Below are 72,089 nucleotides of genomic sequence, written 5' to 3'. Positions count from 1 at the left end.
ATCCACCAAATAAATGCTTCAAAATTCTTGTTGATATCTCTCAAAAATTCTATTGCAGAAAAGAGGTATGGATTATACAAAAGTTATTCATAAAAAAAGAGAAAAAAAAATAGAGTTGAGAAAAACATCTAAGTGTCCGAGATATTTAAAATAATGAGTACTTAGATGCCCGCCTAAAAAAAGAAGAGATGAATAAGATAGCCCCTATTCTATAGCAGATGTTTTTAAGAATAACAAGTATTAAGTTGTCTACAACAGGAGACACAAACCCAAAATAGTTCTCCAATAGAATATCTTTATGAAAGACCCATTTTGGAAGGAGAGTTATAATTCAAATCTAAGTATCATCTTTTCTGAAAACTTATTTACAGAAATAATTTTTTTTTAGGTCTTATTGTTGAAGAAGATAAAAATAGATATTAAACTATTTACATATAGCATTATCTAAATGAGTCTTATAACTTAGCTAACGTGGGAGGTAGTTATCCCATATCTGTAGCCCTACACACGGCTACACGTATATTTGCTCGTAGTGCGCCGCCAGTTTCACGCCGCCCACCACGGCGGTTCCTGAAGGTGCCCATCTGCGGAGCCATGGCCTCATCCGTACGGCGTTGCTCAGGGGTTGTGTCGTCGCCTCCGCGCTTGGGGGCCTGACCCTGGATCCTCGCCTCCTCGGTCGCTGCCGCCAGCCTTGCGCGTGGGCTCGCAGCCCCAGCCGTCTCCGCCATCGATCCGACCAGGGCGCGTCGAGTTTCCGTCCAGAACACCACCGTCGCTCCCCCAAGGTCCCATCTCTGTGATTAGAATATGCATCGACCCAGACTCCACCTGCGATGGAGATCAGAGCGCTGGCACAAGAAGAGGAGGAGATCCACTTCCACATGGAGATAAACAAAACGAGAACACCTGCTACCGCAGCGAGATCCCTTGAACCAGAAGAGGTGATTAATTCATCCCCTTTTATTTTTCGTTTTTATTGGTACTGAAAATTCAGGGAAATATGCACTGTCTCTAGTATATGCTTATGTAATTTCCTCCGCACCATATGTGTAATTGTGATTTTGTAAGATTATTATTAGTGCTTGGCTGCTTCAATATGAATCGATCTGAATAAATAGCCTTTTTCTGTAAGATCTTTCAATGACATGTCTTCAGAAAATAGATCTGCTTAAAGAATATATTAAAATAATCTTGTACTTGATTGCTATTCAAAGCATAGAATGAATCCTTATCATTATAGATCATTTTTGGTTTACAAGTCGTAAGGTAATATTCTGCTAAACCAGTTGATTCTACTGCTCTCGACAGATACATTGTTGGTCTAGTTGGCTGACCCGGCTCGTAGGCAAGTCCACATTTATTTGCCTTAATGCCAGCTTAATTGGTCCAAGCAATATACTTCTGAATATACGCCACGTTTAGTTGGCCGAATTTGGCGGCGCCCAATTCACTGTAGCGTAGTGTATTTGTAATAATTGTCCAACCATTGACTAATTAGGCTCAAAACGTTCGTCTCGTAAAGTAGAATCAAACTGTGCAATTAGTTTTTGATTTCATCTACATTTAGTACTTCATGCATGTACCACAAGTTTGATGTGACGGGGAATCTTCTTTTTGCATAGTGCCAAATTCAGGAGTTTGGGGAACTAAACATGGCCATATACTTGTTTTTACATTGATTTGAAATTTTTATACCGTAGGAATCAGCGATGGCAATCAATATATAGAAGCCTAGTGTAGTAATTACGGGGTATGGCCCTCGGTATCTACAAGACAAGATATAGGCCGCACCATCAGAGGTGGCAGCCCACAAAATCAAGACATGCACGGCGCTGCTCGGCGTGCACCGCAAGCTATTGCATAGTACCAAATATGATACTTTTCTTGTAACCATGTCCCTCCAGACTATATAAGGAGAGGCAGGGGTCCCCTAGTGGGCAGATCTATCTACTACATCTCAATACAATACACTAAAGACACAGGACGTAGGGTATTACGTCGATCAGACAGCTCGAATCTGTCTAAATCGCTGTCTCTGCGCCTTGTGTCACCATCCGGTTTCTGATTACGCGCACCCCACCGACAAATCTACCATCGCGGGATACCCCTCGGTGGACTGCCGAGCATCTTTTGTCGACAGTTGGCGCGCCAGGTAGGGGTGTGCGCTTGATCCATGGCGAGCTAGATAGACCTCAAATCAATAGCGCGATCTCGTCATCAATCTCGTGGAGATCCATGCCGGTCCACGACGACGATTCATCGCTGGCTACATCAGCCCCCGCGACAGTAGATCTGATCTTGGAACCACCTCCGAGGTTGCTTTTACCAACAACTCACCGCCCGCCAAGAGCTCACCGTCAACGCCGACCAGATAACGACATACGTCGCCGACCAGACTTTCTGTGTAAAGCTAAGTCACGTTTTAATATTTTTCTAAATATTCTTCAATCTTCGTTAATCGCCATAATGTTTTTTTGAGCTGTTTTCTCCATGTTTGCTCTCTAAATGATTTTCCGAACCCCCGAATAGTCCTGTTGATGCTTGGACGTCTCCAGAGACGGCCCTGTCTCTGGCTCCTCCCTACACGTGCACGAGCGTCTGTCCTCTGCGTTATGGGTGGTCGGTAGCGGCTCCTTAGCGACGCTTGTTCCTCCTACACGTGCACGGGCTGCGCGCTCCGCGTTATGGTTAACAGGCTAGCTAGGGCTAGAGACTCAGCTACACACTAACTGTTCAGACGGTTTATATTAAATATATCTTCGCTCTAACTGATCGCCAAGCTACATACGCTATTTTTTGTCCGGAGTTCATATATCTTTACATCATGTACTACCCGTTCTACATGTTTGTATTGCAGGATCATAGTCCAAGTGATCGAATCACCTAGTGCTCGGGCTTCCCCACCGATCAACTGGTCAGACCGCTCGGTTCATGAACTCCGTCGCCGACCAGTTGATCGGACTGTTTGCTGGTCGCTTCTACTTAATTCTCACTTCGCCGTCGACCAGTTGACTAGACTGTTCATCGCTCGTGCTTCATCGCCAGCTATGCCAGGGACTCCTCGGCACTCGGTTTCTTCGTGCTCGAGGAGTAAGTGGACACACTTCATCGCACGGACGTTGCCAGCTACATCGGGGACTCCTCAGTGCTCAGACCTCGCCAGCTTCGCTTGGGACTCCTCGATGCTCGAACATCGCCACCTACACCGGGGACTCCTCGGTGCTCGGTCATCGCCAGCGACGCCGGGGACTCCTCGCTCCTCGGTGCTCGGACCTCGCCAGCGACTCCTCGACGCTCGGACATCGCTAGCCTTGTCGGAGACTCCTCGGTGCTCGGACATCACCGTCTATGTCGGGGACTCCTCGGTGCTCGGTCATCGCCAGCGACGCCGGGGACTCCTCGCTCCTCGGTGCTCGGACATCGCCAGCTTCGGCGGAGACTCCTCGGTGCTCGGACATCGCCACCTATGCTGGAGACTCCTCAGTGCTCGGTCTTCGCCAGTGACGCCGGGGACTCCTCGCTCCTCGGTGCTCGGACATCGCCAGCGACGCCGGGGACTCCTCCCTCCTTGGTGCTCGGACATCGCCAGCGACGCTGGGGACTCCTCCCTCCTCGGTGCTCGGTCATCGCCAGTAACGCCGGGGACTCCTCGCTCCTCGGTGCTCGGTCATCGCCAGCGAAGTCGGGAACTCCTCGCCCCTCGATGCTCGATCGTCGTCAGGGACTCCTCGCTCTTCGATGCTCGGTCATCGCCAGCAACGCTGGGGACTCCTCACTCCTCGGTGCTCGATCATCGCCAGCGACGCTGGGGACTCCTCGCTCCTCGGTGCTCAGTCATCGCTAGCGACGTCGGGACTCCTTGCTCCTCAGTGCTCGAACATTGCCAGTGACGTCGGGAACTCCTCGCTCCTCGGTGCTCGGTCGTCGCCAGCGACGCCCGAGACTCCTTGCTCCTCAATGCTCGGTCATCGCCAGCGACGTCGAGACTCCTCGCTCCTCGGTGCTCGGTCATCGCCAGCGACGCTGGGGACTGCTCGCTTTTCGGTGCTCGGACCTCGCCAGCTTCGCTAGGAACTCCTCGGTGCTCGGACATCGCCAGCTACGTCGGGGACTCCTTGGTGCTCGGTCATCGCCAGCGACGTCAGGGATTCCTCGCTCCTCGATGCTCGGTCATCGCCAGCGACGTCGGGAACTCCTCGCTCCTCGGTGCTCGGACATCGCCAGCGACGCCGGGAACTCCTTGCTCATCGGTGCTCAGACAACGCCAGCGACACCGGGGACTCCCTTGCTGGTCGGATCTTGCTACGTCTCATCGGTGTGCTATCAAGTTGCTCCATGCTGTTCGGATCAGGGTGCTGATCTTGGGCAGCTCGTCTGGGGTCTTGATACGCGCATGTCAGACGACGTCGGCAAGCTTTCAGACCTTTTTCCTTTGACCCTGCTACAAGATTCATTCTTTATCTTCCAGCATGCTTGGGGACTAAGTGGGCACACTTCACCTTGTGGTGAATGTGCCTTTTCTCATCTCGTGGCTACGCCCGAGGACTGGCTGCCTGCTCGGCTGATCTTCTACTTTCTGACCCTGGCACCATGCGACTACGTCACCTACTGTCAGGCTCGGGGACTAGCTGTGGGGGTATGGCCCCCGATATCTACAAGACAAGACATGAGCCGCACCATCAGAGGTGGCCCGGCCTACAAGATCAAGGCGTGCACGACGCATCTCGGCGTGCACCGCAAGCTATTGTATAATACCAAATAGGATACTTTTTTTGTAACTCTGTCCCTCCAGACTATATAAGGAGAGGCAGGGGTCCCCTAGTGGACAGATCTATCTACTACATCTCAATACAATACACCAAAGACACAGGACGTAGGGTATTACGTCGATTAGACGGTCCGAACCTGTCTAAATCGCTGTCTCTGCGTCTTGTGTCATCATCCGGTTCCTGATTACGTGCACCCCCATCGACAAATCTACCATCGCGGGATAACCCTCGGTGGACTGCCGACGATATTCTGTCGACAGTAATCCTATGGAATCAATGCCAGCTTATTGAATTTACTTTTCTGAACCTTTGTGTTCTCATGTTTCAGCTTCTGAACCTTTGTGTTCTCATGTTTCAGATTCTAGGCATTAACTTCATCTAATCGAAGGGGATACGTATCATAGAGATATTAGCCTATCTAATGTTGCTTCAACTAGTAATTTTTCTTTTACCATGAAGTAAAGGTTAGTTTACAAAAATTATTGTTGCTTTAGATGATTATTTCCTTAAGTTTGTGCAGTCTTAATTTTACCAATGTGGTCTTCCATCTATTGAAAATTTAAATTAGCTAGTCTCTTTCATTTATCTCAAAACAACTGTGTCCATCAATTGAAAATACCAGAGTTCATGCTTCCTCATCCCTATACTAAAACTTTGAGGTAAAATAAGACAGGTTTGAGTTGTTATTGTGTATTGCCTAGATGTCAAACTTAGATCATCTCAGGCATAGTTCTCATTATTCAGTGCATATCACAATTCAAGATGTTAACTCATGGGTTATAGATGAATGCCGCACATGTATGGTACTAAAGATATGTTTACCTTAGTTTTGGTGACATATGCAGGTGCTTTCTATCGAAGAGCAGTTGTGCTTAGTTTACTAGAAAGAGACTTATTACCTGTAAAGGATATGGGTATAGATATATACAAGGTAACAAGTTGCATTTCTTTAGATCTTGCAATTTGACACAAGTTCATTTAAGTTGACTGGTTATTATTTCACACATGTATAGTGTTAGCATTGAAGTTACTGTTGGCTTCTTGCTGACAAAACGAAGCTGTCGGAGGATAATGTTGCAGATTAGTATTTTATATTAGTTAATAGTAGTACACGGGTGTTCACCGTCAGGATAGCTTATTCTTGCTTTTTTTTGTAAAAGGAATGATCCTTAGGTTAGGCACTGTAAGTTTCATGGTTAGCTGTTTTTTTATATTTTCCAAAGATATATCTTTATGTATCAACAAATTGAATAAATAATAATTGCTTGCTATTGCAAGTTTATTAGTTGTATTTTCTCTACTGTGAAAAATGTCATTGTATATGGTGTCTAGTGGTGGCTGGACAGGCTAGTGTTATAAATAAGTAGCCAATGTGAAAAAAATTATCAATGTAAATGTGCCCAAAAATATTATTCATTACAAAAAATGTGGTCGTTATTACTAAAACATGGTTGTTAGTGCCTCATGATAGATGGTGTAGAAATATTAACGATGAAAAATATGGTCGTTGTTATTAGAAATGTGGTCGTTACATGTTGAGTATCAACGACCACATATCGTTCGGTCGTTGAAAAGTTAACGACCGGAAATATTATGTGGTCGTTAATTGTATTAACGACGTAGCTTTTAACGACCATGGACGACCACATATTTGTGGTCATTAATAACTCTTAACGATCACATTTGGACTCTTAACGACCACATATCCCGTCGTTAATAAGTTTTCAAAAAAAAAGAGATATGTTCTCAAGGAGCAAAGTAGAATTAGGTTAGCGACCATATATATCCGCACACATACATATCTTGATTTGATTGTATGACTCAACTCCCTCTGGATACGTTGTTTGACTTTACAATATATGCATTACAAGTATGTTCTAACTTTCTCCCTACCTATGAATTCCACATAAAGCCTTAGTGGTATGAAGAGAAAAAGGCACAACAAGTTATGCCTTGGTGAGGATACACAAATACCACATATATTGAGAGACTTGAGAGTGTCATACAATGGAATCTCTGAGTTTTATTTTGAAAACTTATAAAAACTCTAGAATAATGGTGGAACGAAGAACTTGAGACATATTGCTTGACTTGATCATTTTGTCTTTCAATTGCTCAAGACCCAAGTGAAGGCTAAGAAGTCCCGAGGTTGAAGGTAATATGAGTAAGTTTGAAAGTCATATCAGTTTATTCTAATCCGGAGGAGAATTCTTAATTGAACGCATGTGTACTTTTGAGCCGTGAAATCATTGTAGCAACTCCTGATCCATTACTGAGTTTGGCTTTGCTCAGGGACTAGCAAATGTTAAGTGTGGGGGAGCTTGTTGACGGTCATTAACATCAATCATAAACCATCAACATAACCTGCATATTTACTTAATTCCATCACCAAACATAGGTCTAGGGGTTTAAACTAATAAATTCAACAAGTTTTGGTGAATCTATCTTTGCAGGAGGATTTATTCAGAAAATCGTCAAGGTGGACCCAAACGTCAGACTTAATCGCGCTTAACCGCGGCGTAAACAACTCCAAAAGGTTTCAAAGGACACTAGAGGACACCACACCGAAGAAGACTGTGAGAGGCTTCCAGGTGGGGCCAGCCTGTAGGCCGGCCAGCCTGTGGGGCCACCTATCAGCCTTCGCCTCGCTACGTCGGTTCTTCACCGCCTTAAAGATTGCATCTACGCCGTTTATTCAAGTCGGTTTGATCCGAGGGTCCAGAATTGACGCTACCCCCTATATATTTAGCCCTATACCCCCCTCCCTAGAGACATCCTAAAACCCTAATTCATCTCTCATTCAGATCAACACACCAGGAGGATTAGGTCTAGAACTCTCCAATGTAGTAGATTAGTAGCTCGGGAGTGAGGGTCGAACTAGGCTCATGCTCAAGTTCCGGATCTAGTCTTGGAGGCTTGACAAAACCTTATATCTTCACTTTTACATTTTGTAAGACTTATTATCAATTTATCATATTCCTATCTACATGGCTATGCTTACTTTAAATATATATCTTGCTTAGTTAAGGTTAACATTACTTGTGTGTGGGTTCATAGAGCGCTTAGCTTGCTAGTTTACCGGTTGGGCTAACTAGCCGAGCCTCGTGTAAGCATGGTGCTTATACGATGCTCTACCTGTGAGTACACCTTGTTCCCTGGTTGTGTGGTAGCAGCGGGAGGTGACAACCCCATCTATCCTTTGTAGTCAATACCAAATTGAGCAGGTTCTTAAATTATAGGACCGTAGTCGCGTCAGTAGAGTTATCCTTTTGTGGTGCTCTACTGTCTAAGCGGCGTCCCAAAGTGCACAAGAGTAGAGTTAGTCTTAGCTATAGTTGAATGTATACATACTTTGACCATGTAATAAGAATGTCACAGGAATCTACCTCACCCGTTGTTCTCCTGAGCTAACTAGTTTGCATTCTCTTAGTGATCTATCCCCTGAGTGTCATTATACATAATTCCTATCATTTCATTTACCCCTACTCTAGCTATGCTGGTATGTTGATTAGTAGATACTCCTTGGTTATTCAATAATCTTTATTCCATTGTTTCCCTATGGCAAAATATAAATAACTATACCTAGAATACTCCCAGTAAAATGCTACAACGGTATTATATGCGCTTGCAGAACCCTTCATATTCTATTTGTGTTAATAAATACCAACAGTTGTTTTTAAAATTATTTATTGTAATCAACAAATATGTATTTTTAATTATTTATGGATAAGTAGGCCATTAATTAATTATCCTCTACCATGGTGTGTTTAATATGCTTCATGTAATTATATTTGATTTATATTTATATATATCTAAAGTATATACAATTATTCTCAAGTATTTATTAATTTGATTCCTTTATATATATCAGAATAAGTAGTCCTTTAATGTATTTTCTTTGGTTGTTGTTGTAAAAGATGGAGTACAAGAACTCTTAGATGTATGGTTCATTAAGGTTCAAGGAAGGTTTTTATGAAGAGGTGGATAAATTTATTAAAGCCGCAGAGAAGCATGCAATGACGTTGACAGAGAATAAGGATATAATTATTTGTCCATGTAAAGATTGCAAGAACCATATGGCATGGATAGATGTGACTATCATCAGATCATATTTGATTATGCGAGGATTTGTTGAGGACTACACAGTGTTGATTCATCATGGTGAAACGATTGTTGTTAATGATGAGGATGAGGAGGAAGATGACACCGAAACCCTAGAATCCCTGTCCCAATATTCAGCAGAGCTTTATGCACAAATGGATCCTGAGTTTGGCAATGAACAAGGTGGTGATGTTGGTGAATGGGATGGTAACGACGAAGGTGATGCCAATAATGATGGTGAAGCAAGTGTCGGGGATGAAGATGATTTTGATCATTTAGAGGAAATGATTCAGGCCATTGGACCAGAGATTTTACTAAAGAGCCCAAAAGGTATAGAAAATTTGGAAAGGATGAAAAAAGCATCGAAGGAGACTGTGTATGGTGTTAAAAAGGGTTGTCCGACACAATGGACATTGCTACGATTTGTGCTTGAGCTACTCATCCTGAAGGCTAAGTACGGCTGGTTAGACTGTAGTTTCAATCATCTATTGCGTCTCCTATCATGGTTGCTGCCATAGCAAAACTTAGTTCCCGCCAACACATACCAAGCGAAGAAGGTTATAAGTCCATTGACAATGGGGGTTAAAAAAAATCCATGCATGCCCCAACCACTGTATCCTTTTTTGTGGCGACACATTCAAGTCACTAGATAAATGCCCCAGGTGTGGGGCCAGTCGGTACAAGAACAACGACCTTTACGACGGGGATAAAGCCTCCATAGGGAACAAGAGGAAGAAGGGTGGGAAAAAGGTGGTACAAGATTCTCAACCCCCATAGGACACTCCATTAGGCAACGATGCAAAGCAGAGAAGAATTCTTACCTTGGTAATGTGGTACCTGCCAGTGGTCGACCGCTTGAAGCATATGTTCCTTAACCCTAAGGAAGCCGCACTCATGACATGGTGGGATGATGAGCGCAAGGTGGTTGATGATGTGATTGCACACCCGGCTGATGGTACTCAGTGGCAACACTTCGATGACAAGCACAACGAATTCAGCGTTGACCCAATGAATGTACGGCTTGGCTTAAGCACTGATGGAATGAATCCCTTCAATGAAAGGACCAACGACCATAGCACATGGCCAGTGATCTTGACCATGTACAACATCCCAATGTGGCTATGTCAGAAGAGAAAGTACCTTCTCCTCACTATTCTCATTTTGAGTCCGAAACAAGCAGACATTGATATAGATGTGTTCCTCAAGCCTTTGATGCAAGAAATGAAGAGGCTATGGAGGCATGGGGAGCCGATGTATGATGCGTTCTGAAAGGAGGACTTCATATGTAGAGCCATGATCTTTGTTACTACTAATGATTACCCCGTGTTGTTTTCTTTGTCTGGACAGATCAAAGGGAAGACAGGATGCTTTGTCTGCTTGGATGGTACTACATGGGTGTACCTGGATGCATGCAAGAAGATAGTTTACTTAAGGTACTGACGCTTCTTAAAGACAAATCACAAATACCGCACCAAGATATACTTTAGATATTATGACAACAAGCCAGAGAATGAACCCCCTCTGGAGAGACGTAAAAATGGGCAACACGTATTCGAAATGGTGAAAAACATACGTGTGTCCTCGAAAAGAAGAATCCAGATGGGATGAAGAAAGATAGAAGCACACTTCCTGTCACCGACGTACCTTTCAAGAAACAGTCGATCTTTTTTCAGTATCTGCCTTATTAGCCGGACTTGGAGGTTCCCCATGCCATAGATGATGTAAACTAGGCCCGATCTTCTGAAAGGTATGATAGCGTCGATTGGTGGAGACTCGACGTTCACAATCTAGGCTTCGAACCAAGATTGATTCGGACCCCCACAACCGTTACACCACTGCTCTGTTGGTTATCAACCACACGAACGCGATTGACCTCGCCGAGAAGGCTTTCCTGCTAGCGAATCGAGAACACAAGCAAGAACAGGATGAACGCAATCTGAAATTGCAAATAAATATGAGGCTTATGATAACGAGAAGGAGTTCAAGTCTTTATTCGAAAGGACTAATCGCCACAGGCGAACAAGATCAAGAACTGGGGCCCTGGTTCACAGCAAGCAGCCTTGGCGACACAGTTGTAGCAAAATGATGTCTGTTTCACGAGGAAATCTAGAACTAAACAAAACACAAACCCTAAGGAGAGCGACGGCTGATATTTATAGAGTCTTGGACGTCACCCCCCTGGACGCGCCCCCTAATGGGCCCAAACACGATACACGGTCCAACAGAGCAAAAGACGGTGTCGCAGCACCCTGACAGATTCTGGATGCTGACTTGTTTTGACGATTCCCATTGATTCCGAAGGGCTTTTGACGTGAGACCAATTGGGTTGGCTTCCTTATCCAATTAGCTTTCCATCCATATGTGGATCATCGAAAATAGACTCCGGATGCGTCCTGGGTGACCAGTTTAAGGCAGACTAGTCCTTGAACCCAAGATGGGCTCGAACTTCAGTTGGACTGGGCTTCCACCATAAAAAAGATGAATTGGACGCCCATGCTGGACCTCCTCCTCCCCTTGGCTTGTATGCGACAAAGTAGTGATGTCCTCATCATCCTCCCTTTCTTGAATTGAAGTCGTCCTGCACTGAAGTAGATCGTCTCCTCCAATGGATGACAACAACGATGGTTCTGAAAGAAGACGTTCATCTTGGCGCCCCATCCTTCGCAAAGTTGGCTGCCATGGTGGCTTCCCTGTTTGAAATTCATCCTCCTTCTCTTACAAAAGGTTAGTACCAACAATAGGCATAGCACGAGGAGTAGGACCAAGTGGACATATAGACGATGTACAAGTTAGAGCATAACATGGTTCATCATGAACAGCAAGAACAGATTTTAGAGCAAATAAAACTTCTTTCATGTTACTTGAAGGTTCATTTAATGGTTTGCTAGAGTCGTTATCAAGGCCTTTCTTTTTCTTTTCAGTAAGTTCCTTTTCATATTGCACAATTTTAGCAGGTGTTAAAGGAAGTAAAGCAATGGTCTTTCTTTTAAACATAAAAGTATATCTATTTTGCCTACCACGATGTACAACATTATTATCATATTGCCAAGAGCAGCCTAACAAAAGTGAACAAGCTTGCATAGGCACGATATCAAAATCAACATAATCATGGTATGGCCCGATAGAAAATTGCACACGAGCAGATTGTGTTACCTTTGCCTTACCACTATTGTTGAACCACTGAACATGGTATGAATGTGGAAGAGCACGTGTAGATAAACCAAGAGTCTTGACAAGCTCAGAACTTACCAAGTTATTGCTGCTCCCTCCATCAATTATAGCACGAACACGGAAATTATTGACAATGAGGAACATTTGAAACAAATTATGGCGTTGTAGCTTGTCTACTGGCTCAACTTGTGTACTCAAAATACGCTGAACAAGGATTGATTTGTAGTGTGCAGTGCATGCCACACTATCAATTACCTCATCAGGATCTTCAGCACTATCCGCAAATTTATCTGCATAAAGATCAGTTGTAAGTGCAAATTCATTCTCTTCATCACTAGCACTAGCATACCCACCATCATCAGTAGCAATATATGCGTGTTTGCTGGGGCATTCTTTAGCAATATGTCCCATGCCCTTGCAGCGGTGGCACACAACTTTAGAAGAGCTGCTAGAGGAAGGTGCAGCAGATCCACTGGAAGAAGCTGTGATAGGAGAACTCTTCTTTACAGGCGCTGGTGGTGTCTGCACATTAGAAAATTTACTCACCTCGGTTGGACGTGAAGGAATGGATGGAGTCACGGATGGAGTTGTGGATCGCCTAGGTTGTCGTCCCTGTACTTCCCTTTCAGCTTTAATAGCATAATGATATAATTGGGAAAATCTAGTCAATTCTTTATAGTCAAGAACATCCTGTATTTCATGACGCAAACCTCCAAAAATTCTAGAACACTTATCCATTTCATCCTCTTGTATGTTACTACGTGCTAGACCAATTAAAAGCTCCTGATAATATTCCTCAACAGTCTTACTACCTTGATTTAAACGTTGTAGTTTTAATCGCAGATCACGCTGATAGTATGGAGGAACAAATCTTGATTTCATTCGTTGTTTAAGTACAGTCCAGGTTTGAGGTATTTAACCATTAGCATTAGCATTAATGCAAATATCATTCCACCAGAAAAGAGCAAAGCTAGTAAACTCACTAGTAGCAAGTCTAACTCTATATTCTTCAGGTACTTGATGGGAGCTAAATTTTTTATCTACAACCATCTCCCAATCTAAATATACTTCAGGATCAGCAGAACCAGAAAAAGGAGTTATCTTAAACTTGGTTTTAGAGAAATGATCATTATTACCTTGGTTGTTACCTCCCATACCGCATCGGTTAAAGTTCAACCGATTACGGTTACGTGCATCCTCAACACGTCGTTGAGCTTCGGCTTCAGCCTCCGCATCACCATCGTCCTCCTCAGAGAGATCATCATCATCATCATCATCTTCAAGACGTGGTTTAGAATGTCGTTGTTCAACATCTTCAATCCTCTTGGCCAAATTGGTGATTTATTGAAGGATCTCATTGAACTTGTCATCAAGAATGGCATGAAGCTCATTCTTAGAAACAGTCATTAAAATTTGTAGGTGCGTCCTCGTTTCCTTGGCCGCTGCCTTCGGCTTTTTCTAACATGGTTAGTAGAAAGAAAAAGACAACACAAATAGTATTATCTCTACCAACTACTTAGGTTATGGATAAGGAAAAATAAGGCACTCAACTCTCAAGCGTCTTACCACGGTCTTACAAGTGTTCTTACCAAAGCAACAGGCGATGCAATCGGTCGGTGACTGTGATACCGTTGTAGCTTGAGTGTAACAGTTGCAAGGCGAACCTGTACTTGGTTAGAAGAAAGTGGAGCTTAGACAGGCATAATATAGTAGCAAGGAAAAATAATATTCGCAACTGAATAGCAAAGCTGAATAAGTATCCCAAGTACTTGTCTTAGTTGCTGGCCTACTCACGTTCCAAGTACCAGATATATCAAGTGATGTGAACAGCAAGAATATGATTAGGAACAAGGTAGAATCAGCACACACAAACACAGCTCAAATGGCGCTCTCTATGTGCCCCTCTAGATATTGTTCCACTTTTGCCTCTCTCTCTTTTCTCTATTTTTTGGCTGTCGTTGTTTTTTTGAGAAATTTTGACTTTTTCTTTTTATTTTTTTGATATTTTTTCTTCACTTAGGAGCACAAAAGAAGTAACCACAGAAAATATGAGCTTAAACAAGTGAAAGACGTGGCCTGTGGAATTTCCAGAAGACGTGCTCGAAATCGAAAAAAACCTTGTGACCATGAAAAGAGGATCTTGTGACCACTTTTTGACCAAAATAAAAATCTCCGACCCCGACATAGCGGGGATGGATGGATCCAAAAAATTTTCTAATCAATTTTGATATATGGAACGTCGAAATCCGAGTTCGTATGCGAAAACTAGACCAATTTTATGAACGCACTCTGAATTAGAGGATAAAACGGGAACAATACGCGTAAAATTGGTCACGGCAGTAAGGATTTGATGGAAACAGTAAAGACAAGTGTAACAAATAAGATGGCGTGGACTAGGGTTTGATGAATACAAAGGAATCACAGCAAGACTTAAAGGTGTTCACGGATTATGATGAAAAACAAAGAGAAAAATACAAATTGGACTAAAAACGATCTAAAACCTGCAACCAGAACTTGACCTAGGGCACAAACTCAACAACGTGAAACAGAGACGAAATTACATGACACAATGAGGCTATAGGACAGGAAATACGTTCACGATCTAGGCTTCAAACCAAGATTGATTTGGACCCCCGCAACCGTTACACCACTACTCCGTTGGTTATCAACCACGCGAACGCAATTGACCTCGCCGAGAAGGCTTTTCTGCAAACGAATCGAGAACACAAGCAAGAACGGGATGAATGCAATCTGAAATTGCAAATAAATATGAGGCTTATGATAACGAGAAGGAGTTTAAGTCTTTATTCGAAAGGACTAATCACCACAGGCGAACAAGATCAAGAACTGGGGCCCTGGTTCATAGCAAGCAGCCTTGGCGGCACAGTTGTAGCAAAACGATGTCTGTTTCACGAGGAAATCAAGAACTAAACAAAACTCAAACCCTAAGGAGAGCGACGGCTGGTATTTATAGAGTCTTGGACGTCACCCCCCTGGACGCGTTCCCTAATGGGCCCAAACACGATACACGGTCCAACGCACCCAAAGACGGTGTCGCAGCACCCTGATAGATTCTGAACACTGACTTGTTTCAACGATTCCCGTTGATTCCAAAAGGCTTTTGACGTGAGACCAATTGGGTTGGCTTCCTTATCCAATTATCTTTCCATCCATATGTGGATCATCGAAAACGGAGTCTAGATGTGTCCTGGGTGACCAGTTTAAGGCAGACTGGTCCTAGAACCCGAGATGGGCTCGAACTTCAGTTGGACTGGGCTTCCACCATGAAAAAGATGAATTGGATGCCTATGCTGGACCTCCTCCTCTCCTTGGCTTGTATGCGACGAAGTAGTGATGTCCTCATCAATTGATGCTATGCACGTGCAGAAGAATGTCTTTGAGAGTCTCATTGCTACCTTGACAGACACAGGCAAGACAAAGGATGGTCTAAAATCATGGAAAGACATGGCGTAGCTAAATGTGAAGGCAAAGCTTCACCCAGTACCTAAGGGTAATGGAAAATACACTCTGTCCGCGGCTAGCTTCAACCTGATCCCAGAAGAGAGGAGGGCGATATGCAATTTCCTCAGGGGGGTCAAAGTTCCGACTGGATTTTCATCGAACATAAAGAGGATTGTGTCGATGAAGGACCTATCAATAAAAAACTTAAGGGTTCACGATTGTCATGTGATGTTGATAGTGTTCCTACCCATTGCAATCAGGGCTATAAAGCCAGAGTTCTTGAAAATGGCCATCACCCACATGTGCTACTTCTTTACGAAGATCTCACAGAAGAAGATTGGCAAGAAAGAGCTGAGTGACCTACATGATTTCATAGTGGAGACCCAAAACCAACTAGAGATGTGTTTACCTCCCTCTTTTTTTATATAATGCCACATCTCATGATTCATCAGATAGAGGCCCTGGGCCCTTGCTCTATGTTTGGGAAGCAGCAGCTGCTTTTTTTAACCACATTTTCCTCTCCTCTATGTCTAGGAAGGAACATTTGTTTTTTTGGCCAGCTCTCCTCTCCTCTCCTCTCTCTTTTGCCAATGATGAAATTATCCAACTCTAGAAATTATCTGAAATACGAGCTGATGATCATGAACTTGTGAGGAACTTGGCATCATTACCAGCCACCCCTACTGTCTTTTTCTATATGCTCACTGTTTTTATATATGCTCACTGTGTTTATGATGCCTTTATGCTCTAAGTTCTTGATCAAATGATGATTGAAATGTTTCTAAGGCCTCTACCTCTACTACTACTATTACTACTCGTTTTGTTAGTTAGTTTGAACCTGATTGATGGCTATTTTCTTCACTTCCACTAGGAAATGGGCCCTTGCTATGTTGTTTTCAACGAGAAGAAACCTAGGATTTACATGTCTTGGCATGAGTGTAGTGAACAAGTGCTTGGGTTCAAAACTGCTATACACAAGAAGTACAACAACTATGACTATGCACTTAGAGATTTCAATGCCTATGTTGGAGCAGCAACTCCCTCGCCAAAATTGGTCCCTGCTGATTGTGGTGAAAGCATCCCCTCAGGGTGGTAAGACTGGTTCTTGGAAGAATGTGGTGATTATCAGTTTGTTGGTTATGGTGTTTGGACTTTGGATGAGGCTTTTTATGAGCTGCCAATGTAACTGCAATACTTAGGCCTGTAATGACACAATTAGATGGTCGATGTAGTTGGATAACACAATTGTATGATGATTTAATTATAGTGTCTGAGGCCTATTAGTTTGGATAACACTAATTGTATGTTGACAGCTATATTTTCGTTGTAATGCAACTCCATCTATTAATACTACTACTGCTGCTGTCCTACTATTAATACTACTGTTGTTGTCCTACTACTACTACTCTCCATTAGCAGGCAGTTGCTGCTTTGTAGACCCTCCTCTTCTAGTCCTACTACTTCTACTCTCCTGTCCTCTGCTCCTACTTCTCCTACTCCTCTCCTCTCATATCCTTCTCTACTACAACTATTTTCCTTGACATAAATTTAGGAGAAGAGATGGCCGAACTCTCTTCGCCGGATCTGCCTAATAATTATGCATTTGATCTGGGCTTCCAACGAACATTGGGGATGGCACAACAACCATATCCAAGCATAGTAGTAACATGTTTTAAAGACACCTCTATAGATATTTTGTTCTGATATATATAATTCTTAAATATAGACAATTCATTCTATACCATGGTTCAGAGAGACACTCTCAAATTTCGGGATTGATTACATCAATGTTGGTATATTCCCTATAGATGTTGGACTCAAGCAATGTCGAATTGGGTTTTCTATTCTTGCTAGGGCGAGTAACCAACAAGGTCTGATTTTATACATCGATAGGACGGGCAGCGGTCAACCTCACACATTAGTGCCCAAAAATATATTGTGCAAGAATGTTTAAGTGCGCTTTAAAATATTGGGTACAATATTCATACATACTCCTCGATGAGGATTGGAGCTTTGAATGTGGGCCTCCACCACGATATTAGGCACTATTGTGCACAGCTTGCTGAGAACAACATAAATGATGTTGTCAGTCTCATAACTTATATCCAGATTAATTGTTATGTCTATATATATGCATGGTTCTAATAACTACATTTTCCCCAACACTTGCAGATTCAGGAGAATTACGTAACATACGTAAGTTGTAGCTTCGAAGCAATTATAAATCAGGCCATGTATCAATTGGGTCGTTATAAATGGGAATATGGTGGCCCTATTCTCACTTCAGAGGGAATCTAGGAAAAAATTCTTGTGACTAGGAGGGAAGATTCTCGACCAATGCTGATCGTCATCAGTAGACATTGTGAATGATCTTGTGAAGCAAGGGAGAGTGCACTAGTAAATATATTGCGCTACATCAGTGAGATTTTGGCATATGAAATAAATAATCTGCACTTGTCCGAGTACGTGGTACGACATTGGGAGGTTCTAGAAATTTAAATTACTGTTGGTTATAATAATGAACTGATCTAAATTATTATGATTTGTAATGAATAAATTTAAATTATTATGTGTTTGTAATGAATGGATTTGTAATGAAGTAATCTAAATTATTATGGGTTTATAATGTATATATCTTCTTGTGAATTAGCTTTTGATATAATGTCCCTGTGAATTATATATTATATGTGCATATGTATATATTTCTGGTCATATTTATATTTTCAAATTTCAATTTTTTTTGCTAGAAAAATATACTATAGGGGTGGTTCTAGATTGAACCACCGCTACAAATGATAATTATAGGGGTGGCTAGTGTTACATCCGCTCCTACAAATCATTTTTGTAGAGGCGGCTTGTGTTACTAGCCGCCCCTACAAATACAGTTATAGGGCCGGCTGGTAACACCAGCCGTCTATACAAATCGATTTGTAGGGGCGGCCTGAAAACCGCCCCTACAAACCCTTATAGAGACGGTGTGGTTGGGTCGGCTAACAAGGCCGCATCTACAAACCATCGCCAGCCGCCCCTACAAAGACTTACTGTAGTGGTGTAATTTACTTTTAACTAGAAAAACAATAGGGTTTTAAAAAATCATGGCGTGTTAGTTAAAGAAATTAGTTATAGAAATTGGAGCAATAGATGATGTAGATGTCGTGGGACATGTGATCGGCCTAACTTAATCTCTTCTCATATCTCAAAGTCAGCGGCTCTCGGGGAATGGGATCATTGCCAACAATATTATACAGTAAGTGGAAAAAGAAGGGAGTACGAAAATAATAAATAAACCATATGACCAAATGATCGTAGCTGCCATTAGCATTATAAGTGTGACATGTCTATGTGGTGAGACATGTGATCGTACGGCGTACCAACTTACTTTTTATATCACAAAGTCAGTGGCTCTCTGCGAATGGGATCATTTTTTTTTTAAAAGAAAGGACTATGAGAGTAAACCGTATAGGACCAATTAGCTGAAATTAGTATGATAAGTGTGTTCTTGGAGTAGCGTGCTAAGCTAATTAACTACTCCCCCCGTTTAGTGTCATTTCTTCTTGGTGCACAGACCAAGGAGGTTGTTAGCCTGGAGTTAATCGTTCTCGTTTTCACCTCGGCTTGGTTAACGCCGTGTCGATTCTCTCTCCACCTCCCTCGCTTCTAGTGCTCGTTATACTTGCAGATCCTTTCACAGCCCTTCCTAGATAGACCGGTCTGAACGAAGATTTTATTGAAATTTTATGGGCATTAAATATGTTGATGTGACACCGTATTGATGAAAATAGATAATAAAAGTTTTATAGTAGTAGAGAGACTGGGTCATCATACGTTGAAAACTGGGTCATGAAACCCCGACTGAGACCGGTCTTACATGCCTATTAATGTTGATGACAATGGAGGCATATATGTAGACTCTTAGAGTAACTCCAACAGCTTGGCTAAAATTAGTATCCAAATTCTATTATTTAGCCATTTTATAAAATAAAAAATCCCTCAAAAAAGAAGAGGTCCACAACGACCTTGCTATTTTACAGGGTCAAATAGCGAGTGTCCGTGGTTAGTTATATATGGCCACCGAAAATTAAGTGATAGTTTCCTATTTACAAAGTCAGATGACATATTTGTTGGAGCCTATTTTTTGCTTTACAAATTTTAAAATAGTCTCCACAAAAAGAATAGTCAAGCTGTTCGTTGCTTTACTCTTCTTACGAAACGCAAAGATAGTAATACGACATCCTTTTTAGACTTTTTGCAAAAACCAAATACGACAAGTAAGAAAACACCTTAAATCAGTAAACCATAAATCAGCTAGGTCAGTTGAACGGTGATAAAAACCACCGGGTCATTGAACGGCTCAGCCACGGCGAACACCAGCTCTATGTTGCAGGGAAGGGTAAGCTTGTGGTTGAAAAATAAATATAGAGGGTTTCTATAAATATAAACATAAAATGAAGGGATAAGAACCTCTGATGAATCACTTAAAAAGTTTAGTGACTCAAAAATACAGTTTCAAAGTTTAGGGGGCTAAATGACACCCCATGACTAGTTCAAAGGTCTCTCATGCATACATTTAACTCTTCTTTCTTTATAGGGAAAATCCGGTCCTCGACAAACTTCCCTTGGCGCACAAACACGAATCGGTGTCGCGAGGTCAACACCTTGTCGTCTAGGAGTGTCCTCAATCTATACTCCTTGAATCAACTCTAGCGCTCAAAGATCGAGACTTATGCACACACTAGGTCCTTAAAATCCAAGTCCACACACACAAGGTCCAAATCACGATGGAGAATGGATTGGAGAGAGGAGGAAGGGAAGTCAAGATCCAAAGAACTCTAATGCAAAGTTCCAAGCCAAAGTTCATACTATGTTACTACCTCCGTAGGGCAACTCTAAAAACACCAAAACCAAAGAGCTGGTTAATTACTGCACATTTCTTGGAGACTCCCATCGATTTCGCCTCCAAATTATTGTAGCCCATGCTCTTCGTGCCTGGCCGATGGCCCAGGCATGGCCTGTCAGGCCACTTTTCGTGCGGGCCAGCCCAAAAAGCACAACCTTTTTAGCAAGCCAGGCGGCCTCGAGGCCCGCGTCCATGCCACCAAGCGCCGCGCCGCTGTGTCGCGAAGGAGGAGGGAGGGAGCTCAAGGCCGCCGTGTCACAAAGGAGGAGGGAAGGCGCTCAAGGGTGGATCCGCACTGTCGGGCGGGATCGAATCAAGCCACCGAGGCTATGGGGTCGAGCGGACAAGGCACGGTCGGCGGTAGGGCTGCGGCTGCTGGTGCTAGAGACCGGCCGCCCTCGCGCTTGAAGTCAGCACAATCGGCGGTGGGGCGCTTGAGGCTGGTGCTCGAGGTTGGCACAGTCTGTAGCAGGCCGCGTGGAGTAGCAAGGCAACCGACGACACGTGCGGTGCGGCTACGCAGGGTGGCGAGGTCGAGGAGGAGGTGGTTGCGAGCGGTGGTGGTTGGGGACGCAACCGTGCGAAGGCGAGTTTGCGACTCGACTCACGACCGCGAGAAGCCGAGCGGGAGGAGTGCCGCGTGGTGGAGGGGAAATGCAGTTAGGGTTAGGGGGGAAGTGGTCGTGGTGCTGTGGGCTCTTAGCAGGCGTTGAAGGTCACCGGGTCACCACCAGGCCTACCTATTTACAATAAAATTTGAGAAAGAAGAACGTAGAAACTCAAAGCTTATAAGATTGTATCATCAAGGGATCGATCAGATGTTAATCGATATCACCTTATTTTGATGCAGTGTCGGAATCGGCTATTTTAATAGATGACGTCAGCAGACAACATCAACGGACTACGTATAGATGGCGTCGGGCGGGGGGGGGGGGGAACATCTCAGACTCTACAAAAAGGAAAAGATTAGGGTCTAAGTTATCTTAAGTTAGGATTGTTTTCTTTTACTCCAAGAATTGTAATGAGTCGTATTTGAGTAGGATTCATGTTTAGGTTCTGGGTATAAATATTGGACCCCGGCTATTATAAAAAACAACCAATCAATCAATACCAATTACTTTTTCAGCTTCACGCCAACCCTTAGGAGTAGGAGTACTGTAGATCTCGAAGAATTCTTCAACAAGCAGGGCTGCATCGATCCGGTCGACCTCCAGCTTGTCTATGAGTACCGTTATGGCTTATACTTTTATCTGTGAGGCTACATCGGTCCGGTCGACCTCTTATGAGCTTTAGTATAAGTTAGTTATCAATCTGTATCACTATTTATAAGGCTGCATCAGCTGATTGATCTCTTACGTATCAGAATATAGATCAAAGTTATCAATCTTGTATTGAACAACTTGTTGTTTAATACAATATCACCAGTTACCGAATTGGCTAAGAGTAGTAAGATTTTCTTTGCTGTTTTTAGTTGATTCACCAGTTATCGATCTTGTTATAATTAATGTTCTATTAATCATAACAAATCATCTTATTGAAATAGAGATAGATCGGCATCATATTATCATAATTGGTCGTCTTCTAGTCTGGTCACACTATGAATCTCATAATTGATGGCTTAATTCTGCTAGATCGGCCGTTTTATCTCTATTCCAATCAAGCATAGTATGTATTCAAAGACATATTTTGATCTTGGATAAACTACTAGTTAATGAGATCTAATCTTATGACACTACCATAACTGCATCAATCCAGTTAAACTTCACTGGTAAGACTTTAGATTAGAGATTATCGATCAATGGTTTTGTTCGTGATCAAGATATATACTCCGTTTGTTTACTATGCATGCATCGGCTATATTAGCCGATTCGCCTGTGCTTTCATAGATATGGCACGCTTTCATGAACCTGTTGATATATAGTCGGTTTTATGGATTTTCTGGTTTTAGATTATTGTCATCATCATAGCTACATCGATCCGGTCGAACCTCACTGTTGATGGTAATAAATTAGAACTAGACAGTTCCTAGATATGTTTATATTAAACAGTCGATTGTTTGCGTGGTATATCCCTTTTTACTGAATTCAATGGCTTTGCACCACGTATTGATTAAATCTAATTTAGCCAATGATGTATCTTTGACGCGTACATATTAATAGCTCAAGGGAAAGGATCATTAAAACTGGGTGCACTATACTCATCATTATAAATCAATCATGACCCACGAGCATCACAGTCCTTAACAGTCAATTTCTTCTCGTATCAGCTATTAAGTCGATTTTCCCATTTAGCTGCTCCCGAAGTAGCACACTTGGAACTGTCTGGGCAAAACCTGTATGTTCCACCCTAAATTACTAATAATCTTTCTCTCCTTGTCAATTGCAGGTCAACTTGACTAGCACACCTTTGGGATTCACAGGATCAACTGGTCCTGTGTTGAAGCCAAATAGATCTCCGGATTGTTCTGGCTTGCTGCGTGTCCTCGGCGCGTTCCCATGTTTTCGCATCGACACGTGTTCTGGCACGTCCGGTGGGACCCCATAATCATCATGGCAGCTCACAACAACAGGGACATTCTTATGCTACCTTATGAAGACTTACCTGATGAGGATAAGGATGTCATTACTAAAGTTACAGAGGAATTTCAGAACAAGTGTCTGTTGTCCTACATCAAGACACATAACAATAAAGTTATTCAGAAATATCCACTATAAAGAGTTTTGATGCATGGGCAGTCAGATATAGATGAAGCTGATGATAGGCGTTTCTTTGTAGATGCTATCAACATATCTGTTCATGATGCCATATTGAATCATAATACAGCTTTCTTGAACACATTCCACAATACCATGAAGGAGGTATTTCATGGATATCCAATTGATCAGATTGGATCGGCTTATTATAACATTCCACATCCGTCGACTTAGGGGACTAATTAAGCCGGTACTAGCCATCAAAAAGCAGCACTACCTGGCAATAATGATGCCCAGGTAGTATAGAGCTCATCTGTGCAAGTGCAGGGTACTACTACAAGTCAAATACAATCCTAGATCATCAGTGCAGTATGTGCAATAGCCGACGGGGCAAGTTTAGAATCAAATGGTTAATTTTGGCACATCAGGACAAATACCGCCGTTGGCTCAAAAAATAGCATCATCGGTTTAAAGGATTCATAGAGATACAGATCCCAACATTTACAACTAGAGACTTCAAGCAACAAATCAGCAAAGGACCCAACAGATAGAGATTCTACAAGGATATCATTATGGCATATATTATAATACCCTTCATATGATTCCAAATCTAGGGTATCAAGGTATCCAAAATTTTAATCCGTAGATGGGTCAACAATTGCAAAGAAATCCAGATTCAAATGCTGATGAGTTGTTGCCCAGAGTAACCGAAATGATGAAGAATCAATTCGGTCTAAAACCAAAAGGGTAGACCTTTTTGAACAAACGTCCATATCCAGAGTGGTATGATTTGGTGGCTCTTCCTACAAATTATTGGCTCCCGGAATTTGCTAAGTTCACTGGTTAAGATAGCATAACTATAATAGAACATATCAGTCGGTATCTTACATAGTTGGGCAAAGCATCTATTGAAGAAGCCCATCGAGTTCGTTTCTTCTCCTTGTCCCTCTTAGGACTAGCTTTCACCTGGTTTTCATCGTTACCAGTTAATTCTATTATCAATTGGACTGACCTGGAGAAGAAATTTTATACATATTTCTATACTAGGATAGGAGAAAAGAAGATCATAGATTTGACGACCATAAGGCAAAGAACTAATGAATCGAGTGTTGAGTTTCTTCAGAGGTTCCGAGAAATAAGAAATTTGTGCTTTTCATTGAATCTGACTAATGATCAACTAGCTGCATTGGTGGTCCAAGGAATGTTGCCAACGTGGAGAGAGAAACTGCTTGGGCAAGAATTTGATAATTTAGGTCAGTTGGCTCAACGAGTGGCAGCACTTGATAGCCAATTCTAGAATATGCGCAGAGATACCCAATTCCAAAAAAATACCACAATTGCTGAAGCTTATAATCCATATTCAGTTAATGATGACGAGGATGATGAAGAAGAGGAGATTGTTGCGGCTGAATGGAATTGGGGTAAGACAGTGATGGTGCCAAATCCTTTGGGAAAAGGAGTTGAAGAGATCTATGATTTCAACGTCACAAAATCAGACAAGCTCTTTGATTTCTTGCTTGAAAGGGGACAAATCAAATTGGTTGATGCTAATCCTTTCCCAAGAGATTAGAATATGATTGATGCTAAGTTGCTGAAAAGGAAGACTAAAGTCCTAACATCAACTAGGGCAAAAGAAACTCTAACAGTCAATCCAGAGATATAAATATCAGCTGATGAATATAGAGAAATTAAGAGGCATCGTGACCAACAGAAGAGCCGATATGAGCAAGGAGATACGTCAAGAAACGGGGTGATAAGGCCACGTGTTACATCTTGAATTTTGTTGAATAAATGGCAACGACAGAAGGAAAAGGATTATCAGCGTTGGTTGGAAGAGAAGGAATACCAGCGTCAACAAGAAGAGGAGAGGTATGAAAGAAAATAAGCTGAATCACATTAGAATTATCCTTTCTTCAGACATTGTTGGAATGAAGATTTAAAATTGCCTACTAGAAATAATTGCCCAGAGTGTAGTGAACAATATTGGGAGTTTAGGCAATCTCAAGCCAATCGCCGGTCTATCCATGCTCGAAATGAGGATCATCATAATAATATGGATTGACGCTTAAAAAATAGAAGTGTTCATGATTGGCTTAGGAAACGAGTTGTTGATCAAAACTAGGCTGATTATGAAGAAGAAGGTGATGAGGAAGAGTATGTTTGGCAGGAAGGGCAATGGTGTCCAGGAGGTTTGACAAGAAGTCAGAAAAGAAGGGTACAACGCTTAAGGAATAGAGAGCTAGAACAGGCTCAGAAATCTGGTAAACCTCAAGTGTGGCGTGCTAAACAAATAACCAATAGGGGTCAACCATCGGCTAATATTCAAATGGCTTTTCTTTTTCCGTCAGAATTTAGAGCTCTAGCAGATCAAGAAGTCTATTTAGATTTTGATGAATCAGAGTATGAGGAGATAGTTGCCAAGTTGACTAGAGATACAACAAGCTATATTTGATAAGCCAGTCAAGATCGGCACTTAAAGGCTTTATATATAAAATGTTTTGTTGATGGGAAGCTAATGAACAAAATATTGGTGGATGGAGGTGCTTCTGTTAATCTTATGCCTTATACTACTTTTTGCAAGCTTGGCAAGGGACCGGGAGATTTAATTGAGACTGACATGATGCTTAAGGATTTTAGGGGTAATGCATCCAAAACCAGGGGGCAATAAATGTTGAATTAACAATTGAAAGTAAGACTTTACTCACTACATTCTTTGTCATTGATGGAAAGGGTTCAAACAGTTTACTCCTTGGTCGTGATTGGATTCATACAAATTGTTGTGTATCATCGACTATGCATCAATGATTGATTCAGTGGCATGGAGATGATGTGGAGCTGGTTCATGCTGATGATTCTGTGAGTATAGCAACAGTTGATCCAATGTATTGGGAACTAGAAGATTTTGAGTGTTTTTCTGGCAAGCTATGGGAAGGAGGCTTCATTAAGATCAATGATGAAAGCCAACAGCCGATCCAAGCAGTCGGCTCTGAGAGTTTATTTTAATGGATAATCCAATAGATGGTACAGATGGTAAACTAGGACATGACTTTATGTCGGCCGATGAATTAGAGGAGATAGATATTGGTTCTAGAGATAGGTCTAGGCCAACGTATGTAAGTGCTAAGTTGGATCCTGAGAATTGATAGATTTATTAAAGGAATTTAAAGATTGTTTTGCTTAAGAATATTATGAGATGCCTGGTCTAGATCGATCAATTGTTGAGCATCGGTTGCCAATCAAACCTGGATATCATCCGTTTAAACAAGCTCCGAGGAGATTTAACCCAAATGTTCTTTATGATATCAAAAAGAAGACTGAAAGATTACTAGAAGCCAAATTTATCCGATCGTGCCATTATGTAGAATGGATATCAAGTATTGTCCCTGTGTTTAAGAAAAATGGGAAGTTAAGAGTTTATATCGATTTCAAAGATCTGAATAGGGCTACACCCATGGATGGTTATCCGATGCCAATAGCCGATATGTTGGTAGATGCAGCAGCCGGGCACAATGTTATTAGTTTTATGGATGGCAATGCAGGATATAATCAATTTTTTATGGCTAAGGAAGACATAGCAAAAATAGCTTTTAGGTGCCCTGGTGCAATCGGTTTATTTCAATGGGTTGTGATGACCTTTGGTTTGAAGAATGCCAGTGCAACTTATCAAAGGACAATGAATTATATTTTTCATAAGTTGATCGGCAAGATTATTGAAATCTGCATTGATGATGTGATGGTAAAATCTAAGGGGTACAAGGAACATCTAGCTGATTTGCGGGAGACTTTGGAGTGCACAAGAAAACATGGTTTAAAGATGAATCCTAATAATTGTGCCTTTGGAGTATCAACTGGACAATTTTTGGGTTTTATGGTCTACGAGAGAGGAATCGAAATTGGTCAAAAAAGTATGAAAGCAATTGATGAGGCAGTACCCCCCGACTACTAAAACAGAGTTACAATCTTTGCTTGGTAAGATTAATTTTATCAGGAGGTTTATTTCAAATTTGTCAGAAAGGGTTTTGCCATTCTCTCATTTGTTGAAGTTAAAGAATAATCAAGAATTTAAATGGGGTGACGTACAACGAAAGACGTTTGAGGAAATAAAAGAATATATGAAATGCCTATCTGTGCTGGTCCCTCCTCAACAAGTTAAGCCTTTTAAGTTGTACGTGTCGACCGATAGCCAAACAATTGGATCGGCCTTAATACAAGAGTTTGAAGGAAAAGAACGAGTTGTTTTCTATCTAAGTAGAAGGTTTTTGGATCTAGAAACAAGATATTATCCTATTGAAAAGTTATGCTTATGCTTATATTTCTCTTGCACTAAGTTGCGACATTATTTGTTATCGGCTGAGTGTACAGTTGTCTCTAAGGCTGATTTGATCAAGCACATGCTATCAATACCGATATTAAATGGGAGAATGGGGAAGTGGATTCTTGCATTGTCAGAATTCGACTTGAGGTACGAATCGGCTAAAGCAGTCAAGGGGCAGGTAATAGCTGATTTTATTACTCAGCATCATAAGCCGAGTATTGGCTATGTAGAATTTATACCTTGGACATTGTTCTTTGATGGATCATCGTGCAAGCAAGGTGGTGGCATTGGTATTGTTATTGTTTCACCTTAGGGGGCAAGTTTTGAGTTTGCTTTTCTAACTGAACTAATGACTACCAATAATCGAGCGGAATATGAAGCTATTCTTAAGGGACTTCAACTTCTTAATGAAGTAAATGTTGAATCAATTGAAGTATTTAGAGATTCATAGTTAATTATTAATCAGTTGATCGGCCTATATGAATGTAAAGATGATATCCTGAGGGGATACTATGATGAATGCCAAAGGTTACTCAAGAAGTTTCCTCATATTTTCCTTCAGCATATTCCAAGAGCACAGAATCAAGAGGCTAATCGGTTAGCTTAGAGCGTGTTAGGTTATCGAGTGTTTCAGGAGATCTTAAGCAGTGAAACCTTGACTAATGACTGAAGAGTTGAAATAGCCGATTAGCTTAAGAATCCATCATAGAAGGTTACTAGGAAACTAAGGTATAAATCGACTAAGTATGTTTTGCTAGATGATCAGCTATATTACAAGACAGTCGATGGGGTGTTGCTTAAATGCTTAAATCAAGAAGAAGCTAAAGTGTTGATGGGTGAAGTACATGAAGAGATATGTGGAGCTCATCAATCGGCTTATAAGATGAAATGGATTATTCGTAGGACTAGATATTTCTGACCAACAATGCTAGAAGATTGTTTTAAATATTATAAGGGGTGTCAAGATTGTCAACATTTTGGTAATATTCAGAAATCGCCTGCATCGACTATGAATCTAATAATTAAACCATGGCCGTTTCGAGGTTGGGGAATTGATTTAATTGGCCAGATTTTTCCACCTTCAAGTAAAGGACATAAGTTTATATTGGTAGCAATAGATTATTTTATCAAGTGGGTTGAGGCAATTCCTTTGAAGACGGTAACCTCAAAGAATATGGTTGATTTTGTCAAGGAATATATTGTGTATCATTTTAGAATTCCTCAAACTATTACTACTGATCAGCAGATAATGTTCACATCAGAAGAGTTCAAAGATTTTGCTGCCAGTATGGGAATTAAGTTATTAAATTCTTCTCCTTACTATGCTCAGGCTAATGGCCAGGCAGAGACGTCCAATCAAATTATGATTAAGTTGATCAAGAAAAAGACCGAAGATCAGCTAAGAAAGTGGTATTTAACGCTTAATGAGGCATTATGGGCATATAGGATGGCCTGTCATGGTCTCATGGATCGATTAAAGCGTCATGTTATGAACTTGTGTATGCTCATAATGTAGTCCTTCCTTGGGAGATTCAAACTAGATCAAGGCATGTCACGTTGCAAAATGATTTATCAGCCAAAGTTTACAAGAATCTTATGATAGATGACTTAGAAGACTTAAGTTGCCATCGGCTACGTGCTCTTGAGAATATCGAAGCCAATAAGCTAAGGATTGAGAAGTATTACAATAAGAAGGTCAAGAGAAACAATTTTCTGAGGGAGACTTGGTCTGGAAGGTGAAATTGCCGATCGGGTCAAGAGATAGCAAATTTGGCAAATGGTCACCTAACTGGGAATGTCCTTATCGGATTAAACATTGTGCGTTTGGTAATGCTTATATTTTGGAAACGCTAGTAGGAGAAGAGGAGTTTGATAGAGCGATTAATGGAAAGTATCTAAAGAAATATTATCCTAGCATTTGGACTAATACTTGATAGCATGTTTGTTCAGTCATCGTCTCTAATAGCCGGTAACGGAAGGGTATTACCTCTAGTTCAAAAAATAGACCCAAAGTGGTAAAAGCCGATACGATATGTGTCGCCTATAGAGCAAAAACAAACACAGAGACAATCATGATGTATACAAAGATATTCTAGAAAATTCACTGAGACACGATCATAGAAAAATAGGGATTTTATTCATTGGTCAGTTTGTCCTAGGTACAAGCTAATCGAAAACCCTATTTATGACTTCCTGAGCTGAGGTGATGCCCATGATGGCCACTGCGATATCTTCAAAGTCCCCAATCAGGTCCTCATGCATGTCGGGGTCATCAGCCATCGAGAAGCCTGGCTCCATGATGCGAAGATCATGCCCGGTCTAGACCTACACCGTGGCCAAAGCCACCGCCGTGCCACGGTGAACGCCGTGGAGGGCGATCTCATGGACGCATGCCAGGATGTCGTGTAGGCGGTTGTTGAGGAGAGGGCCCCGAGCGGTGATGGCCATCATAGCCGTGTTCGCCACCAGTTGGAGGTTCTCCAACTGCACCATTAGGGCTAGCAATCACAGAAACAAAGGGCTAACAAGACAAAGATAGTTGAAATTGAAATGAAGGTTTTCTTGGAGTTCATCTTACCCGCCACCATGGCGTCGGACTCGGCTAGCCGCGCTCAAGCAGCGCTGGCCTCTTCCTCGGCGGTGAGGAGGGTGGCTTGAGAGGCCCTGAGGCAGATGTCAAGCTGACTGTTCTCTCGAGTTGCCTTGGAATAACGGTCCTAGGCCGCCCTCCACTCTCGGAGGAAACACCGGGCGTCGTCGCCGTTGTAGGAGTCAAAGGAATCCAACGATGAATCTGGTGTGGAGGCGGCATCAGATGCAGCATTAGAGGGCTCGCCGGCCCTGGGAGGAAGTGGACGAAGGTTGTCATTCAGGACAAACCTATAAACAAGTTAGAAAAGTTCATTGCCATGAGCAGAAGATGTCGATCTCACCTCATACGGCGGAGGCGCTGGCTCATTGGTAGGTTCTCCTCCGTGACCTCTTCTGCCGCATGCTTGCCCCAGTTGTCCTCGCCAGCCATAGGGTTTGGTTGGATCTACAGAAAGGAAGAAGAAAACTGCTACAGGGTTTGTGAAGGTGGAGAAGTGTAGAGAACAGAGGCGGTTGCAAGTGTAGATGTGCTTGAAGCTAGAGCCCTTGGCCAGTATTTATATCCACGGAGACGGGATGGTCGATATCTTGGAATATGCAAAGGCAGGCCCAATTAATGGAAGAGGGAGCGTCATTCTGCCAGTACCGAGGGAAAACACGATGATTGATGATCGGGAAGGAATTCAAAAAGTTTTACCATGAGAGCCATTTTCAGATTTAATCGAGTCAGACCGAATCAGAAGTTGAAATCAGCTAATTTGAAACGGCTATTCTATTGAGCCTCGAGGAGACATGCAATAGGCCAGATAACCGCTCTCCTTACAAATTGGTGTGTGGGTATACAATCGTTCTTCCTTGGAAAAATCAGAGTTGCATTGTGGCATATTAAGAGTTGAAAGAACTTAACAACCGATGATTACAAGGTTTTGATTGTGATCGGCTTCTCACTTTTGTAAAACATAAGGACAGGGCAAAAGGGGAGTCACTTTAAAATGAAGAAATTGTTTGCTAGCTTCTCCTATTGCAAACTAAGAGCCGAGGAACACTTTGTTCACAATGTCTTTGGCCTGGGAAGCGAAGGCTATGGAGTTGGCAGTGTTGAAGAAGTCCTTGACCAGGAGCTCATGGTCCTTAGGATGTTCGGTGACTGGGAAACCATGGGGAAGAAGTCGAAGCTCGTGACCAGAGCGAGCTTGCGCAACAGGCAATGCCATGGTAGCGCCATGACGAACACCGTGAAGGGCAACTTCTCTAGAGCGGTTTGGGACATTGTACAGGCGAACCACTGGTATGGCACCCCTAGCGTTGACAAATCCTATCGCATACTCTGTAGCTGATCGAAGGCTTTCCAACTGGGCCGATAGGTCTAAAAGGATTCATAGAAGGGATAATCAAGATCTTGAAAACAAAACTAAGAGAACAGAGAATTGTGGTGGATATCTCACCCATGATTCTGGTCTTGGCCTTGGCCAGCCTCGCTTGAGTGGAGTTGGCCCTATGTTATGAGATTGTGAGAGCGTCTTGCAGCGCGTTTAGATGAAAGCCCATCCACCCAAGATCATAGGTTGTATTCTTCTGGTGACGAAGACGCTGGTGTGGTGGCACATACTCGTCAAGGGACTCTTCAGCAGACCTCTTGCCGTTTTTCATGTCTTCGAACCTATTAGGAAGCAAATCGCACCAAAGACACAAAAGGTTTGGGACGAAGCAGGTTGTTTTTTGATCCACAACCATAGCCCGTATATATAGCCTGGGAGATGAGAAGATAGACTTCGTTGGGGTTATGGAATTAAAGTCAGTTATAGAAATGGATCAACACTCTAGAAATTCAGGGAACGGTTCATGGAAGCACAACGAATTCAGAATTATTGCTTCCCATAATTATAGATATCGTGGGATTGATACAAAAGGTTTACATTAACCGACGTTTGACCCACTAAGACTTCATTGAATTGAAGGGAGTCTGGATCCCCACAAGGCCAAAGGTCATCATGGACCAAGTCATATTAGCCTGCTGATAGAAGTAACATAAGGGGAGAGAGGAGACCGCCTGCTAAAAGGATGCCCATATATCCCACCGATTTCTTGGCATGAGCATTTGATAGAGTGAATAAGGGGAAGGTGTCCACACATTTGAACCCTTGCAAACACTAGAATAGCTCTGCACTGATGGTGCAAATACTCAGGTGATATCACAAGAATTCTTCTAACCGCAACAGCTGATCCTCTTGCTCGATAAGGCACTGAAATGAGTGACACAATCAACCTATGCACAAGAATTCTTCTAATCACTCAAGATCCTTATAGTAAGGGATTAGACCATGTAGGGTCTAGTAGAGCCAAGGGCACTCGAGGAGGCAAGCAGAAGAGAAACATAACTGAATTGTTGGGTTGCTCTCACTAGAGTCGGATATACATTTATAGTCGGTATGGAAGATTGAATCCAAGCGCTCATGAAGCAATAGTGCTCTCGTGAAGCTTTGAAGTGTAGGCTCATAAGTAGGCAAGGATGTTGGTGAATGTGACAAATAGTAGGCCCCAGATCAAGGTTCTCTACCCGTGACTACGGACCCATCGGTGGTACAGACTTGGTAATTTTGGAATAAAAATATTTTTATCCCAAAATTGGGGGCATGTGTTTACACCAAAATTTGGGAAAGAAGAACGTGGGAACTCGAAGCTTATAAGATTGTATCATTAAGGGATCGATTAGATGTGAATCGATATCAGCTGGTTTTGATGCAGTGTCGGAATTGACTATTTTTATAGATGATGTTAGCAGACAACATCAATGGACTACGTACAGATGGCGTCGGGGGGGGGGGGGGGACATGGCAGACTCTATAAAAAGAAAAATGTTAGGGTCTAAGTTATCTTAAGTTAGGAATGTTTTCTTTTACTCCAAGAATTGTAATGAGTCGTATTTGAGTATGATTAATGTTTAGTTTCCAGGTATAAATATTGGACCCCAACTATTGTAAAAAACAACCAATCAATCAATATCAATTACTTTTTCGTCTTCATGCCAGCCCTTAGGAGTAGGAGTACTATAGATCTCGATGAGTTCTTCAACAAGCAGGGCTGCATCGATCCGGTCGACCTCTAGCTTGTCTGTGAGTACCATCATGGCTTATACTTTTGTTTGTGAGGCTGCATCGGTTCGGCCGACCTCTTATGAGATTTAGTATAAGTTAGTTATCGATCCGTATCATTATTTGTAAGGCTGCATCAGCGGATTGATCTCTTACGAATCATAATATAGATCAAAGTTATCGATCTTGTGTTGAACAACTTGTTGTTTAATACAATATCACCAGTTACTGAATCGGCTAAGATTAGTAAGATTTTCCTTTCTGTTTTAGTTGATTCACCAGTTATCGATCTTGTTATAATTAATGTTCTATTAATCATAACAATTCATCTGATTGAAATAGAGATAGATCGACATCATATCATCATAATTGGTCGTCTTCCAGTCTGGTCACACTATGAATCTCATAATTGATAGTTTAATTTTGCTAGATCGACTATTTTATCTCTATTCTAATCAAGCATAGTATGCATTCAAAGACATGTTTTGATCTCGGATAAACTCACTAGTTAATGAGCTCTAATCTAATGATACTACCATAGCAACATCGATCCGGTCGAACTTCACTGTTAAGACTTTAGATTAGAGATTATCGATCAGTGATTTTGTTCGTGATCGAGATATGTACTTTGTTTGTTTGCTATGCATGCATCGGCTATTTTAGCCGATTCGCCTGTGCTTTTACAGATATGGCACGCTTTCATGAACCTGTTGACATATAGTCGATTTTATGGATTTTCTGGTTTTAGATTATTATCATCATCATAGCTACATCGATCCGGTCGAACCTCAATGTTGATGGTAATAAATTAGATCTAGAAAGTTCGTAGATCTGTTTATATTAAACAGTCGATTGTTTGCGTGGTATATCCCTTTTTACCAAATTCATTGGCTTTGCACCACGTATTGATTAAATCTAATTTAGCCAATGATGTATCTTTAACGCGTACATATTAATAGCTCAAGGGAAAGGATCATTAAAACTAGATGCATTGCACTCGTTATTATAAATCAATCATGACCCACGAGTATCATAGTCCTTAACAGTCGATTTCTTCTCGTATCGGCTATTTAGTCGATTTTTTCCATTTGACTGCTCCCGAAGCAGCACACTTGGAACTATCTGGACAAAACCGGTATGTTCCACCCTAAATTATTGATAAACTTTCTCTCCTCGTCAATTGCAGGTCAAATTGACTGACATGTCTTCAAGATTCACAAGATTAACTGGTCCTATGTTGAAGCCAAGCAGATCTCTGGATCGTTCCGGCTTGCTGCGTGTTCTCGGTGCGTTCCCACGTTTTCGCGCCGACACTACCTTTAATTGTCGTGCCGGGCCGTGCTGCCCGACATGCCTGAACAGTGGCCAAGCATGACCCTGTGCACGGGGTTGGGCCAAAAAACCGTGCTTCATGCCATCGGGCTACGAGCTGCATGTTCATCTTTAGCTACAGGTCGTTCGGAAGTGAAAGTGTAGGGGTTATTTTGCCCATATAGACCGGGTAATATGGTGTAAATTAATAAAAATGTAACATTATTTAAAATAATATTATTTTAGGAAAAATGTACAAATAAAATTTGACTGGCACAAATAATTAACACAATGTTGCTATAGGCCCTGTTTGGATCCATTATCACTAAAAAATAGCTAGTCAATAGCTAATAGCTGCTAATTTTTAGCGGGAGTTGTTTGAATCCATCTGCTAATAGGTGGTTTAATAATGAATTGAAGCCGCTCAAGCAATAACGTTTAAGTCAATCCTTCGACCCATATTAAATCAGCCTATTCGCTTGGTCGTATTTGACTTATAATCCATAGCTTATTAGCCAATGAATAATATTTTTCTCTCACACTAAACCCGTCAACAGTACTTTTAGCTATAGCTTATCAGTAAAATAAGTCGAAACGAACAGAGTTTTAGTCTAGTTATAGGAGAAACATTTTGATCGATGGTCCCCCAGCCGGCAATGACTCGGCTTCTCAAAATCTAGGAAGGTGCATATAAACTATTGCTGGCTCCGTTCGACTGGTCTATAAGTCATTTGTGCTGATTTGTATAGCTAATTTGTCAGAGAAAAAAATATTATGACATAACATATACATGGCAGCCGAACAGAGCCGCTAACTTCTATTAACAACTTTAAACATGCAAATAAAACCAATAGTTAACACACTTTTGCTAATAATTAGTAGATATATTAGCATGTCTGCTTTGGGTCTACAAATACTAATTTTAGTATCTAATTTTTTTTTTAGTACTTGATCCAAACGTGACCATAATCTGTCCAAACTCCCACACGCCGGAAGGTTGACGGGCGCCTGTATGCTACGCGTCATTGCCCTCAGGCCCTGCCCCCTTCTCCCCTCCTTGGTGCATCGTCGGCAATGGATATCGTCCTTGCTTCTAGGGCGGCGACATGGCTGATCAACAAGCTCCTGGACCGGCTCAGTGACTATGCCATCAAGAAGCTGCTGGGCTCCGAGGGCCTGGAAGCGGAGGCCAGCTCCCTCAGTTATGCGCTGCAGCGAGCCAGGCTCGTCCTCGGCGCCGTGCCCGCCGGTGCCGCCGCAGGGACCAAGATTGGGAACGACCAGCTACTTCCGCAGATCGACCGGGTGCAGCGGCTAGCCACCGATTTGGCCAGGCACCTCGACGAGCTCGAGTACTACGACGTCAAGAAAAAGGTATACACTGCTACTTCCGCAATTTGGGGATGCGATTCAGTTTTCTTCTTTCAGCACTCGAAATCTATTTTTTTTTTCATTTGCAGACTAAATGTTTTTTTGGAGCGTTTAGCTAAATCTCTAAGTTTATCCTCGCAAAAACTAAAAAGATCTATAGGTTGCTAGACTAATGTTTGTTCGTGTCACAGACTAGCAGTTTTTAGGTACGGATAGTTGTTTAGTTTGCTGCAACAGGAAAGCTTGGGTGAGTTTAAGTTTGGCTAAGAAAAAAATGGGGCAACTGTAACTTCAATAAAATACCATTTTTGCAGTTTTATAAAGTAAAAACTCTGTTCTGTCCTTTCACTCCTTTGGCTTTCTCCAAAAAGCAGGGTAATAGTAACTACCTGTTGTCAAAAAAAAAGAAAAGAATAAAAGCTAAGTAGCTAGATAAATTAGATGATGTCAACATCTGGATGGATGAGGGTTGATTGTGAAAGGAGTACTACGAGTCTTAACTATTAGTAACTTATTAGACACCTGATCCTAGGGCAAAGCCCAGTGATTAGCTTTCCAGTGAAGCTTTTTTGACAGCTCTACATGTGGGCCATCAATTTGTAAGATTTTCTCAAAATATGCTTATGCTTCACATTGCAAAACTTTGTTTACATAGTAATCGGAGTCTCTCCTGAGAGCCACACCCCTTAATTATAGGAGGAAATAAGGACTGAAATTCCCATATGGTAGATATTCCTACATATGGACTCGCAATCAGTACTTAAGTCCTATTCAACTCCTATTGTAGAGTCCAGACCATGTCCAAACAGAATGAAACAAAACTTCATAGTGTTCACTTGAAATCTAATTTTGTAGCGGAAGGTGAAATCGAATTGGACTGCGAACCAAGAGGACGATATGCTTCTGCAAGAAAATATATATATATATATATATACTGAGAACTTTTACCATGTTAAGTTAGTGTTAATAAAAATTGTACATGTTGCAAATACTAACTCTTGATTTCTTCAATATATACACATAATGAAATGGAATTTTCAAGTATATGGAATTGACATATATTGTGAGACTTCAGACGCAATTTTTAACCAGACTAATATATAGCCTTGGCAATAAGTTTATTGAGACTCATACATATACTTTATAAAAAATGTTATTTCAGATGAATTTTCTGTGCAGATGCACATATAAGAATAAAAAGACAGGACATGGGCCCTCAAACCTTTACCGAAAAGAAACCAGAAAATATCCAAAAACAAAGAGGTGGTAGGTAGTCACCAAATGGTTGCCTGTTGATGACGATCAGTAATGTGAGTGTAATCGCTAGGTGATGCTACTAACTATTTGTGTATCTGCGTGCTGGAACTCCTGGATGGCACTTTGTCAGTGAGCGTGGTCATATGTGGCAGTTGTTTTAGGATTACCATGCCACAATTAAATAATAAGCTGTTCTATGTGCATTTTAGATCCGGTTAGTAAGGTGGTCTATTATAGGATCATGGATCTCCCAATCGGTTGACTTCAGCATGGGAAAAAGCCCCTTCAGTTTAAGCATCCTACAGTCGATCCTTGGACGCTTAATGAACCATCCTCTCATAAGTGCTATCGCAGCTCTATTTTCGATTTCCACTATATTAATGATTTTGTGGTCGGTAAAATCTTGATCTGAATATCACCCATTGTGACCCCATTCCATTATATGGTATAGTGATTTCATTTGTATCCTTCGACATCCTAGCTACCACTTTCCATTTTGTTGTGCAGGTCAAGAAGAACCAGAAGAGCCGCAATCCATTATCCAAAATGAATTTACCCCTTACTGAATCTGGGCAGTCAAAGCCAAAATACAATAGAACAGACATAAAACAGATTAGAGATACTGTGGAACATCTGCATAGCATTTGCAATGATGTTCACAATGCTCTCTTGCTAGATAAACTGGATTCAATTAAAAAAGCTGCTCAAGATGCAAGTTCGGACAAACGTGAGACTGTGGAGAACTTTACCAAAAATCCTAGATATGAGGTAATCCCAGGGGAAGAAATGAAAGATATTTTAAAACTAATTAATAGTGCCGCGTCGAGTGATCAAGAACTTTTAGTTGTTCCAATAGTTGGTGCTGGTGGTGTTGGGAAGACAACACTTGCTCAATTGGTGTACGAAGAAGTAAAAGCACAATTCGACATGATGTTCTGGATCTACGTATCTGCCAACTTTGATGAAGTTAAGCTTACACAAGGGATTCTGGAACAAATACCTGAATGTGAGTTAAAAAATACTAAGAATCTCACTGTGCTTCAGCGTGGTATCTGTTAGAGTGGGAAGATCAGATTGGGGGCAAAAGCCACACAGGGCAACAGCCAGGGGCGCCATTATATATAAGCCAATGGGCTGAATTACAGGAGGTGATAGACACCAATAATAGGTAACTATACAAGCCTACCATACATGTGTAACAATATTCCAACAGCCCCCCGCAGTATCAACCGGGAGAGGATCGGACGTTGAGGCTGGATCGGAAGGACTGGAAGACAACAGTAGGCAGTCCTTTTGTGAAGATGTCCGCATATTGAAGTGTTGTTGGAACATGTAGAACATGAACTTCCCCGAGAGCAACACGATCACGCACAAAGTGCAAATCAATTTCCACGTGCTTGGTGCGCTGATGTTGAACCGGGTTGGTGGAGAGGTATACAGCACTAATGTTGTCGCAGTAAACCACCGTAGCCTTAGACAACGGGCGATGAAGTTCAGCAAGAAGTTGGCGGAGCCAACATGCTTCGGCCACAGCATTAGCAACGCCGCGATATTCAGCTTCAGCGCTCGAACGAGAGACTGTCTGTTGCCGTTTGGAAGACCAGGACACCAGATTATCGCCAATAAAGGCACAGAAGCCGGAGGTAGAGCGCCTAGTATCGGGGCAGCCCGCCCAGTCCGCATCGGAGTAAATGAGCAGATCATGAGAGGAGCTGCGAGTGATCTGAAGACCATACTTGATAGTGCCTTGATGTAGCGAAGAATGCGCTTCAGAAGAGAGAAGTGTTCCTCCCTCGGATCATGCATATGCAGGCAGATCTGTTGGACGGCGTGAGCGATGTCAGGCCGTGTAAGAGTAAGGTACTGAAGACCACCAGCTAGACTGCGATAGAGGGAGGCGTCGGCGACTGGAGGACCCGCCTCTGCAGGTAGCTTGGGGCTCACTTCAATGGGAGTGGCACAGGGGTTGCAGTGCTGCATCTTGGCACGGGTAAGAAGCTCCAAGGCATACTTATCTTGAGTCAACAGCAAACCAGAGGTATTCCGGGATGCAGTGACGCCAAGGAAATATTGAAGTTCACCAAGATCGGACATAGCAAATTCCTGTTGAAGGGAGGCAATGATCTGCTGAAGCAGGGCCGAGGAGGAGGCCGTCAGAATGATGTCGTCCACATTCAGTAGCAAGTACGCAATGTCATTGCCAGTCTTGCGGATGAACAAGGAGGTGTCACATCTGGAACTGCAAAATCCAGTAGAGAGGATGAAAGACTGGAAGCGAGTATACCAAGCGCGTGGGGCTTGTTTAAGTCCATACAGTGACTTGTTCAACTTGCAAACATGTTGTGGAAAGGTTGGATCAATGAACCCGGATGGCTGCTGAGAGTAAACTGTCTCTTCCAGAGTACCATTTAAGAAGGCATTCTTCACATCTAGTTGATGAATAGACCAGTTGCTGCTGATTGCCAGAGAAAGAACAGCGCGAATCGTAGCAGGTTTCACCACCGGACTAAAAGTCTCCTCAAAATCGACACCTGGTTGCTGAGAGAAACCACGAAGCACCCAACGGGCTTTATAACGATCCAGTGACCCATCAGACTTAAGCTTTTGGCGATAAATCCACTTTCCAGTAACAATGTTGGCATTGGGTGGGGCAGGCACTAGATCCCAAGTCCTGTTAGCCGTGAGAGCATTGAACTCTTCAACCATTGCATTCTTCCAATTAGGATCAGCAAGAGCTTGCTTGTAGGATGTTGGAATGGGCGATGGTCCGGCAACCTGAAAAGTGGCTGGAGTGCGGAACCCACTCTTGGCCCGAGTAACCATTGGATGGTCATTGGAGATAGGTGGAATGGGTACTTTCTGAGCTTCTGAAGACCGCTGAGAGACTGGAATCGGCGCAGGAGCAGATGCACGAGAGTTCTGCTGAGGAGCAGGTGGTGCCGGCGCGGGATCGCGCTGTTCGATGGACAGTTCCACAGGACGTGGACGGCGAGTATAGACAGCTGTTATAGGCGGCCTGGTGCTGTAGTCTGTGGGCACCGATGAAGAGGTGCCCGCACCAGCAGCGCCGTGCGTGGAGGGGCCGCACGTGGCGTGCGACGTTGACGTTGAACCGGGCGCGCCGTGCATCGGGGCTGGCCCGGTCAGCGACGCCGGCATTCTTGCAGCAGCTTGCGACGAGGATGGCGCCGGTTCGGTCGCGTCAGGCGACGGGGCAGGCCCGTGCGCCGTGGATCCAGGTGTGCTAGGCGGTCCTCCTGCCGGCAGTGAGCCGAGCACGCTGGGCAGAGGTGCAGGAGCACCAGGGAGCACCGTATCATCATCTGCAAAGTCATCCAAAAACGAATACGAAGAGGCAAGGGTGCTAGTACGAGCGGCATAAGGAAATGTGATCTCGTCGAACACGACATGCCGGGATGTGATAATTTTGTTAGACTTGAGATCAAGACAACGGTAGCCCTTGTGATCGGAGGGGTAGCCGAGAAAGATGCACTCGGTGGATCGTGGCGCAAGTTTGTGAGGAGTGGTAGCCGATAGGTTGGGATAGCAGCGACATCCAAAAGCCCGGAGGTGGGAATAGGACGGCTTGGAGTCGAACAAAGCCTGGTGTGGAGTGAGATTTTTAAGGACCTTTGTGGGGTGGAGGTTAAAGAGGTGGGTGGCTGTATGTAAGGCATCGGCCCAGAAGGCGGGAGGAAGACCGGCTTGAATCAACAATGTTCGAAGAATATTGTTGATTGAGCGGATGACACGCTCAGCTTTTCCATTTTGTGGTGAAGTGTGTGGGCAAGAGAGTCGGAACCGAATTCCCTGGGAAAGAAAAAATGAGCGAGCAGCGTGGTTATCAAATTCACGACCATTATCACATTGGAGGAAACTGATACGACACTGAAAATGTGTGAACACGTAGGTGTGAAAATCGCGAATAGTGGAAAAAGTGTCAGATTTCAGTTTCAAGGGAAATGTCCAGAGATAATGAGTGAAATCATCTAAACACGCCAAATAATATTTATTGCCAGACACACTGGGAACCGGAGAAGTCCACAAATCACAATGAATAATCTCAAAAGGGCGCTGAGTGCGCGTTAAAGATGTAGAAAACGGCAAACGAAAATGTTTTCCTAACTGACACTCATGACAAGGAGTGGCAGGTGTTTTATTTGGGGCGACAGAGATGGCGTTGGCTGACTTCAATTGAGAGAGAACTTTGGCGCTGGGATGGCCGAGGCGACGATGCCAAATGTCTTCTGCAAGAGCCAGCAACACTGCACGAGTGGAGGTGGGTGGCGTGAAGAAAGGGTACAAATCGCCGGAGCTATTGCACCGATAGAGAAGCGCCTTAGTTTTGAGATCCTTCACAGACAAACCAAACGGGTCAAATTCCACAGACACAAGGTTGTCAATGGTAAACTTGCGCACGGAAATAAGATTTGTGACTAATTGAGGAGAAACTAAAACGTTGGATAAAGAAAATTGCCGAGTAGGAGAGGGAAAAGCAACACTGCCACGAGCGGTGATGGGAATGGAAGAGCCGTTGCCGACAAGAATATTTGTGGGTGTGTGGGAAGGAGAAGTGGAGGAGAGAATACCCTGATCGTTGGAGAGATGGGAGGACGCGCCGGAATCCATGAACCAGTCGGGTTGCTGCAGGGTCATGGAGTTCAGCGTGTTGATCAAGGCAGTGGGATCCCAGGTGTTCGTGGTGGACGTCGTTGCAGCTGCTGCAGGCGCGCCGGCAGTTGGGAATCCGGGAGGGGCGCCAGCGAACATGGCCTGATGCGGAACGCCGGGACGTGGACCAAGCACGCCCTGGGTAGGCTGCATTGGCCACATCTGGAAGGTGCCGGTGTAGGGGTTCAGGAACGGACGGAAACCGCCGAAACCGCCGGACGCGCCAGACCGGCCGGAGGATGGCGCACTAGTGCGATTTTTGTTCTTGTACCTGTTCTTGTTGTTGTTCCGCGGCGCAGAAGAGAACTGCTGGGGCGCCGAAGGGGAAGCGGGCGGCTGGGGCGCCGGCGGTTGAGGCGCCATCACCAGCGCCGTTTGTTCGCCAGGCTGCGGGGTCTTGAGATCCGCCTCCTCAAGTTCCAGCATGGAGCACGCAGTGCTGAACGTCGGCAGGGGATCCCGGGATTTGATGAGGGTCCCCATGTGACGAAGAGTCGGACTTAGGCCTCGAATGAGCGTGAGGACCAGAGTCGGCTCGTTGACGGGAAATCCGAGATCGGCGAGCCCGTCGGCGTACGACTTGAGGCGCTCGCTGTAGTCGGAGAAGGAGAGGTTGCCTTGCGCGAGATTGCGGAAGTCCGCTTCCAACGCAAGGGCCCGCGACGACTTGTTGTTCTGGAACTGCGCCTCGATCGCCAGCCAGATGGTGCGGGCGTTTGCGCCGGGCGTCATCACCTTGTTCATCAGCTTCGGAGAGATGGACGAGTAGAGGAGGGATCGGACAGAGAAATCCGTCGTCGTCCACACCGGCGTGACCGGGTCAGGCACCGGCGTACCATCGATGTGGTGACCAGCGCCGAACTTGCCGAGGAGGGTGGTGAAAAGCTCACGCCAGGCACGATAATTGGGCGGGTGAAGTTCCAGGGTGATGGGGAGGTGAGTTTTGATATTGATGGTGGCGAGAGAGGCAGCAGGATTCGAAGGGGCGGCGGCAGGAAGGACTGCGGCGAGGGCTGCAGCGAGAGCCGCGGTGGGATCGGGCACGATCTCGTCGGCCATGGCAAAAGAGAGGAGGGTGGGCCGCCGGGTGGGTGGACGGGAACACGCGCGGAGAGGGGTGGCGGCGCGAGGAAGAAGAGTCGCGGCCTGGGCGCGCGATCAGCGGAAGCAGAGGATTGGGTATGCGGCTGATACCATGTTAGAGTGGGAAGATCAGATTGGGGGCAAAAGCCACACAGGGCAACAGCCAGGGGCGCCATTATATATAAGCCAATGGGCTGAATTACAGGAGGTGATAGACACCAATAATAGGTAACTATACAAGCCTACCATACATGTGTAACAATATTCCAACAGTATCAACAAATATCTGACCAAAAGATTTATACTTGTGCTGGATGACATGTGGGAAGAGAGTGAGGGTCGTTGGGACAAGTTATTGGCCCCGCTCAGATCTACACAGGTTAAGGGTAACATAATCTTGGTAACTACTCGGAAATTATCGGTGGCTAGGATAACTAGCAACATAGAAGCACCCATTATCTTAGATGGTATGAAAGAAAATGTATTTTTTTCGTTCTTCAAAAGATGCATATTTGGTGACGAGGACTATCAAGACCAAAGAAAGTTAATGAGCAAAGGAGACCAAAGAAAGTTACTGAATATTGCTAAGACTATAGCCACCAGATTGAAAGGCAATCCATTAGCAGCAAAAAGTGTTGGTACACTTTTGAGGAGAAATATTGATGAGGTTTATTGGAGAAGAATTCTAGAGAGTGATGAGTGGAGGTTACAAGAAAGTATTGATGACATTATACCTGCACTAAAGCTCAGTTACAATCAGCTTCCATATCGTCTTCAGCTACTCTTCAGTTACTGTGCAATGTTTCCAAAGGGTTACAATTTTGACAAAGGACAGTTGATACGTACATGGATTGCTCTGGGATTTGTCATGAACGAGAGAAAGAAATTGGAGGATGAAGGAAGTGACTGTTTTGAAGATTTGGTAGACCGAAGCTTCTTTCAGACATACGGAGAGTCACAGTATTATACTGTGCATGATTTAATGCATGATGTTGCACAAGAAGTCTCCATTAACAAATGCCTTATTATTGATGGATCAGATCTTCGAACAGTTCTGTCGTCCATCTGTCACCTTAGCATATGGACTGAGCCGGTGTACAATGAGCAGAGCATAGAACGCAATGATGACTTTGAAGAGAAGTTAGATGCTGTCCAGGATAATGTCTTGGGAAGCTTGGAGAGTTTAATTCTCGCAGGTGTATATGATGAGAACTATTCTGCTAAGTTTGTGAAGACTCTTGAGCGAGCACGTTATGTCCGGGTGCTCCAGTTAACAGCAATGCCATTCAATTCTGACATTTTACTATCCAGTATAAAAAGGTTAATCCATCTTCGCTACTTAGAGCTGAGGTGTACGTCGGATAAGCCCAAATCTTTGCCTGAGGCTATATGTAAGCTCTACCACCTACAAGTACTAGATGTTCAACATTGGAGTGGTATAAATGATTTGCCAAAGGATATGAGTAATCTTGTGAACCTACGCTATCTGCTTGTTCCGGGGTCAGGATCATTGCACTCGAAGATATCAAGAGTTGGAGAACTTAAGTTTATACAAGAACTGAAAGAATTCCAGGTTCAAGAAGCCAATGGCTTTGAGATTTCACAGCTCGGGAACATAAATGAAATCAGAGGATCACTTAGTATCCTCGGCCTTGAGACTGTCACAAAGAAGGGAGATGCAACTCGTGCAAGGATTAAAGATAAAAAGCATCTGAGGACACTTTTACTGACATGGGGGAGTGCAAGCGGAAGTACTACTAGCGTCCAGAAAGAAGTGATGGAGGGTCTTAAACCACATGAAAATCTTTCCCATCTTCTTGTCTTCAATTATGCTGGTGCTACTCCATCATGGTTAGGAGACAATTTCTCACTCAAAAATTTAGAAAGCCTCCATCTCCAGGATTGTGCAGCAGTGAGGATCCTACCACCATTCGAGAAGATGCCATTCCTGAAGAAACTGTCCTTGGTTGGTCTGCCCTGTCTGAAAAATCTCAGGATTGACTTCAACTCTGCCAGTGAGGAGGATGAGCTCGAGTTAACTGAAATTGAAATATCCAAGTGTTCAGCTTTAACATCCATAAGACTACATTCCTGCAAGGAGTTGACTAAGTTAAGCATCAATGATTGTGAGGCACTAGTTTCCTTAGAGGGCTTGCCATCTTCTGAACAACTGAAGCAGTATGTTGTCCATGGATGCCCAAAACTTCCGTCAGGTTCCATCCCAAACTGATAATTTGGTGGCAAACACTATCAAAACTAGCTGTAAGTATGGCTTCACTAAACTATGTCATGCTCGTTCCGCTTCATGGAATAATTGCTGGACATTGCATTAAATAAAGACTTCATCATAACTCATAAGAATTGCTGGACATTTCATTAAATAAAGACTTCCTCATAACTCATAACAACTCAATGTCGTAAACTGATTGGTGTACTGCTTACTTAACTGTTAATTACTCATGATTAGAAGTATGTTTCCTTCAGACTTGTGTTAAGTGCTCTTAGGGGAGTTCGTTTAAAACATAATTCAAAGTTTGTTTAAAATAAGTTCACTCAGTAAGAAGCTCCTTTTAGATTTTAGCAATTGTTCCTCCGTTATATTTAATTTTAAAGCAATATGTCGTTGCAGCAAATCAGTAAGAACATTTTAGCATTTGTGTGAAATAGGAACTCGATTAAAATAATATATTACTGTATTAATAAACTGTAGCGAATAAAACAACCTTGATTTTCTCATTTATGTTTTTTACATTTGTAGTTTAATTTGTGCAGTCTAAAACATGCAGTTTACCCCAGTTGTCTCAAATTTGGATTATAATTTAAAGAGACCTCGAATTTTTAAGTTGTTTTTTAAGAATTCTTAGCCATCACGAAAAGAGTGCTTGGCAACAGAAGTAATCAAATATTCTTATTCGTGACTTCTAGAATCTGATTCGGGTTATAATCCAAGGATTAGCCAAGCACTTCTAAGCAGTGTTGGCCCAATTCTCTTTTACTGCTTGTATTAGACTACTTGCTCTAAGCTTTTGCTAAGTTCATTTTTCAAAATATTTAATTTGCCCATATAGTCAAGTAGATAATCCTGGCAATAATCCAGTGAATAATTTTATTCACGTGTATTTGAACTTCTGTACTAATTGTGGCAATTAGGTTGTCTTAATTCTGTATTTGGTTATACTACCATTTGATGTAAATGATGATTGACATAAGATAAATTTCATCCACAGCTCTGTAATGTTTTCCACGTTACTCCAAACTTATATCATACAGAGTCCTCCAAGTTCACTCTGTCCTTAAAAATCATTATTTCAAGACACTGCTTCCTTTGTTATTGATATTAAGATCTGATTTCAGAATAAAAGACGAGGAGGGAACCAATGGGACAATTGTGATACCAGGATGTGGACAACCTTGTTTCTGCTGAAAATACTGCTTTCGCTTCTGTCACCGGAGGCAGCTTGGACGCTTACTAGTTCATGCTGTAACGTTTTAGGTTTTGCTGTTGTATTCACTATTATTTTAGTATACTTTATTGTCATTTTATTCACGCTACAATATATGGAGATGTTGTGCCTGATGTGTAATAATTCGGTATGCACACCGACGAAAACATTAAATAGTCTTACAATGGGGACATCTGCCCTTCTATGTTACCCAGATAAATAAATTGTTTTTTTTCATCGGAAACGTAAGAGACATGTGCTTCATTTTATTAAGTGTGTGATTTTATTTTAATTGTATAAGGCCGCTAGGAAGATTTGTGCTATATATTCTGGTCAAAGGAGTAAAAAAACTATTTATAGTTTCCTTGTGTTTTTGCAAAGAGTCTGTCTAGTGAACAACCATGTGTTTTAGCAAAAGCTAACACATGGATGTTTGCTGGCTGTAGAACACACGAGTTATAACAGATAAAAAAACATGTGTTTTATCAAAAGCTAGCACATAGATTCTGTGGACCATCAGATCTGGATCCAACGCCCAAATTCTGTTTGTATGCAGGTAGTGTTAACGGGTCCACGAATCAAACCCGTCAAACCTTACCGGGCCCGCCAAAGCTTAACGGGCGGACAAACCGATACCTGCTAACTGAAATTTTGCTCATTTGGGCTAGAATTGAACTATTGGCCTAGTAAACACACGTACAACCTTATTGACAAAATAACAACCCTGCCACTGCAGAAAGAAACTGCCACAAATCAAAATTAACTCAGAGCACCCAATTACTATTTTAGATGCTGCTAGATTTGCATAATCTTATATGCAAATTAAGTGTAATGCATTATATTGATGAAATTACTACTGATACAAAATATTTACTCACACATAATGAGATGTTCTCGGTGAAAAAATGCACAATGAATATCATCTTCAAATATTACAAAACAAGAATACAAAAATTGTACATTTCAAATAGTGCAAATACTACAAATTGTTATTGCAATTATACTGTATATGTATATAAATACATAATCCACCTCAATAAATCACTAGATAACTAAATAGCTTGGACGACATCTACACCACTAATCCAACCAGCTTATCAATGTGGGCCCTAAGATTGATCACATCACCAATGAAAAGACCATAGTTTAATTAGTACAAATCAATAAGTCGTGAGGATTCCCTAAGTACTAATGGAAAATCAGTAGGGAAAGTACTGAGCTTACATGGAGTACTAAATGGCCTCTCGAGCTGTGGTCGTAGGCAAGAATGCATCGACAACAACCTCTTTGTTCTCATTTTTGTTGTCTAGGATATATCGCTAAGGAAGCTTATACATGTAGATATGATTATCCCAAATATAATTGAGCATGTGTAGTAAGACGACAGTAGATGAATTAAGCAGGACACAGTCTTCAAAAAAGCGCTTGATCTCTTGTAGGCGGTGAGGAGACAACTCACTGATATAGTTGTAGTGACGGTATTCAGGATCATCAGCAGTCTGCTATTATCTTGTCATCTTTTTCACCCTGACAACGCCCAATAGATACCCATAGTTAGAAACGAAGTAAAAGCAGGGTTGTTCTTTTCCCTCTACCTCAAATAGTGTCTAACGTGAAATACCTGGTCAATCATGGGCATAAGGCCAATTGCTCTTCCTCGGAGAGGAACGAACCAGGAATAACAGGCTCCTGCATGAGATAAATCATCACAAGGTCATGACACTCCTCGTAAGACACTATTTGAGGAATAACCAGGAATAACAGGCAAAGAGTGAATACATTCTTCACAAATGCCCCCACAAGACAAAGACAAGTGGAAGAAGGAAGACTAACCTGCATAAGAACCAACACTTCCATTGGGTCATTGTCTTCACAAAGAGTCCTCGGAATGAAACCATAATTGTGAGGGTATACAACTGATGAGTACATGACTCGATCAACCTACCAAATTATAGCACATGTCAGAAACAAAGAAAAATAAATTAAACTATTACATTTCATCAGTGCATGACTCAGTCATCCTGTACTAGCAAATTTCTAAAATGTGTCGGGACAAATCACAAACCACAAGAATTTCTACTACAATGTGAAACCATCAACAATCAGTGGAGAAACTGACAAAACAAGAGAAAAACTGAAAGCAACTTAACTCACCTCCTGTGTGTGTCTGCTGTTAGTAACTGGTTTGTTTTCATTATACTCAAGAATGTTGTGCTTCAACAAGCTATTAGGAATGTCCTTCATAATGTGCCACTTGACAGGAAACCAACCAGTCCACTTGTCCTGCTGCAAGTATTCAACTGTCTTGTTAAAATCAACTCGACCCACCATCTCAGCCAGACCAATAAACTATCCGCTGGTGTTAACCTAAAAAATCAAGGAAGACAAATAGATACCTTTCGCTTACTGTCAGTTTTCTAAAGCAAATAGGGTTCACAGGAAAGATGCAGTGTGGTCCTGAGAACCTAGTGAGGCGGTGAAACCAAAGCTACATTCATCATCAGCACCTACTGCTACTGGGAAATGAAGCAGACATGCACAACACTGGTAAAGCCAGCAAGGATGACTTGTTTATTAGTATTAACAAAGATAGATGACAAACTAGGACACAACCACAAAATCATGACAAATATAAAATGCAATTTAGTAACAAATATACTAGCTCTAACACAAATCACAAGTAACAATTTAGTAACAACGAGGCTAACGGTTCAACAACAGCATATTGCATATGCTTAGAACTAAAATTGCAGTGCCTGATACTTGCAATCTATATGATAGCAAACTGCAATTATGTAACTGAATCTTTAAATTGTTTGGTTTACTGAATCTTTAAGTTGTCTGATCAGAAATAGTTCTTTGGTATCACTAAAGTACAACTGGCATAAGACATAAGTGCTCCTGTAGCAGTGTCATTGACAGAAAACCACCTAATAAAACAAGCTACAGGTGGAAAATGGTGCTTCCGGGGTTTGTATTATATTGATGTGCGAGGACAAGGACAAAAATAAGATGTGTATTGGCACAAATCAGAATTAACAAAGTTCATGAAGTGATAGCACAAATCACAAGAGACAATTTTTTACTATGAAAGGACAATTGCAAAAACTTGGCTTGGGCAAGCACAAACCACGATAAACAAAGGAAAAGGTGAGTTAGCACAAATCACAAGGTGAGTTAGCACAAACCACGATAAACCACGATAAACAAAGGAAAAGGCTCGTTCCGCTTCTCGGTGCTCGGTCATCGCCAGCGGCGCCGGAAACTCCTCACTCCTCGGTGCTCGGTCATCGCCAGCGACACCGAGGACTCCTCGCTCCTCGATGCTTGGACATCACCAATGGTGCTGGGAACTCCTCGCTCCTCGGTTCTCGGACATTGCCAGCAACGCCAGGGACTCCTCGCTCCTTGGTGCTCGGACATCACCAGCGACGCTGGGGACTCCTCGCTCCTTGGTGCTCGGTCATTGCCAGCGACGCCGGGGACTCCTCGCTCCTCGGTGCTTGGACATCACCAGCGACGTCGGGGACTCCTCGCTCCTTGGTGCTCGGTCATCGCCAGCGACGCTGGGGACTCCTCGCTCCTCGGTGCTCGGTCATCACCAGCGATGCCGCGGACTCCTCGTGCTCCCTTGGTGGTCGGATCTTGCTACATCTTGTCAGGGTGCTATCAAGCTACTCCATGCTGTTCGGATCAGGGTGCTAATCTTGGGCAGCGTGTCTGGGGTCTTGATACACGCATGTCAGATGACGTCAACAAGCTTTCAGACTTCTTTTTCTTAGACCTTGCTACAAGATTCATTCTTCATCTTCCAGCAGGCTTAGGGACTAAGTGGGCACACTTCACCTTGCGGTGAATGTGTTTGTTCTCATCTCAAGGCTACGCTCGGGGACTAGCTGCCTGCTTGGCTGGTCTTCTACTTTCTGACCCTGGCACCACATGACTACATCACCTACTATTAGGCTCGGGGACTAGCTATGGAGGTATGGCCCCTGGTATCCACAAGACAAGACATGGGCCACACCATCAGAGGTGGCCCGGCCCACAAGATCAAGGCATGCACGGCGCTGCTCGGCGTGCATCACAAGCTATTGTATAGTACCAAATAGGATACTTTACTTGTAACCCTACCCCTCCAGAGTATATAAGGAGAGGCAAGGGTCTCCTAGTGAACAGATCTATCTACTACATCTCAATACAATACACCAAAGACACAGGACGTAGGGTATTACGTCGATTAGACGGCCCAAACCTATCTAAATCGTTGTCTCTGCGCCTTGTGTCACCATCCGGTTCATGATTACGCACACCCCCACCAACAAATCTTCCTTCATGGGATACCCCTTGGAGGACTGCCGACGATATTCTATCGACAGTCGCGGTGCATCTTCATCCGACTTCTACGCTTCACAAGATGTCCATCGCTGGGTGCGCAGTTAATCCTGCACTCACAAGGCTATCATAACTGTAGTAGTTTCTGAGAGATTTGGGTTATTGCATATCTTATAATGTAAAGTGTGATAGAGTGTAATAAAAAAGAATGAATTTATTTGATTTTGAACACTGCTACCTGTGTCCCGATTAAATCGGGTGTTTTGGCGATTTTCGTTCAGTCGAACTGACCTTGCATTTTTTGGGCCCCCTTCCTGACCCCATGGGTAGCTAGTATAACTATAGGTTACGTAGGTGATTCAATCTGAAAATTTACTCTGATCAAGTGCGGCCATTCGTGGCTCCGGAAGCTAGTGATCCCGAATGCTCAAGGATCACTTGAACGAAAAGCGAACACATAAACCTCTGGGGTTGTAGCGTATGCTATTCTTTCGAGTTAATAACGGGTAGAACAGGTGATTGTCTACTATCCGGAAGCAGCAGGATAAAGCTTGATCTACTGGGGCCTATCATGAAACTCTTTTTCTAGATTCCAGGAGCTCGTACTTTGGTTACAGCCATGGGCTAACCAGTTTTTCGGTTTCCCACAAAGGGGCACACATCCGCTGAAATAAGGCACTTCGAGCCTATTTGAACATTCGAGAGATTTCCATAGTCTCGTGGCCAGAGGTCTTAGGATTGGCTAGTGACCCTCCCGAACATCCCCCTCACTCGAGAATGGAAGGGTTTGGCTTTCGTGGTTCTGGCCAGAACCACCGACTGTGCCTGCCGCTTTTTTGGGTTATGCCGGGCTTTGGTGGGGCCCGAATGGTGGTCCACCTGGTTTGACCAGTAATTTTGGGCCTTGGGCCCAGGGTCCATAAGGGTTTTGACTAGTTTTAGCCGCCCTTATATGTAGCCGAGGGTGGAGACGGTCCGTCCCTTTGCCGCCACCGACAAAAGCAGTGGTGCTCACTCCTCTGCTTACCTTGACCTAGCAGACATTGTCATATCAAGATCCTGCTCCCAAGAGTCACAGTAATGGCGCCGAGAAAGACCTTGGCGAAGAAAATCAAAACCATTAGTTTAGTAGAAGAAGATATGAGCTCGAAGAGCAATGGGGATGGAGTCCCGTCCCCAGTTCTCCGTGGGAGGTGTCGACAACAACGGAGGAAGACATCAAAAGCCTTATGGTTGGGGGATTTCTGGCACCGAAAGAGCTTTTGGGTTACCGGTGTGCCCTCGGCTAGGACGTCCCTGCCCCTGATTCTAGCTAGATCATAGTCTTCGTCGACTTTTCCCCCACAGGTTTAGTGTGCCCATCCACTGATTGTGCCAGATCTCCTCCGATACCATGACACGTAGGTACATCACCTGACCCCAACTAGGATTGTGCTTCTGGCGATGTTCATCTCTTATTGTGAGGATTTTGCGGGGATTGAACCCCACTGGGCGTTGTTCTGTCGATGCTTCGACATTCTTCCTCAATCGGATTGGAAGGTCGTCGGCAGCCTTTGGATCAAGGTGGGCAACAAATCTCTGTTCTTCCACATCAATCTTCCTTCAAACATCCCAAATTGGGTGAAAAAGTGGTTTTATGTTTATGACTACTCTGCTCCGGCCTTCTCCCATAAGCTTCCCCCTGCCCATAGCAGAAAAGGAGGAAGTTCCCAAATCCAAGCTGTAAGAAGCAGATGAACTCGAGAGTGATTTGCAGGATTATCACCGGAGAAGAAGGGTTACCGGTCAAGCTTGCCTGGCAACCTTCTTTCAGAGGTGGATCCAGCCCCTAGGGAATGGGCGTCCTTGACGTGCGACTCTCCTGACACTATGAGTCTGTCAGGGGAGACCATTGAGCCGATGACCGTGCTTCAGGTGCTCGTAGTGACCAACAAGGTGCTGGGTCTGAGATCTCAGGTTATAGGCAAAGACCGTCTGGTGGAGACCCTGAGTTCAAAGCCGAGGGATGATGAGAACTCAGTATGGTGCCATTTGTTGATGATCAGTTGGCGGCCTACCCCAATTTTGTGTAATCTGTTCTGCTTTGCAGGCTCGTTAGAAGTATCACTCTAGGGCTCCCTTGGACAAGGTCTAGGGGAAGGGGATCGATCATGCGGACGCATCTACCAGTAATGGTGAGATGTCTGCTCTTTTGGAGGAGTTGAGTGCCATTGTCCTCATGCCTCGCCCAAGCCGTACCGGTTGCGGTGTGTCAGGTTCGAGTGTGCAGATGAGGAGATGCAAGTCGTAGCAGAGTCTATAGGCACCATCAAGGGGGAAGGAGCCCCTGAGAGGAATAAGAAGAGGGAGCACCGAGTACAGGCATCAGTGGTGCTAGGTATGTTGTTGTCCTCGGCTAGTTATGGCCTTGGCGTGTGTTTGATTTGGTTGACCACGAGTTGTTCATAGTGTCGAGGCCGCTGGAGTCTCCCAGGCCTACCGATGATGAGCTGACAGCTAGGATGGCCTTGGTGGAGTACGTCCCCTTCAAGCAAGGTTCTAGAACCTCACACAGGCGGTTGAAGAAGCCCGCATTGCTAGATGTTCCCAGTGATGAGAACAAGTAAGTTCAGTTCCTTCACCTTGTTGTTTATCGAGCGATGAGCTCTTGATGCTTGTTTTTGGGCGCAACTTCTGGTCAAAGATCTTGTCAGCTGAGAGGTTTCCCAAGGTGATTGTGCTAGCCAGTGCTAGTGAAATCACAGCTCTAGGAGTTCATCCGAACGAGGGTGAGGATTTGAGTATTTCAGAGAGGATTTGGGTCGTTGATACCCTTAATGACTTCATAGCTAGTCTCGACATAGGCTCACCACCTTTGGAGGATGCCCAAGAAGATGTTTCTCCAGTGGTCCAGGCAGAGCCTATGCAAGGTGAGTCTACTCGAGTTCCTAGTGTGGGTGCCCGAGGGAAAGTTCCTGTTATTGAGTCGGTTTGTGGGCTTGACCCATTAGGGTTATCCTTGGGGATTCTTCTAGGGCATGACCTTGAGAGGGTGTTGCTATGGGTTGACTCTCCTCCATAGGTGGATGTCGTCTGCCTAGTCCCTCTCGGGTCTCAAGACCAATCGAGTTGGGGGAGGTCCATCGTTACAAGCTTTTGGCGCTCAAGGCGAAAGCTTATTCGCTGATGTCGAGGAGCGACACCATCTCAACTCTAGCTACGAGGAGTTGGATGGCATGGTGAAGCATGTAGACAGTTTGTCTGCCACTCTTCATGCACTGGCGGATGACGTGAAGACTAAGAGCATCTGGTTAGGGATTCTTTTAGTGCTACCCTAGAGGTACGACTCACATCAGGTGCCTATGCCCCCGAGCACCCGTCTGGTGGTCACACTAGGTGGACATCACCCTTGGATAATACTCGGGGCCACATAGTGGACCCGATGGGTCTAGCCCTGAGTCTTTGGTTGATTCATTCTAAATGAAGCTAAGACTTATGCCATCTTGCGCTTGTAGTGCCTTCAGAAGAATTCTTCGGTGAAGTCCGCGTTCATTCGGGAGAGGTTCTCTCGGTGGAGTGATGAAGCAAATGCACGAATTGCCAAGATGGAGAGAGAGGTGGTGGCCCTAAAGAGCCATTAGGACAAGACCCAAGGTAGGGTTCCTACCGGGACCTTTCTCCTTTGTGCTTGATGCGGTTTGTGAAACCTTTCACCCTTTTTAGCTGCTACCAAGGCCATTGTCATGTTGCCTCGAGTGAAGGCTGCCCTTTGTGCCTCAGGCTCTGCATATTGGAGGGAGAGGTAGAATCAAACGCTTGCTCAGGAGGAGACATAAAAGCTTTGGAAGCAGATCAAAGGTGTGTGTTCTTCCTAACAATGAATCATGTTACGATTGTATGCAAATTTTTCGATAGACACATTTTGTTAATAGCAGAGTTGGCTAAGGCAAGGCACCTTAAGAATGAGCTTGTCAAGTGTAAGTCTGATTATGCAAACCTAGAGGCTATGGCTGCTAAGGCTGAGTGGCTGCATGCAAGAACTCTCTCGGCCATGCAGGCAAAGTATGTGTCTCAGGTTTTGTCCCTTGAAGATGAGCTCTGGAGTGTAGTCGTGGCTGGCCGCGCTGCCTGCAAGGCGGCCTATGCTCAGCCGGGGGGCCTACCTCTTCATTAGAGGTAGCTTCCTAGCTAAGGGGGATCCCAAGGCGCCTAGAGGAGATTGCCTAGTATGACTTATCCACCGGGGTGCACATGGCGCTGGTGACCGTCGGGATGATCTACACTAACCTGAACATCAGCTCCATCTGGGAAAACCCGTCGACATGGATCCCTTGCTGTACAGTTGGATTTAGCAACATGCCATAGAGCCTTCAGAGGCCATAATTCATGTTGTGGAGTTCTCCGTGATAGTACAAGGCAGTGTGCCTACCTCATCAGAGGATTCAAGCGGCACTTGAGGCCGTCTTGTAATGTGTTACACCTGACTTTATGTACTATTATCTTTCGTTGTCTTTAGTATTTGATGCTTGTCAAGCTTTAGACCAATGACCTGGGGATTATTCGACCAAAATGAAATATTTTGATTGAGTCCACGTGAGGTCTTGTTAAGTCGCTTATACCATTTCAAGGCCTATGAGACATTGATCGATCAGGAGGAAAGTATGAGTGGGTGGCATGTGTTGTTATCATAGTAGCCCCCGAGTGCGTTGATAACTTAGTATAACATATGAATGTGCTGAATAGGAGTGTATGTGATGGATACAAAGGTTAGCCCCTGAGCGCCCCAGAGAGGTTCTTTGTAAGGTACTCAAGAGATCACAATTTATTCATGTAACAAATAAATGTTCTTTGTGAGATGTAAATGATAACTGAAATTTGAAACGGAAATAAAAGACTGACATAACCGTGAGTCATTGGCTGCCTCCTCAAGATCCGATGACAAGGGCCACAGGGGTTGAAGCCGGCGGCGGAGCTGAGGACAACGGGTCGAGGATGGCGGCGGGCTATTGTTCCGGAATCATTAGCAGGGGCTTCTTCCCAGGCATCGAGCAGGGAAGACTAGGAGCCCCTGAGTCTAGGTTATTACCTTCCGTGTACTCAACAACATCTCTCTCGCATTGGTAGGCATTATGGAAGTTTCTAGACACTGTGATCATGCCACATGGTCCTGGCATCTTCAGCTTGAGGTAAGCGTAATTCAGGACCATCATGAACTTGGCATAGCATGGCCTCCTGAATATGGCATTGTATGGTCCCTGAAAGTCAATAACTTCAAAGGAGAGTGTCTCCCTTCAGTAGTGTACCGCATCGCTGAATGTCACAGAGAGGTATATCGTGCCCAAGGGCATGACGCACCGCCCAAAAATGATACCGTGGAAGGAGGACTGCGATGCATGCAGCTTCCTTATGTCCACATTGAGCTTATCGAAAGCATCCTTGTAAAGGATGTTGATGCCGCTGCCTCCGTCCATGAGGATCTTCATCACCCTCATGCTTTTGATGACTACAGTCACCACCAGAGGGAATTGGCCTGCCTCAACCACCTGATCTGGATGATCAGTCCGATCTTAAGTAATCATCCATTCGAAACAACATAGATATAGCGGGGTGGCCAGTGCGGTTGTGTAGATCCATCTATGGGTTAGCTTCTATAGCCTTTGGTATTAGTAGGCTTGGGGGCCATCGAAGATGAGCATAGAGGCCCTAGCAGTTGCATTGGTGTCCTAGTCATCATCATGGTCTCGTAAGTACCCATCTCCTTTTGCCCACCTTTGGGCTTCCAGAGCGACACACTACTGGTATGCGATGCAATCCTTGGAGAGATGGGTCACAATGAAGCCATGGTTCTAACAAGGGCTGTTTATGATCCGCTCAAACATATCTCGGTAGGTTTGATTCTTACGAGCATTTGGGACTATCCTTGGGATAGTGTACTCAAGTTTGATCAGTGGCTAAGCTTGCTTCCTAGGGATTGTCGAGTGATGTGCGGGGCCACGAGTATCGTGTTCCTATTTCCACATGTTGATCAGTAGGCGAGCGTCTTGTCTGTTCCCTAGTCGACCATAGATCGAGTTGGGAGGACGATGTGCCCTAGGACCTCCCGTTGGTTGGCCCCGGGTCCCTGGAGGGTGTTGCCAGCAATCGCAAGGTGTGAGTCCGTGGTGTGCCTCGGGAGTTTCCCGATTAGGTCGTGGCTTCCGAGTCATCTAGAGCATTGCTTGCTCAATTCTGGCAGCCGATTAAAGCAACCTAATGGTCCCATAGGGATGGTTAGCCAGGTTCTGGCCACCCGTTAGGTGGGTGTTTACAAGCCGGATCTGCTGAGTGTTAGCAGATTGGTCAAGCTATTGGTGAAGGTGGTTATTCTCTACCTCGAGATCTTCGTTCTAGTGAAGATGGCGAAGGTGCGCTTTGTCACTAGTCTCGTATGTGATGTCAGAGATGGTAACATGTCCCGATAGAGGGGCGGGGCAGCCGAGCGCAAGCTTCTCGAGTTCCTCCCGAGGTGGCTTGGGGTTTTGTATGTTCATGTAGCACTCGGGTTGCTCCTTGGGCTTAGTGCCTTCCTCTTCAGGTGGTTCCTCCTATAGATCATGATTTTTGAGGACGAACCGATTGTACTTGTCTTGATAAAAAATCGAGGTTAGGCCCTTTGGCCTCTACGTGTTCCCAATCTTCCACTATATCGGCCATATCTTCATCGCTGTTGGCGACCATCCCGATGAACTAGGCAACCAGATTGTTGAAGCACTCAAGAGAGTAGGAACCGTAGATGGGGTGTTCCTCGATATGAGGTTTGGTGGGTTCCGCCATGCTTTTTGAAGCCAGCTTGAGTAAGTCACCATCGCTTTCCTTAATTCGGCTGGGAAACCAGGAAAGAAGTGATCGAGTGACGGTAATAGATCCGATCAGGGAGTCTAGTATGGATCTTCCTAGAGCCAAAGAATGGCCTCGAGATCACTCTCCCAGCTGAGGTTGGTGAAGACATCGCGTCCGTAGTGGTTATGGTGTTGGGCAAGAGCATGGGGCCCAACTTCCACAACTTCCTCCAATCTGGCAAAGAATGCGTAGATTGGGGGAGGCTGCTTCTCCTCCTTGGGTGATTCGAGTTCTTGCAGATGCAAGTCCCCAAACCGGTCGATGATGAGGTCCTAGTTGCCGAAGGTGATCCTCTCGCCTGGCTGCATCTTCTTCGAGGTGTCATTGATGTTGATGATGATTCCCATTTGAAACACAATGTTAATCTGAACGCAAAAGGCCCCTACCTGGAGTGCCAACTGTCGGATTATTTAGCTTCGACAATGCCTAGCAATGTGATCGTGTAGATGGATCTAGATGGTAGCACATAGGACACAAGGATTTATATTGGTTTGGGGCACGATGACGTGCTAAACCCTACTATAGTGGTGCAGTAGCTCTTCTTGTATTCATATGCTCGGTTATAGGGGCTTTTGCTCCTAGCTATGAGGTAGATTGGAATGAGGCGATGGTGTCGTGGTGGACGTGGCGATCGCGGAGTCCTTACCCCTCTTTATATAAGCAGAGGGGTAGAGTTACAATGAGGGTAATCGGTGCTACAGATTGGATTCCTAGTTTGTTACAACAGATCAATTCTATCCTTCCATAGCTATGATGGCAGCAGATATCTTCGATACGTCGTGATCTCCAAGTTGGTGGTTGCGCCTGGTCCTCGTGGGCTTCATCCTCGGTCGTCTCCCATTGATGGGCCAGATACATGGTCGGTGAGGGTACCCTAGACCCATATATCTGACACCATACATACGTGGATCATAAAAAATGGTGTCCGGATGCGTCCTGGGCATCCGTTTTATTGCAGACTGGTCCTAAAGGCCGAGGTAGACTCAAACTCAAGTTAGACTGGGCCTCTAGCTTGGCTTGGATGCCCTTTGTAGCCTCCTATGGAGGTGGCCAAGGAGGAGGACGTCCAAGGGCTTCCTTGGTGAGTTCTCCATCTCCTTGAGGCGTGCTCCCACTTGGGTCAGGGTCCCATGGATGAATAACAAGCCCATGACGACGATGTAACTCCCGGTAGAAATAGCGACAAAATATCTTGATGATTTGGAGGCCTTGCTGATGTGATATTGAGGTGGGACCAGATCTATTTGAATGTTTATCAAACAAGCTTTCCATCAAGTGGTCATTGACCTCGATCGCACTCCGGATGGATATGTTATGGCCTTTCCAATGAAGTATTATCGGGCCATCGATGAACTGAAAGTTCAACTTTGATGGACTTGCACTTTGAGACACATTTATACCTACAAGCAAATACTGACATGTACATGTGGAACCAAGTGAATTGTACCAAAAATCACTATGCAAATGCAGGGTCCTTTTCTATGCTCCCCTTTGTTGGAACCTCTGAACAAGAACCGATGCATGAGGCTGTAGTCCTTATATAGATGTTTGACCAGGAAAGCATAGTTTGGGCATGGCCCCTCGAGTAGTTTTTCAAAATGGTTCGGAGTGCCCTCTGTGGGCTTTCGACCACCCTTCCGATCAGTGGCGGCCATGAGCGAGCCCTTGCACCGTTGCTTTTTGTTCTTCTTTTTGGCAGGACGATTGGAAGCACCTTCGCCGACATCCTTGTCCTGCCTTACCTTGCCATCGAGGCGATAGAAGATCGCTCCGACTGCTTCTTCGCCCGAGGCATGGCTAGTGGTGATGTCAAGGAGTTCCTTGGTGGTATGCGGGCCCTTGCATTCCAACTTATGAACTAGGGACTCGCAGGTGGTCCTAGATAGGAAAGCTCCTATGACGTCGGCGTCGGCAACATTAGGTAGCTCATTGCATTACCGGGAGAAGCGGCGGATGTACCCACAGAGGGTCTCTCTGGCCTTCTACCAATAGTATTTGAGGTCCCATGGGTTTCTAGGGCGCTTGTATGTGCCTAGGAAGTTTCCCATGAAGATCTCCTTCAAGTCCGCCCAACTTTGGATTCTGTTGGATGGAAGGTGCTCCAATCAGGTTCTTGCCAAATCAGCCAAGAATAATGGAAGGTTACAGATAATGAAATCGTTATTATCCACACCATCGGTTTGATAGGCAAGTCGATAGTCTTCGAGCCATAGTCTAGGGTTTGTTTCCCTAGAGTACTTCAGGATATTAGTTGGTGGTCGGTACCTTGGCGGGAAGGCAGCGTTGAGGATGTGTCGGCCGAAGACCTGAGTCCACGATAGACTGGGGCTCGGGCTTTGGTCCTTGTCGCTATCATTGCATCCTCCACGGTGAGGGTGATAGTCGCATCTGGCTCCTTCTCTTGGGTCATCGTAGGTGCATCTGTGGGCGTCGAGGGTGTTGTGTGCATCACGGTTGTAGCTGAGACACTAACGCACTAGGACCGCATTGTGTTGCCTACTTCCTTGTGGCTCCTGGTGGACAGACGCATCCCTACCAGGATGCTCCAAGGGCGTGTGTTGGCTAGCATCAAGCTCGCGTCACCAAGACAGCGAGCTTTTGGCCTGCTGCGCCGCCGCACACTCGAGAAGTGTGTGAATCTCATGGTGGGCCCGATGATCCTCAGGCGTCATGGCCTCTAGAAGGCCATGGAGCAAGGCCGTCATAGCGGTGATGTTCTAGCTTGCACGGGCAAAGCGAGGGAGGACTCCATCATTGGCGATGATCCCATGGTTCATGTCATGGGCCATGGCATGGGCATGCCCACCGTCTCCATGGCGCTCGATCTCCCGATCAAGCTTCGCGCATTCCTACGTGAGCTAGAGTCACGCTTCCTCGATCTCTCGGTGTCAGGCTTTCAGCTGCTCCACTGACATGCACAGCGGAGCCGCTGTCTTCCTCTCAGCCTCATCACTAAGGTGCTTCATCAGGGTAGCCTCCTACTCGGAGACGCTTTCAACGTGTCCCTCAGGGGTACCCATCATGAAGCATTCACGAAAGGGGTGATGGCTCCCCCTACTGGAGTCAGAGCCAAAGGGTGACCCTAGCTCCTCTGCGAGGAGGTCATGGAGAGATTCCGTGACGTGTTCGATCACGCCCACGAACTTGTTGTCCATGGGGGATAGGACTGAATGGAAGCGCTGTCAGGGCGCTCCACATGGGATGTTCCAGAGAGAGGGGTTCCCCTTCGGCGAGCCATGCCATGTCATTGGCGTCAGAGAAGGTGAGGTGGCGTGGGCCCTCCCTGGATGGCTAGGGGCCTAGGGAGACACTGAGCCAGCACCCAAGCCTCTTGTAGTTGAGGCCGATGTTGAGGAGAGGTTGGTTGGTGGCGTGTGCCAATGCCAACTCTCCTCCCACCATGATGATGAAGTCTAGGTCCCCAAAGCACATGTGTGCACCCAGGACCCAACTGATACCATGGCTTTCCATCCATGGCCTAGTGTTAATGTTGGAACGCACAAAGGTCCCCTACCAGGCGCGCCAACTGTCGGTGTTTCGAGTAAACACCAACAAGTAAATTTATATTATTGAGCGTTGGGCCTGAATGGTGTGCTAAAAAGACACAAGGTTTATACTGGTTTAGGCAGAATGTCCCTACGTCTAGTTTGTGGCTGTTGCTCATGTTATTTGCACTAAAATTTCGTAGTAGAGGGTACAAACAAGCAAGAGAGGGATAGGTCCCAAGTCTCTGATGGAAAGGTCGAATGGGTGCTGAGAGCTTGGTTGCTACTCAGCTGTGTGCGATGTGGTGCATGGTGTATTGAATCAATCCATCCTTTAGTGGGGTGCCCTGCCTTCCCTTTTATAGTCCAAGAGGAAGCAGTGATTACAGATGGGAGAAAGAAGAAAAACCAAAGGTAAAGAAAGTCCTTCGAAGACACCGGGCCTTCCTTTTCCTCTGGGTCAGCCTTGCTCACATAGCAGATGGTGTTAGGGATAGCTCCAAGCTAGGCATCTGTCCATTGATGATGCCACGCTCTGGCTTGATCAGCAAGTGGTCACGTCCCATCCCACCCTGATGGGTGGTGCAGCAGATTGGGGTGTTGATTCGCAACCCTATGGGGAGCAGACGGGGTAGTGACCGTATGTCCTTTACTATAGATGATGTGAGTTCCCTCCTAGATTGTAGTGATTGTCGTATGCTTATGTTAGGATTCACGCCCGAGGGCTGACGGCGGTGCCCACAACACTGTAAGACAAATGTCGGTGCCTACAACACTGTTCGGGCTCTAACATGCCTAGAAGGGCTTAAAGTGCCCATCTCATCATATCCTGATAGTACTTTCCTATAGGCGTCCAGGGTATGGTCCTCGGTACTACGGTTGATGTGGCAGAACCTCATAAGGAATCAGGCCCACCTGCACCTATCATTGTCTTAACAGACCTCGGATAGCGTTCACGAGTTCCCAACAACTCAACAGGTCTGTCGGGTGTCCTCGGGAAACCCGAATCATCCACGATTCTCTTTTCAAATAGGATCCCAATCACAGACATTGCAGATTACAATAGTTTATTCAAATATATACATCAGAGTAAAGATAGCGGAAGTCTTAAGGTAACATAGGTTACAAACCAGTTGTTTTCAAACTTACAATACCATAAGTGTTATACAACCATAGTAGCAGGATAATATTACATTAACTTTATTTATCAAACAAACTAGTGATTTATCCAAAGGCCATTCATCACTCCTCATCGTCATTGACTTCAAACACAGACATGCAGCAGGGACCAAAACAAGCCTGCGCATGCGACTCACCTGCAACAAGGGTTAACAAACCCTGAGTACAAAGGTACTCAACAAGACTAACCCGATGTAACGGGGTGTAAGACTTTAGAGATGCAGGGGTTTGGGGCAAGGTAAGGATGTAGCAAGATTCAAAAGTTCTTTGCCAAATGCTTACTATTCTTCATTCTATTTTCAAGTTTTACCCCTAAGTTCTTTTAGTTCATTACCTCAACTAAATGTATGTTTCCCATATTGCAATCCTTCTCATTCCATTCTTTTCTCATATTTTAGTAATTCACTAGTCCTGCATTGCTTCTGTAATGAATCGAGTCTCCATATCCACGGAGCACCGGCAATTCAAATTGATTCAAGTCCCAGCTGGGGATTCCTTATCACACGACATATGTAGAACTTAATCTTGCATATATCAACCTCGCTACCGGATCCTCCTATACTAAGCTATCTCCACACCACCCGAGAGCACAGCACACCTCAAATCTGGCCACATTCCAGCCACGAGGGTAAACGCTACTCCCGCCATCTCTCCACTCCCAGTGCATGGGCATTCGTCTTAGTATCGGATTAGCCGAAGTAGGCTTACCGGAGTATGTGATCAGTACTACAAAGTGTCTCGTTCAGAAGATCCATAATGAGTGGCCTTTAAGTGACATAGTCGGCAACATTACCCAAAATTCAAGATAAGTCACCCGACTAGTCTCTAGTTCATTTCTAGCTTCTTTCTTTCTTTGGCCAGCATGCCATCTTTGATTGTATCAAAACTTTTACTTTGAAAACCTATCATAAGCATACTAAGCATACTACACCTTTGTAAATGAAAACATCTTCAAGGATGGTAAACAATTAACAAGGTAGGCAATGCATCAAGTAGGTAACGTTTGAATTAATCAACTTAATGCAATAAGTAACATAGGTGATAAACTTTTCAAACTAAACAAGGTAATGGTTTAATGCATAAACCGGGGCTTGCCTTCGTTGACGATCTCAGGTTCCGGATTAGTATCACGATTATCGAATACCGTGACAACCGATGATTCTTCCAGAACTTGTTCAACTAGAATCGTTTCACTCTTGGATTCTACACGAAATGATAACATATGCTTAACATGATGATAATGTAAACATGATGCTTTCACGGTACATGAAATGTAAAAACACCCCGAATACGATTTTCCTTCACGGTACAGTTGCAAGCCAACAAAACTAACTTGTAAACCTACCGTCAAGACCCACACATGTGACTTGACCAAATGAATCTTGAAACCCTACTAGTCACAAAACATGACCAAAACAAGATTCAACACTAATCAAGCACTTAGGGTTTGCTTTTATTTATTTTTGAATTAATTTGGAAATAAGCCCAAAAATGAACTTGTTCTAAATGACCTCAAAATTTTATGTCAGCTTCCTCATGACAAATTAGTGTACCAAAACAAGTTTCATAATTTTTGGAGTTATACAGTGGCCTACAAAAATCATGGAAATTGCATTTATTAATTAATGGACTGAATATTTGAACATTAAAAATTTATTCAAATTTCAAGTTTCAAAATTTTAAACCATACTATATCATGTACAGAGGCTACATACAAAATTTCAAAATTTTTGGAGCTATGATTATTTTCCTACAAATTTCCAAAGATTCAGCACTATTCAAAATCAGAAAATAACAAAAGTCACTATTCTCTCTCTTGCTCTCACTGACAGTCGGCCCCCACCTGTCATCCCCAACCTCGGGCATTGACTGTGGCTGCGACGGCGCTGCCCGGCGCTAATTCGCCGTCGGTGAGTCTAACAGCGACGGCCAAAGCACTAACATGCTCACAAGAGCTAAGCGCATCGATCAGTGGCACTTTGGAGGTCGATTACGACATGGAACAAAGCTAACGCCGACCATGGCGGACGCGGTGGCACGGCAGTGTTACGCCGGTGAAACAAGGCCAGTAACGGTGAAACAGAGGGTATAGGAAGCATCAGTGTCTCACCCTGATCGTGTTGCAGCAACAAGCGAGACCGGAGAAGCCAAGGTGACGAGTTTCGACGGTGACCGGGATCATGGCGGAGCGGACCTCGTCGACGACAGCGTTTCGGCGACTGTAGTGGGCAAAACGAGCAGGCAAGAGTGGAATGAGCACTACAGCATCGAGATGAATCCATAGAGCCAACCAGCAAGGGCAACGGCTCACCGGACAAGGCTGGCCACGGTGAATCGGAGCTTCCGTTGATGTCGCCGGCCGCGAGGAAGATGAACGTGTACCACGAGCTCTCGGTGAAATTAGGTGGTAGCAATAGCTTGGTCGAATGCGCAAGGAGCAGGCAGAACGGGAACACAGCTTTGACAGGGCTTGCTTGCGCTGAGGAGACGAGAGAAGCTTGCCGGAGTTGAGACGGTGGCGTCGGGAAAACAGTGGGGAGGAAGAAAATCCGACGACATCGTCTGGGTCTTATAGCTTGGCCAGGAGCGCGCAGACTCGACACGCAGAGTGCTCCCTGCGCCAGCGCGAAGCCAAGGGCGGTCGCAGGCGCGCCTAGAAGGCCGGAGAAGGACGCCGGCGGTGAGGCGGTGACGGCCTGTAGTTACCTGGATTTTTGAAGTATTTATAGATTTGCCACTGCTTCTATTTTTCAAATTACTCCCAAATTTTCTAAAGAAGTTGAAAATCTCCAAAAATGAAAGTTGCTCAATTTTTCAAACTCTACAACTTTGCTTCTAGGAACATTTTCAAATTCTGCCTCCATTTTGAAATTTGAATTTGGGGTGCATTTGAGTATTTGAATCATTTCAAAATTACTCCAAATTTTATATGTAAACTTGAAAAACTTTGAATACTAAAGTTGATCCTTATAAAATAATCTTCAACTTTGCTTTTTGCCCCAACCCCAAATTCCACATGGATTTTCAAATTAGTCAAAAGGGGCAAAAAGGACTTTTATGATTTGAATTTGAATTCAAATTTGATTTGTTTACCTTTTTCTTTAACTTTGATTTTTGACCCGTAACATGGCCCATTAGGGTTATTTGAGTCAAATGACACATGGCCTCACATGATCACATGAAATTTGACCCTTGTGGTCATGATCTTTATTTAGGGTTTTGAATCACATCACATGAAATAACAACATTATGAAATAAACCTTATTTAGTGAATGCATTCAAAATTTTCTACTTTATGAATGCTTTGCAATGCATATGATGACATGTCAAATTTTAGTGTTAGGTCAAAACACCAGAGGTGTTACAACCCTTCCCCCTTAAAGAAATCTTGTCCCGAGATTTAAAACTTAAGGCTAAGTAATGGAAAAGGAAATGTGTCAAGCTAACACATCAGAACTTTATTCAAAAGGCTAGTGAGGGGGTTTTCCATTCTGTTGTCAAACGAGACAAGTTACAACATAGACAAGGTATTGCAACTAGATAGAAGCGAAGAAGTCAGGAAAGTTTTCTTCTAAGTAATCCTCGGACTCCTAAGTAGCTTCATCTTCAGTGTGTTGATTCCATTGTACTTTGTAGAACTTGATCGTACGTCTCCGAGTGACTCGATCTTTCTGATCTAAGACTCTAATGGGGTACTCGGCATAAGTCAAATCAGGTTCTAGTTCTACATCACCAAAGTCGATCTCTTGGTCAGGTACTTGAAGACACTTCTTTAACTGAGATACATGAAAGATATCATGCACAACTGACATGTGATCTGGTAGCTTGACGCGATAGGCGACTGGTCCACATCGTTGTTGGATTTGAAAAGGACCTACATAACGGGGTGCCAACTTTCCCTGAATCCAAAAACGATGAACTCCTTTCATCGGTGATACCTTGAGGTAGACATAATCTCCCACTTTGAATTCTAGCGGTCGTCTCCTCTTATCAGCATAGCTTTTCTGTCGGGATTGAGCTACCTTCATATTGGCTTGTATCAGTTTAACTTTCTCTTCAGCTTCCTTGACCACATCCGGTCCAAAGAACCAACGTTCTCCAGCTTCTGACCAATTTAAAGGTGTCTAACACCTACGGCCATATAGTGCTTCGAATGGTGCCATTTTAATGCTCTCTTGATAGCTATTGTTATATGAGAATTTAGCTAAGGGAAGGCATTCATCCCATTTAGCACCAAAGGAAAGGACACATGCCCTTAACATATCTTCAAGAATTTGATTTACCCTTTCAGTCTGTCCATCTGTTTGCGGATGATAAACAGAACTACGGATAAGTTTAGTTCCTAAAGACTCATGTAGACTTTTCCAAAACTTGGATATGAACAATGACCCTCTGTCAGAGACAATGGTCTTGGGTGCCCCATGCAGACTGAAGATTCTATCAAGATAAAGCTTTGCATACTGCTCCGCTCGATATTTATCTCTGACTGGTAGGAAATGAGCTATCTTGGTTAGACGATCAACAATAACCCATATTGAATTGTAGCCTGCAGATGTCCTAGGCAATCCCACGATGAAGTCCATACAAATATCTTCCCACTTCCAAGATGGAACTAGCAACGAATGTAATGGACCTGCAGTCTTCATATGAATCGCTTTGACTCTCTGACAAATATCACACTTGGCTACATATTGAGCTATTTCTATTTTCATTTTGGTCCACCAATATCTCTTTCTCAGATCATGATACATTTTGTTGCTACCTGGATGAATGGAGTATCTTGTAGAATGAGCTTCATCAAGAATCTGCTTTCGTAGCTCTGGATTTTTGGGTACTACCAATCTATCCTTGAACCATACGACATCTGATTCATCAATCTTGAAACATGTTGGTCTCCCAGATCTGACTTTATCCTTAATATGGGCTATGCCCTTACTTTTCTGTTGAGCAGTAATGATCTGATCTTTGATAGTGGACTCAACTACAATATTGGACAGGGAACCTTGTTCTATGATTTGTAAATCCAGATGCTCCATCTCTTGACACAATGTTCGCTGCATAGGTTCTACAATTAGGCAATGACAATGACTCTTGCGACTCAGGGCATCGGCAACCACATTAGCCTTGCCCGGATGATAGTGCACTTCTAAATCATAATCTTTAATAAGTTCCAACCATCTTCTTTGCTCATATTCAATTCTGACTGGGTGAAGATGTATTTCAAACTTTTGTGATCCGTATAGATATGACATATATTGCCCAATAAATAATGTCGCCAAATCTTGAGTGAATGAACAACAGCAGCTAATTTAAGATCATGGGTGGGATAATGTTCTTCATGCTTCTTGAGTTGTCTGGAAGCGTATGCTATGACTCTGCCTTCTTGCATCAGAACACAGCCAATACCAATTCCAGATGCATCACAATAGATATCAAATGGCCTCTCGATATCAGGTTGTGCTAATACTGGTGCAGTTGTCAGCAACTTCTTCAATGTCTGAAAGGCCTCTTCACATTCTATTGACCATACAAACTTAGTTTGATTTTTCAGCAATCCAGTAATTGGCTTCGCAATTCTGGAGAAGTCAGGGATAAACCGACGGTAATACCCTGCCAACCCTAGGAAACGACGAACTTGATGAACAGTTGTAGGTGCTTTCTAGTTAAGGACTTCTTCTACCTTGCTCGGATCAACAGCTATACCTTCAGCAGATAGCACATGACCCAGAAATTGTACTTCCTCCAACCAAAATGCACATTTGCTGAATTTAGCATATAGTTGGTGATCTCTTAATCTTTGTAGAACAATACGGAGATGTTCCGCATGTTCCTCTTTGCTCTTAGAGTAGATAAGAATGTCATCAATAAACACCACGACAAACTTATCCAACTCGGGCATGAAAACTGAGTTCATCAGGTACATGAAATGAGCCGGGGCATTGGTTAGCCCAAAAGACATGACTAGATACTCATATAGACCATATCGGGTAGTAAACGCTGTCTTTGGCACATCTTCACGCCTTATCTTAATCTAGTGGTAGCCTGATCTTAAGTCTATCTTCGAGAATACCTTAGCTCCCGCAAGTTGATCAAAAAGCAAATCAATTCGAGGTAAGGGGTATTTGTTCTTTATGGTGACTTCATTTAACGGCCGATAGTCAACACATAACCTTAAGGTTTGGTCCTTCTTCTTCACGAAGATAGCAGGGCATCCCCAAGGTGATGAACTGGGTTGAATGAAACCCTTGTCTAACAACTCTTGTAGTTGCATTTTTAATTCTGCTAGTTCTTTGGGTGGCATCCTATATGCTCTTCTGGACACTAGTGTTGTCCCTGGTTTCAGATCAATTCTGAACTCTACGTCTCGGTCTGGTGGTAGACCAGGCAGATCATTGGGAAAGACATCCGTAAACTCACATACCACTGAAATTTTCTCGGCTCCTTCAACAATAGTTGCACAGACTGTTTCCACTGTACTCTTAGGAAAGGGAAGTTGGATGAGAAGTTGGGTTTTGCTGCTAGGTGCATTTACCCTTATGGTTCTACGCAGGACATCTATGATAGCCCCGTGTTGAGTTAACCAGTTCATACCAAGGATCACATCTATATCTTGATCCTTTAATATCAGCATATTGGTAGGGAACTCATAACCTCCCAAATCAATAGGTACATGCTGAACTACCTCCCTTGTATAGATTCGTCCCCTAGGCAACTGTATATGATATGGTTCTTTTGTTTCCCCAATAGCTATCCCATGCTTCACAACAAATGTACGATTGATGAATGTATGGGATGCACCAGAATCAAATAAGGTAATTGCAGGATGCTTAGCAATGGGAAACATACCCATCATTACTAGTTCTCCTTCTGGAATAGATTCCACTTGAGTATAGAAGACCCTTCTAGTTTTCTTCTCAGCCTGACCCTTCTGATTGTTCTGAGCATTGCCCTTGTACTGATTCTGAGCTTAAGTAACAGGGGCTTTGGGTGCATCAAGATTGTTCTTCCTAGGATACGGACATTCTCGGGAAAAGTGTCCGGGTTTACCACAATTATAGCATGGAAAATTGTGATTCTAGGGAGTAGCATTGCGGTTTGCATTATTTGTATTATTTTGCTGCTGCGGTGCTTGATGAGTATAAGGCGTATTAGTTGCAGGGCGAATGGAGATTTGCTGCCTGCTTTGGCCTTGTTGTGGGCGGAATGGCGTACGGCCATGATTCTGGGGATGGTATACTATCTTCTGACGCTTGCCACTTGATGATCCGGAAGCAGATATTTTCTTTTTCTTCGCCTCCTTGTGTTGGCGGTAATTCTCCTCTAAAGCGATAGCAATGTTGATTGTCTCATGGTAAGTTGCGTTACCACAAGTTGCCATCATGGTTTGAAGTTTAGTGTTCAGGCCTCTAAGAAAATGATTCTTCTTCTTCCTGTCAGCATTCACATACTCTATAGCATACTACGACAGGTGATTGAAACGCCCAACATAATGCATCACCGGGTGCTCCCCTTGCTTAAGAGCCAAGAACTCTTCTAACTTCATGGTCATCACACCGTCCGGAATATAGTGTGCCCTGAAGGCATCCTTGAACTCCCTCTAGTTGATTTGGTGACCAGTGGGCTATACTGCTACCAAATTTGCCCACCAGGCACCAGCAGCTCCTCGGAGTTGCTGTGCCACAAACCTAGGTTTCTGAACCTCGGTACAGTGAATCAGCTCAAACTTTTGCTCTATTGTCCTAAGCCAATCGTCTGCTTCTAAAGGTTCTTCTGCCTTAGAGAACACCGGTGGACATGTGTCAGTAAAATCAACATAGGTTGACTCATCATTTCCATTATTACGACAGCCACGATTAGGGTATGGTGCCTGCTGGTTCTACACCAATTCCCTTAACAGCCTAGCATTCTCTGCCGTTGCGTTGACAAGTGCGGCTATGGCATCTGCCATAGTCGAAGGCATTGGTGGAGGATTTGGGCACTCATCATCGTCATGCGAGCCACTAGCACCAGTTCGGGTGATAGGACGAGGCATCTGTTAGAGAAACACGTTTACTTACATTATTCTTTATTGAAAGCATTTAAATAGTTTCTTGCTACAAAGGGTTACTTATTTAAATTACATGTCTTGTATCCCACAAGACAACCCTGGTTTACTAGGAAAGCAGTAAAGGAACTATTACTACTCCCAGCTCTCAGTCTTCGGCATCCGTGCCCATATTGGACGAAACCTCATCTTCATCTGAGAAGTACACTAACTCCTCAGGATCCTCCTCCTCTTCATTCTCGATTTCTCCTAGATCTACTATAATTTCTTCATCTATAACTTCACCATCCCCATGAGGAGGATGAAGTTGAGAGTACAACAGGTGGACATTCTCATGAAGAATGTCATTGTCCATCTCCAGGTCTTCTACATAGAACTCCAACTCATGGATGCGTTCATTGGCCACATCCTCTCATGTCCAGGCTTCATTCCATAGCTCCATGGTCATGGTGATGCCCCTTTGCATTTCCGCTAGCTCTTCTTGATCTTTGGCATGAGCTCGACGAAGAGTGTTGAGCTCCTTGTTGAGGTTCTTGATGTTGGTAGGATTGCTTGAAGATCCTTCAGCTCCTAGGGTCTTGGCACTTCCTTCACCAAGCTCGTTGTTTCTTGGTGCCAACTGGTGACGAGGGACTCCATGAGGTCCGGTGGACTTGCATGCAGTTTTCTTGGTCTTTGCCATAGCCTATAGAATTTAGGGTAGGACTGTAAGAATAGCTTGAGGATAATGGAGGTTAGCAAGAATGGGATTGACATTACTTACCCAACCACTATTAAGGGGAATTATTATGCAATGTGCTCAAGCATGATGCATGAATCGATCTTACGAATCTAAGTACAAAAGATTTATATAATCATAACTACTAGATTTTTAATACATAGGACAAACCTAAGCATATTATCCGCCACAAACTTTCAAATAACACAAGATTGAGGCTAGATCAAAGGTAAGAAGAAAGAAATTTGAACTTTAAAATATCAAGTTTACTTTCTTTGATCCAAATCAATTTAAAGGTTTTTCCAAAGTAACCTACAATGATCTTAGATAGGAACTGCTCTGATACCAGCTGTGGCAGAACCTCCTAAGGAATCAGGCCCATGTGCACCTATCGTTGTCTTAACAGACCTCAGATAGCGTTCACGAGTTCCCAACAACTCAATAGGTCTATCGGGTGTCCACGGGAAACCCGAATCATCCACGATTCTCTTTTCAAACAGGATCCCAATCACAGACATTGCAGATTACAACAGTTTATTCAAATATATACATCAGAGTAAAGATAGCGGAAGTCTTAAGGTAACATAGGTTACAAACCAGTTGTTTTCAAACTTACAATACCATAAGTGTTATACAACCATAGTAGCGGGATAATATTACATTAACTTTATTTATCAAACAAACTAGTGCCTTGTCCAAAGGCCATTCATCACTCCTCATCATCATTGACTTCAAATATAGACATGCAGCAGGGACCAAAACAAGCCTGCGCATGCGACTCACCTGCAACAAGGGTTAACAAACCCTGAGTACAAAGGTACTCAACAAGACTAACCCGATGTAATGGGGTGTAAGACTTTAGAGATGCAGGGGTTTGGGGCAAGGTAAGGATGTAGCAAGATTCAAAAGTTCTTTGCCAAACGCTTACTATTCTTCATTCTATTTTCAAGTTTTACCCCTAAGTTCTTTTAGTTCATTACCTCAACTAAATGTACATTTCCCATATTCCAATCCTTCTCATTCCATTCTTTTCTCATATTTTAGTAATTCACCAGTCCTGCATTGCTTCTGTAATGAATCGAGTCTCCATATTCGCGGAGCACCGTCAATTTGAATTGATTCAAGTCCCAGCTGGGGATTCCTTATCACACGACATATGTAGAACTTAATCTTGCATATATCAACCTCGCTACCGGATCCTCCTATACTAAGCCGTCTCCACACCACCCGAGAGCACAGCAC

At 43.8% G+C, this 72,089-nt stretch overlaps 1 protein-coding gene and 1 long non-coding RNA gene across 2 annotated transcripts; both read left to right on the top strand.

Moving 5' to 3' along the window:
* The first annotated feature begins 3,458 nt into the window (after positions 1-3,458).
* LOC136485075 (uncharacterized) lies at positions 3,459-6,057 on the top strand. The gene is made up of 2 exons (XR_010766313.1): positions 3,459-5,703; positions 5,786-6,057. It is a non-coding gene; the product is annotated as an uncharacterized lncRNA (long non-coding RNA).
* Positions 6,058-35,387: 29,330 nt separating this feature from the next.
* On the top strand, positions 35,388-45,050 carry LOC136486862 (disease resistance protein RGA2-like). Its single transcript, XM_066483906.1, has 4 exons — positions 35,388-35,780; positions 37,542-38,079; positions 40,689-40,692; positions 43,062-45,050. The coding sequence occupies exons 1-4, from the start codon at positions 35,481-35,483 to the stop codon at positions 45,016-45,018; spliced, it is 2,799 nt and encodes a 932-aa protein (XP_066340003.1). The 5' UTR covers positions 35,388-35,480; the 3' UTR covers positions 45,019-45,050.
* The last annotated feature ends 27,039 nt before the right edge of the window (positions 45,051-72,089 follow it).

Source organism: Miscanthus floridulus, chromosome 10 (assembly GCF_019320115.1).
Source record: "Miscanthus floridulus cultivar M001 chromosome 10, ASM1932011v1, whole genome shotgun sequence".
NCBI classification, from domain to species: domain Eukaryota; kingdom Viridiplantae; phylum Streptophyta; class Magnoliopsida; order Poales; family Poaceae; genus Miscanthus; species Miscanthus floridulus.
Note: the sequence above shows the minus strand (reverse complement) of the source record. Positions and strands in the feature narration are given on the sequence as shown.

Bases quoted from the DNA above. Each gene is read 5' to 3' on its own strand.
- LOC136486862 (XM_066483906.1), top strand. From the start codon at position 35,481: ATGGATATCGTCCTTGCTTCTAGGGCGGCGACATGGCTGATCAACAAG. The intron at 35,781-37,541 runs GTATACACTGCT...TTTGTTGTGCAG, and splicing joins ACTACGACGTCAAGAAAAAG to GTCAAGAAGAACCAGAAGAG.